The 55,947-nt window shown below is 39.2% G+C and overlaps 1 protein-coding gene across 3 annotated transcripts; it reads right to left on the bottom strand.

The window, feature by feature from the left end:
- Positions 1–10,343: 10,343 nt before the first annotated feature.
- On the bottom strand, positions 10,344–44,427 carry HNRNPR (heterogeneous nuclear ribonucleoprotein R). Of its 3 annotated transcripts, none has more exons than XM_082684609.1 (11): positions 43,835–44,427; positions 40,456–40,624; positions 38,077–38,195; positions 37,332–37,439; positions 34,695–34,808; positions 23,429–23,605; positions 21,693–21,828; positions 18,801–19,006; positions 13,945–14,094; positions 11,764–11,885; positions 10,344–11,625 (listed from the first exon to the last, which is right to left on the bottom strand). In XM_082684609.1, exons 2-11 carry the CDS (start codon positions 40,610–40,612, stop codon positions 11,013–11,015), a joined length of 1,902 nt encoding a protein of 633 aa, XP_082540735.1. In that variant the 5' UTR covers positions 40,613–40,624; positions 43,835–44,427; the 3' UTR covers positions 10,344–11,012. The 3 variants fall into 3 exon arrangements, with proteins under 3 accessions (XP_082540735.1, XP_082540736.1, XP_082540737.1); XM_082684610.1 differs by having other exon boundaries at positions 40,456–40,621; positions 43,835–44,358; XM_082684611.1 differs by lacking the exon at positions 40,456–40,624 and having other exon boundaries at positions 43,835–44,045.
- Positions 44,428–55,947: the final 11,520 nt, after the last annotated feature.

Below are 55,947 nucleotides of genomic sequence, written 5' to 3' on the forward strand. Positions count from 1 at the left end.
CTTCTTTCTTCAATGCTACTACATCCATCTACAGACACTTAAATATATCCTGCCCTAGACAAAAATCTCTGGGTAAATTTCAAGAGCACTTATCATTGCTTTGACCTATTGTTCAGATTAAAATAAAAGCAACACTAAAATTAATGCATAAATGTTATTTTTTAAAAAGAAATTAACACTGACTTTTCAGGTAACATTGGCCAGATTATTAATTTAACATTTCACATTATTAATAACCTCCCTCTGGCAGACATTTCATCTACACCAAAACAAAACTAACCTTGTGAAAATTTTGTTAAGAACTAGTTTTCTTAGAACCAGGCCAACTGATCAGTTAGAAACTCAAAGAAATGACTTGAGAACTTAGGCACAGTAAATGAGCTTTTAGGCTCCTCCCCAATATGATGTCACATTACTATCATGGTGACCTTAAATTCAGGACTGATGAACAAAGAATCCCGAATTCTATTCTGAAATATCCATTACTTTGAGCAATGGCTCAAATTACACAGAATTCTACAAGCAAGATATTAACAGTTCTTGAGAATTAATAGGCTTTTAACAAAACTACCAATTGCTACTGACCTATATATTTTCTATATGGCTCAGATTTTCATGAAATGGAACAGTAGTAAAGAAAATACCTGGAATAATCTAAAGCCATTATTAATTTATCTAGAAAAGTATTCTAAGGCCTTTTCTCCTCCTGTATCGGGGAGAGCATCTTCGTTATGAGTGTGTAAGCAGGTCTCATGCACCACCATACTGGCTACTTTTATGCATAATTTTGTGTTCTTGTGCATGTGCACACACACGCACACACTCAGATCAGATACAAGTGAAGTTGTTTAACAACCTCTTAAGTCCTTGAGAAATGGAGAAGGGGGGCACCTGGGTGGCTCAGGTGGTTAAATGACTGCCTTCGGCTCAGGTCATGATCCTGGAGTCCTGCATCAGGGTTCCCTGCTCTACAGGGAGTCTGCTTCTCCCTCTGACCCTCCCCCTTCTCATGCTCTCTCTCTCATACCTACATAAATACATCTTTAAAAAATGTTTAAAAAAGAAAAACAGAGAAGCGCTGAAATTAAATATTAGATGATGGAAATGGCTTAATATACCAATAGTTTAAAAATGCTTAAATGCTACTTCAGATGGGGGGGTGCCTGGTAATAGAGCATATGACTCTTGATCTCAGGGTCCTGAGTTCAAGCCCCACATTGGGCGTGGAGCGTATAAAAGAAAGGAGGAAAAGGAAAAAGAAAAAGAAAGGAAAGGAAGGAAAGAGGAAAGAAATAGTACAGACAGAACTCAAGAATAAAAATAAGTTTGATTTTGTGAGTAAAATATGCGGAAGTGAAATTTTAAAAATGTAAGTCATTTGAAAAGTGGCACCCCTTTCTGAATCAAATATATAGTCTTGCCTAGGTGAAAACTAGCTTTCTCAGATATTTTGGCCTAAATTTTTATAGATGAATGATGGATGAGAAAACAAATGACTGAACTATTAATGTAACACATACATAAAAGGAAACTTTAGCAATCCACTTTAATCTAGGAGAAAAATATTTTAAATTCAAACTAGGTTGGCTTTATTTTAGGCTTACAGGGCTTTAAGGTAAACAAATTTTCTTGTAAAAGTAAAAATTTTAAAGTAAACATAAAATTTAACATTTAGTTCTAACCTCACATTATTAGGCCTATTTCTAACCCGGTAGTTAAGAGTGTACACTTGGAGTCAGGAAGAAAAGGGTTTGAATCCTGGCTTTGCCACTTCACAGACAGGTGAACCACCAGCTGTATGTAACAAATTATATAATCTCGATCTCTGAATTCCTCACATGTAAAGTAAGAACAATACCACCTACCTGAAAGGGTTGTTGATTACATAATAATACACAATGTGAGGCCATTCTTCAGCACAGTGGCTGGTACATAATACACCACAGTATGACTAACCTACCATTAAAAAAGTTGGCTAAGGAAAGGAAACAGCAGAGTATTTGTTTTCCATACTTCATCTGTTTTTATTTTTCAAAATAAAGTTTTAGAGTTGAAAATCAGATATTTTGCCACATTTATCAGGGACTACCTATCTTCTAGTCCCTCTATATAAAAATGGATACAAACACCTGCCATTTCTACTCCTCATGGAGAACATCCCATCTGTTGCTCTTAATCCATATGAACTGTTTCTCAAGTCACCTTTAGTGATTTTCTTCCTTAATCTGCTTTGGCCACCACCCACTCAAGGTTTACTTTGATCTAATTAGTGAATGTCAACCATGGTTTTTCTTTCAGAGTTCAACATTTCAAGAAAAAGAAAACCACACAGGTATTCTGTAGTAACCTATCAACTTTCCCCTTTCTGAGGTTTCAGTACTTATTTTATCTTCCATGACTCTTATAACCTGCTTTCTGGTCTAATTCCTAAATAAATATCCCAGAACATTTCCTCAGTGACCTGGTCTTTTTGGCTTTTCCCTTCCTGTTGCTATTTTCCACCAATTTCCTCAAACTTTAATATTAAAGCCTATTTTTCTAAACTCATTTCATTTTCTTGAAGATAGTCTCCTAACCTTTCCTTTCAATCCTGAACACTCTTAATATTTGTGGTGGCCTTTGCCAAAGTTTTTAATCTCCAACTAGATCCAACTAGACCAACCAGATCCTGCAAACCACTGCACACATCTACTGCTGATACCTTCTCTACTAAGGTCTACTCTGAATCCCCAGGGACTGTGAGATAATCTATTGCTCAAAGTGTCCTCAGGGACACCGGGTATCACATAGAAGCATGTTAGAAATGCAAATTCTTGCCCCATCTCAAACCCACTGAATTAGAATCTGTATTTTTTTTTTAAATCCCCCGGGATATCTACCCACACTGAAGTTTCGAATGATGAATTGTGACCTAAACAGTTTTTAACTAGAAAATTAAAATCATCATCATAAGTTCTTTCAAAATTATTTTGACAGATGCAACAAATGGTCTCATTTACCTTTTTTCTCACATTTTGGAAAGTCAAACAGAAATGACATTACAACTAACACATTACTCTTCATTATTTAAAAAAAAATTGTGATAACAATATTATTGGTTGTATTTAGACAGATCAAATTTCTCCACACCAACTCTACATAAATATGGATTAATCTGGTAAGGTTCTGCTTCTTAACAGGAAGCATGAAAAGTTTCAATATGACCATTCAATGCTAAACACAGATCATCTAACCTCAAATTCTGTTACATCATAACCTGCCTGAAGTATACCCAAGTTGCTCTGACCACATCAATTAAGCAAAAAATATAAACCCCTTTATACAGGTTCAAATGAAAAGTTTGTTTTAATAATATCTTGATCAATATAAAAACACAAAAATTGCAAAATAGTGATTTCGCTGATAAAAACAGTAATGGCTTCTTAAAACATATCAACTGCTGTTTGTTCTACTTAAAAACCTAGACAACTGAAATTTGCAGTTTTAAAGGATTCTTGGCTTTAGTATTCAAAGTATACGCATGGCTTTGTCTCCGAATTCTATTAAAAAGTGCTCGATACAGTATATGAGATCTTCAACAATGGAATATTTTCAAAGTTAAGGAAATATTTTCCCTTTTATCTATCTGAAAACTGAGGTTGAGCTCCTGCCCCGACTCCCAATAGTATCATCCTTGACAATACTGATCCTTCCTCATTTACCTTTGTGGAAAATAATTTTAAAGTGATCAAACCTCATGTTATTTTAAAGGCATGACTTGAATTGTACAATTATATGACTAATTTAACCTCCTACTCTCTTAATAAATGGATAGCTGGGCCTAAAACTCACCCTTTGGGAATTCTAAGTAAATAGTTGAATAAAACACTACTCATTAGTGGTTTTCTGGGGGTATTAGTTTTTGAGGAAATGCTTATATATGATCCAGAAATTTCAAGTTTCAGTAGAGAGAAATGTGATTTTCATAGCTACAGGCAGAAAATACTCCCTTATGTAAATATAATAAATACACCCCACTGAAAATATCTAATAAAATCTAATTATTTCTAAAATTGAACTAAATATATTCAGGGCTTCGGGTAGCGCCAAAAGATACCACTAGAGCCTAAGCTTAAAATGATCAGCAAAAGCAACCTCTTATTTTTGGAATAAACACACCATAAATCAGTAAACGGCCCTACCCCATCCCCAGCTCTGTCAACACCATGTTTAGATATTTTTTTGGTTAGAACATTCCTTCTTGTCTCTGTGAATGATCTGTTGATTTTGGACAAAAGAAAAACAACAAAATCTTTCTGGAAAATACTAACCTAGAGGAGTTATTTTGTCTATTCCTTATCTTAAAACAGTAGGGAAAAAACCCCCCAAAACAGTAGGGTAATCACTTTTTCTTCCTTACAAGCTCACATTTATTTAACAATCTTCATTCAAAACAGACAAAGCAGAATATATTGCTATTCCTTCTGAAGAGTTTCCTACTCAATTTGTTTATAGATCACTATGTCCCTAGCACTTTCCTCCTAGATCTTTTGGCTATTAATGGTACAGTTGGCAGAAAAATGAGCACATTTCTTCAGGTAAATTTCCATTTGGTGTTGCAGAACTTCTACCTCTTTGACTGATAAAGAACTAAGTACACCCTCAAGGGAAAGAACTCACTAGAAAAATTACTGTATTAGGGCTCTCCTCAAGAGTATGGGATCAATATGAAAACAAAAACCTTATCAAGTTTGAAGAACTCACTCCCAACATGGTGCGTCTTGTATACTGGAGACATTTCCCAATGATGCGCCTAAAGCCTTCAACACAGCCTTCCTCAAATATTCCCTCACCACTTCTTCTTCACTTGCTGGCAGGTTATGTCAAGGGGCCAAGAACACGGGGAATAAAATGCCTTCTGAAAGCACCGTACAGGTGTTTCCCTTTGCCCGCCTCTGTATGTTTTCTAGATCATTTCCAAATGGACATGCCACAATTTCATCAGAAAAACTTTACTGGCAAACTTTTATGCCAAAAGCCAACATTCCCATCTTAAACCTGAAGACCCAGCTCTAACTCCCAGTAAAGCTACTTCCTGACATTTTAATAGACCCCCTCAAGTTCAGCTCTTTTGTTTTTACTCCTTCCCACTCCCTCACTGTCGTCTTTCAAGCCGGTACCCAATACCTAGTACTAAATGTGAAGAAAGAACTCCATTTGACCACAAAAGTCTCAATTACAGAACTACTGAATCTGTTTTACACAATTGAAACCATCACACCCCACCCAAAATCACCAACACAACATTTTGAACATGTTCGATTTTATTAAAAATATTTAACATTGTACAAATATTCCAATACAGTTATGGTACCTGAACACTGTACCAAAAGCATGATTTTTATTAAACTGCTGATTAAGTGGTCTTGCAAATGTTCCTACTGTAATATTCTCATATTACTCTATGCATATAGCAATGTCATGTTCACAGGAGCTTTCAGCTCAATTATAGAAATAGCCTTATAACACAGTACTAAACATCTTAGTAGGATTTGTTAAAAGTACAATTCTACCTATGTTACCGAACAGGCTAGAGAGGTTCCTTTTGTCCAGCCATTATAAACGAGAAATCAAGAAAAGCAGTGTTCATGGGATCCTACAAAGTTACTACATAAAATGAAAGCCCCTGTTTGTATTTGAAGAATTGAAGCTTCCCCCCACTCTGCAATGTCTCCCTTCCTGATCCCATGAAATGCGTTTTGTTGTTAGTATATCAAAGCCAGTAACTAGACTTTGCGCTGCAAAGATGAACTCTTCAGAATTACTTGTGTGTTCCTACTGCTTACTATCAAGCTTTCCAAAGAGCACATTATTAGTGCAATCTTTATAATCTTTTCTATCAATGGTACAGCATGAAATGTGTCAGAAGAGAAACAAGCACCTCAACAAAATGATGTAATCACTGCAATTCTTAAAGTATAATTTCATTATAGCAATTTATAAGTAGTCTACGACAAGCTTACAGACAAGATTTCAGAATACTGACTAGCACGTTTAACACCCAAGTTTCATCCTAGACATACGTTCAACCAACAAAGGAGGCTTAAGAATATTAGGGAGGTTCTTCATGTATGAATATTCATAATTACTTTTAATCAGTGATTGCGTCATATTATAATTTCTTTATATGTTATGGCCAGAAATGCTTGGTTATTAAATTTAATTTCCTTGCTTTATACTTTACTATCATGGAATCCTCTACTGTGAGAGATTTTAATCTTTACTATCATCTAAAAATTGACAAATTCTACCAATACCTACTAATCGCAACAGCTGTCCTGGATTTCAGACAAAACACAAGTTGTTGACAGATTAATGGTTTTGCTATGTTCAAGGTTCTAATATTTAGCTAAGTAATGTCCTCTTGACTCAAAGTCATTATGTCAAATGTATTTTTAAAACAAGCCCTCTCCTGTTTGTGAAACTGTTAGAACTTTCAAGTTTCATTTTACAATGTTAAAATTTTTTGGAAGATTTAAAAAATAATTTTTCCTAGTGCTTATTTAAATCCTCCATCCTATCAACAACTTCTACTTCTGCTAGTATCAGCGTGCAATAAACACCTCTTAAGATGCATTATGTACTAATCTTCCCAATAAAAATGCAAACATAATGAAGATATTAGAGGGATTGAAACCACAGTAAAATAAAGCAAATTTATTGTCTAAAAGTCTTGAGAATTTATCTTGTAAAGTGTCTATTTTCATCCACCTAAAATATACCCTGAGTATTTTGTTACCTCATACTTGCAGACCTTTCCTGCTAAACTGTACTTTGAGAATAAAAAGTATGAAGTAGTTATTATATGTTCCTATTAAGAACTAAATTATTTAATATTAAAGTCTTACTTGTCTACAAGGCCAACATAAATGCCCACTTATAAAATATGGGCATTCTCCCACACTTAATGTCCCACTACTGATAAAAAAAAAAATAGGAAAAAAAAAATTTCTTACCAACAATTCCACTGGTTATCGTCCCCAGCGAACCCCACCTAGCAAGTCGACATCATGACATGTCAGGTCAGGGCAGCCTCAACCTCGCTTCCCTGATAGTCAGGTGATAAAAGGAAGGAGTTAAAACAGGAAAAGTACACTTGCAGATTTCTGGATAACATCTGAAAATGGTTAAAAAACAAAAACAAAACAAAACAAAAAACCCAGAGCTTCTGGTAACCTCTAAATAAAAATTACATAAGTATATATATTTAAAAAGAAAAAAAAAACTATTCTAGAAAGATTAACAGTAACTACTTCAAATTAAATATTTATATTCATTACTGACCAAATACATTAAATATGCAGTATTTTTAAGGCTTGGTGTTTGCATTTCAAAATTCAGAACTAATTCACAAACTACTAGCACAAAAGCAAGCATGCTTGGTTAGTGGATTTGTCATTCTGAATTCTCTAGTCAGTCACCCAATCCACAGGCTTACTGAGAACTAAGTTAACAGAAGCTCCCATTCTTAGAGAAACATAAACACACTTATAAATCCAGTACACTCTTTCTATAAGGCTTTTTCTTAGCTGCTCACTTAAGAGATGCCACACAAAAAGGGACAACACTAACATTTCTTTACATACTTCAGTTGGTTTTCTTTAAGAATACTGGATAGCTCAGTAAACAAAATTCTCTTTGAAAAATCAAAACTGCAAATTTTAACAAATGTAGAACTCTTTACAATTGACAAGTAATAGCCTTATAGCAAGCATTTACTGGAAAGATTTTGGATTTTACAAATAATACACAATTAATAAAACATAGGTATGATTATCCAAATGGGCAGGAGGCAAATGATGTAATGAGTTTCCAGAATATTATGTGGCTTTATGCTAGGAATGGAATTTTATGTCCCTTCTCTTTTGGAATTTAAAATAGAATTTATTTTGATGCATGCTAATCTTTTTAAAAAGAGGGTTCACCTCCTAAGTCAGATTTCAAATGAGAGAAAAATTGTCTTTTAACAGAAAGCATTGGGCTTTCTTATGCAGAATAACCCCAGTAACTAAGAAAACAAAAACCATTATGCTGAACTCTGCTTAAAAAAACTAACTACAGAACCGTAGCAACTCAATTTCCATATCAATTGATCAAATAAACTTGGATTTATGAGAAATCTGGCAACTTATTAAAACTTTTTTGCTTTAAAAAAATTAAAACACTGTCATTTAAATACATACATTTAAGCAACTGCTATAAATGAGTGATCAAATAAAAATTAGCATTCCATTAGGGGGAAGGGGTATGTTTAGGTCAGTCTTAGGAAGGTACCTACAAAGAAGAGGTTGGCCTCAATATGAAGTAAATATATTTCCCAACACACATTACTGTAGCAGGCTCGTAAGTAAAGCAAATGAATTAGGTTGGGGAACAAAAAAGATGGCATAAGAGCAGGGAATGAAATTTCCCAGAACTCGTTAAAAAAATTCATTAAGATAAAGCACCTAATGAAAATCTAAAATAAAGACCTCCTGAATGGACATTTTTCAGGCTTATGTATTAGATTGTTAGGTTTATTTCTGTGAAAAGTTAAGCTCCAAATCTATTTTCTCTGCATGCTGCTACAGCAGTTTACAAGATTCAACAAGGGAAAAAGCTCTGAAGTGAGACTTAATGTTCAAAAAGTTGTGTTTTTCTGAGAAATAATAAAATAGCTACAAAAACCCTATAAAGCAATTATTAGGGGACATCTCTTAGACATATTTTAATAGGTGAGAGTAAAATATTATCTGCAACTAGAGGAAAGGATTTTTTCATGGAACCCAAGTTTTAGTCTTATGTTTTTGCTAGGGTTTATATTTTAGGATGGGTAGGGGAAGCCCAATCAATTACTTTTTCAGAATCACTTCTTTACCCATTCCTAATTTGCCTCATGATTAACTTTGTCTCTTGTAACATCTAATTTTAAAGAAATACAAACAAATCAAATTTTACTTGTAGATGCTTTCTTCTTCCCCAGAAAAATCAGGATTTAAGTCTAATTTAGACTTACAATAACTACAAATTGTATTTTCAAAGTTTAAAAGCAGCATTTAAAGAATGTTTGGTGTCTTTACTTACATACATGGGCATAAGAAAAACTACTGTATCTAAGCTTTACCAAGTAAATACCCATGTTAATTTGGGACAGACTACATAATTCCTTTATTAATTTCCAAAAACAAAAGGAATATTAATAAGGTCTTTTAACTTACTGAACTACATAGTAAGTGTACTCTTAAAGAGAGATAAATATAGACTTTCATCAGTAAATACTAATTATCTTACTTGAAATCAAGAGAGAAGCCATGAAACTCAAAACACAATCTAAGCATGCTCATAAGGAACTAAGTGGCTTACGGTCCTGAGATCTACCACTGCTGTCATAAAAGACACCAAACAGGAACAAAACACAAAATAAAGATGTGATCATTTTAATTCCTCCCTAAGTGGCTTATTTTTACAATTTAAAGCATTTTAGACCCACCTAGGAGTAAAACGGAAGAGAAAATTTTATGGTAATTTGAATGTGATCCAGACATTTCTGCACTGTTAAGTTTGGATTCTTTTGTTCCTCTTACTCTCGAGCAAAACTGTCATTATAATAATTCAGAATTTCTAAAGGAAACAGGGAAATAAATGTTATAACTTGGCCAACAAAAATTTAGCCAGGAGGGTAGTAAAAAAATAAAAGAGATATTAACAAAGTCAGAAGGTATGACTAGTGGATATTTTTACGCCTCTTTTATAAGGCACGAGTGCTTCTCAAAGCAAATTTACGTAGCAATAGGAAATTATATTTCTAAACCAGTAACTGAAGTGGTAGTCACGATTATGTACACTACAATTTAAATTTAGTCCGCAGTGCAATTGACGCCACAGTACTAGCATTTTTTCCTGTTATACATTCACTTATCCAGCAAATAAGGTCTTCAGACAACAAATTATCCTTTATAGAAAGAATGTGGGTCAAAAATAAATTGCAGTCTGCTTCCCCAACCCCATTCTACTTAACGCAGATTATCCAATGCCTGCAAGAATGTTCAAAAGCCTCTGAACCCGTTTTTATAAAAATAAAGGATAAAATTTCAAAATTAGAAGAGACTATGAGAGAACACCAATCAATAAAGTGCGATTTGGAATAAATACTAGAATTTAGACTAATCCTCAGTCTGATAGCCACGATACATATTGGAATAGACAAGAAAATTTGCATGAATTTGATCACTCACATAGGCAGTTATAATTTGAAAACAATATTCCTTCCAAAGGATTACGAATAAAATAATGTTTTAGGACACAATTGAATTTGAAATAGGTAATGTTTTGAATAGATTTTTTAGTTTTATTGAAATCTTACATGAACAAGAAATTGGAAATACAATCACATCAAAGAACAAATTGTCACGGCTTTGACGTTTAAGCCAAACAAATTTTGTAGGGCAGATTTCAAAAAGGTGTGAAGTTATAACAATTTAAAAACACAGTTAACCTACTTCTAGGAATGCAAAACATACAATCATAGGTTATTTTCAATACAAGAAAACTTAAATTTGTTTGCTTTAATTTCTTAAAACTACTAAGACAAAGCACTAGCTTGGATTTTTATTTACAGCATACTCCATACTCCTATGTAATCTATCCCAAATCCAAAAAAATGAAACTGTCCAAAACCAAAGGTTCTGCAAAATCATGATTTAACAGTGTGCTCAGCTTGTTTTTGAAGCTAAAATGAAGCCTGAAACGATAAAAGCATTGTAACCCCCAGAATAAGGGAACTCTGCAAGCCCAATAATGTCCAAGAGCATTTATGAAAAGAGGAAAAAAAATAAAAAGACTTGAGTATATATACAATAGTGATTTCTTCAGCCCAATACAAATGGCAGCAAACTGCTACTTAAAGATGAAACAGTTAAGCCAATTTTTTTTTGAAGAATGTAGATCTAGAGCCAATCGGATCTTGCCAATATCATTTTCAAGCCCTCACTTGTCTATTTCCACTGTTGCCCATAAGTATCCTGATAAAATTCCTGGTTGTCATTATTGTAACCATAGTTACCAGAATAGTCACCACCTTGCTGAAGCGGCTGCTGAGCGATGGGTTGGGAACCCCAGTTCTGTTGGTTGTTGGTCTGACGGCGCTTGGAATCAGGCTGGTTGTACCCATCTGCCTTTCTCTTGCCTCCTACATTGCCCCCACGATTGCCCCGAGATCCACGGGAACCACGGCCTCTCTGCTGTTGTGCAGGACCCCCTCTACCACCCCTAGAGCCTCTTGGTGGTCCCAAAGGTGCCCCCCTCTGTGAATAGCCAGCTCTACCTCTTGGAGGTGGTGCTCCCCGCCCCCTTGGTGGTGGTGGAGCACCTCGCCCTCCCCTTCCTCCTCCTCTTCCTCTTACTGCATAGCCATCATCATAGCCGTAGTAGGGATCTTCATAGCCTCCACGATAGTCGTGATAATCATAACCATAGTAATCATCATAGTAATCTTCGTAGCCATAGTAATCTGGAGGGTAGCCATATCCACCTCTCCCCCCACCACGACCCCGACCTCTAATTGGAGGTGGCATACGAGGAGGAGGGTGATAGTAATAATCTTCATACCTAGCAATGGAGGGAAGGGAGAAAAGAAAAAAACAAATTAGCTTGCTTCAAGTCTATTCCTGAATTTTTTTATTAAGTTGATCTCTATTACCAACTTATTCTTTGTTCAGAGATGTATTTACTAAAATGTAGACTCACGCAGTGCTTCTGGAAGCCTGTCTAGCAGCTTGGCGCTCTTTCCTTTTCTTGTCTGGTGGCTTGGCTAAGACTATTTCAATTTCTTCCCCTTCTATCTCCTTGCCATTCATTTCATCCATGGCCTACACAAAATTACAAAAATAAATTTATTTTACCTGTAAAAACAGAACTTTAAGACATAATTATATAGACATACCCTGCCATTTAATACAATTAATAAACAATTTACTTCACAACTATTTTAACTGGCAAAAGGACCTAGCCACAAAGCAAAAAATACAAAGTATTTATTTCCTTCAATCTTACCTTCTTATGTGTAAATTATATTGAAAACAAAACTAATGTCCTACTCTTATATTTAAAAAGCTGGAAGGACTTCCAGAGCCACCTATCACTGCTCCTTAATTCCAAATAACTAACCCCTCAAGGTTGAGCCGTAACAAAAAAGCAAATCCACATCTGGGAAATGCCATAATTAACACAAACTTTTCAAGACTCAAATTTTAAAATAAAAACATGGCATTCAACATGTAAATCTGAAACTGCTCTTCCATAAAAATCTTAAAGATCTGAAAGACAAATGGGTTACTGAATGAGGTGATCAGTGAAAATGAACAAGATACTGACCAAAAAATGCCTAGGTTTCCCCCACAACACTTCACCTAGAACGGGCACAGACTAATGAAGCCTTGAGGATTCACCGGCAGAGCAGTAATCGAAAGCATCCTACCCTCTAGTCCTTTATCTGTGTTGTTCCACTGAACAGCCTCTGCCATACATCCAAGTTCAAGTAACTCAGTAACAAAATGTCACACCTCCTTGCCACAGCCTTTCTGCTTCCCTACACAATCTTTTCCGCTCTGGACAAACAGAGTAAAATGCTCTATCCATAAAGAACATTCAGAGATTTACAAGCAACTAGACAAAGATGACCTCAGTCCTCCTCTACCTGCTAAGTGCTCCCCATGACCACGCACTTCACCTAAAGCAACTAAGTCCACAGAAGCTTCCCAGTTGCTGACACATTTTGAAATTTCACAGACCTCTCTGGCAAACCCCCCTACCAGTTTTTATACTTCTTTTTAATTAGAGATGAGTTATTTAATAACAACTGAATGAGAAGTAATACTCAGAAGGTATAAATTAGTTATCCGTGTTTCATACCACTGGCAATTTCAGAAACCAAGCATTAAATTCTGCACTAAGCTGTGAATTTTATAAGCAATGCTGTCTCACTAATTAGCTTTCATCAAAAAGCAAACCATAAAATTCTAACTAATACAAAGACTCTATAAGGCATACTTTAAAGCAAATATCCTGGGCAGGAAACAGAAACTGCTCAAATTAGAGGGGGCCCCACTCCAACAGACCACGCCAAAGGAGGACCAGGCCTGAGTGAGTCACTTAGGATTCTCGACCTACCTTCCCAAATAAAAAACTTCTGTTAGTGTTTTGTCTTCTCTCCCCAATTGGGGAAGGTGAGAGGAACAAGAAACTACCAATTCACATGGAAGATACTGCTGATCCACTATTGGCAGAAAACAGCGCAGGTATTCAGGTTTTCCTCTCTAGCCACCACACAAAATGCTTTCACACTTTTCATTACTATCATCAAATTGACTATCATATGCAAGAAGTATCTCTAACAACTCCTGAAACCAGCAACACAGCTAATACAACTAGAATTCCACAAATGTGTAAATTATATTGAAAACAATATAATTATTGTTGTAATTATCTATTATTGTATAATTATTGTATAATTATCTATTATTGTATAATTATCTACACACTGCTCTGGTCTTTCACAGATCTACAAAGTAAGGTAAACAAAGCAATTGTAATACAATTCATTACCTATTTACCATTTACAGCAGCTAATTCCTATACCTTATAATATTTCCAGGGCATCATGCTATCAAATATCAGGCTTACAAAAACAATATAGAGATTAAAAATAACTTGCCTGAAGTCACAAACCCAGTTAGTAATAATCAGGCTTTGAAATATGAAATCTTACCTGTTACACTACTACCACTTCACAGATTATTAAAAGTAAGTTCCAGAGTTCGGCAAAAGCTGAAAACCAATTTTATTTCAGTTTTTTAAAGTCATTTTATGTGTTTAGCAGGTCTCAACAACAAAATTCAAATATCAAGAAGCAAAACTTCAAATTTCTACCTTAACAGCTGCTCCTCTGTCTTCAAAATGAACAAACGCATAATCTTTCAACTTCTTCACTCGTTCGAGTTTTCCAAATTCAGAAAATGACTTTTCCAATATTTCTTCTGTCACTGTAGTAGCCAAGTTTCTCACAAATAAAACCTTCACCTAATACAACAAATATAAAAAAATGGCATTGGCTACTAATTTTTTGCTGAAGTCTTACATAAAGTATTTCTTCCTAACTTCACCACAGGCTTTCCTTCTCAAAAACATTAAATAATAAAGGTGCATCACAGAAGGTATAAAAATTGCCAAGAAAATTATCGTCAGTTACCAATTTATATAGATTATTGGTTCCTTCTCCTGCCCTGTAACTAGCACTGGGACACCTGGGTGGCTCAGTCGGTTAAGTGCCTGCCTTTGGCTCAGTTCATGATCCCGGGGTCCTGGGATTGAGCCCCACATTGGGCTCTCCGCTCAGTAGGGAGCCTGCTTCTCCCTCTCCCTCTGCTGCCCCCACCTTGTGCTCACTCTCTCTCTGTCAAATAAATAAAATATTTAAAAATAAATTCTAAAAAAATAAATAAAAATAAAGTACTAACACTGTGAACAGAACCTTCAAGGAACCAAGAGATAATTATTAAGTTAATTCACATTCCCTGAGTACCAACTGAAACAACATGTTTTGGGGTTTTGCTCCCTGCAGAACTGAGTAATTAAGCTAATTCTAAAGTTCATATGAAAAAATAAACAAGAAGAGTCAGAAAAAAAAATTGGGAGACTAGCCCTACCAGATATAACAAACTATAATGCTTAAATCACTGAAACAGCATAGTGTTCACCTGGATAAAACTAAAAGTTGGGGGTGCCTGGCTGGCTCAGTCAGAGGGGCATGTGACTCTTGATCTCAGGATTGTGAGCTCGAGCCCCACGCTGGGTGTAAGGATTACTTAAAAAAAATAAAATCTTAAAAAAAAAAAGTTGGGAAAAAAAAAAAGTTGGATTCATACCTCAGACTACATACCAGGGTAAACTCCAAATAGATCAAAAATTTAAAAAGGGGTGGAGATGGAGATGGGGAAAGTCTGAAAAATATTAAAAGAAAATAAAGGTGGGGCGCCTGGATGGCTTAGATGGCTAACCGTCTGCCTTCCACACAGACCCTGATCCAAGGGTCCTGGGATTGAGCCCCACTCTTCCTCTCCCTCTGCCTGCCACTCCCCCGCCTGTGCTTGCCCACGTGCTCTCTCTCCCTCTGTCAAATAAATAAATACAATATTGAAGGAAAGAAAGAAAGATAAAGGTAATTCCTTTACATAACATTGCTCCAAGGAAGGCTTTATAATTTAGAAGCTATTATAGGGGTGCCTGAGTGGCTCAGTGGGTTAAGCGGCTGTCTTCTGCTCAGATCATGATTCCAAGGGTCCTGGGATCGAGGCCTGCATTGGGTTCTCTGCTCAGCAGGGAGCCTGCTTCCCCCTCTTTCTCTGTCTGCCTCTCTGCCTACTTGTGATCTCTCTCTGTCAAATAAATAAATACAATCTTAAAATAAAATAAAAGCTATTATATAAAGGAGTGGCAGAATTCACTACTAGAAATAAATGGCTTTCACATGGCAAAAATGCCAGAAGTGGAGCCAAAAGACAAATGACTTCTATCACAAAGAGTTAACCTCTATTTTTTAAATATCAGATCCAGAAAATAAGAAAAAGCTCAATGGAAAACTGAATAAAAGACATGCAAAATTCATGAATACAAGGTTCATACAAAGAGACACAAATGGCCCTTCAACATATTAAAAACTTAAATCCATGCATAGTGAGAGAAGTAAATCATAACAGCTTTGAGATACACCATTTACCAGACTGGTAAAATCCAAAAATAGTACAATTTTGACAAGAATGAGGAAAGTGGGCCTCTTGTATTTTGCTGGTGGGAGGATAAAACAGTACAGGGAAATATGGCAACATTTTACAATAATACAAAAATATTTTATAATAATTGCAGATGCATGTACTCTGTGGCCCAAAATTCTATCTCTGAGAATCTACCCTATAGCTATATCTGCACTTTTATCAACTGACAAGATACAAGTTCATTCACTGTAATATTGTTACAATAAAAGATTAGAAACTCTGCCCAACCAGCTGAATACAATATAGCATACCCACACAATGGAACATTATGTAGCCATAAAAAATGAGGACATGCTCCAAGAGCAGATATGAAGAAACCACCAAGACACATTGTTGGTAAGACATTTTTTTCCTTTTTTACATCTCTGAAATGGGAATCCAACTTACAGTTAATGTGACATGCAAGCACTGTTTCAAAATTTAATTGGCAAAATTTAGTAACTTCTTACTGGTACACACAATAGTGATATACCACCTTAGAGCTCATGAACTAGGATACTGAATAAAGCACATATAGATCAGTGAATGCAGGTTACCTGTATCCATCACGTAAAAAGTCAGGAAAGTAAGAATACTCGTATTTGCCTGTATCTGTCTAAGGAAATACCACAAGAATAAACCAGAGACTACGAAAACTGGGTGTGTACTGGGAACGAGGGAACACAGTAGATGCAGCTAGGTAGAGGATGGACTTTTTTTTTTTTTAATATTTTATTTATTTATTTGACAGAGAGATACAGAGAAAGCACAAGTAGACAGAGCAGCGAGCAGAGGGAGAGGGAGAAGCAAACTCTCCACGGAGCTGGGAGCCCGATGCAGGGCTGGATCCCAGGACCCCGGGATCATGACCCGAGTTGAAGGCAGCCACTTAACCGACTGAGCCACCCAAGCATGCCGAGGTAGGACTTCTTTAATCTACACCTTTCTGTGTAATTTTGATTTTTGAACTAAGGAATTCTATTACCTATTCAAAGAAGAAAATTAACACATCCGGTGAATAAACTGTTTCCTCAGATAAAGGATATATGAATAAAATTATTTGGGGGAAGGTATTACTTCAAGGTGGGGGGACTCTACCACTGCCCACCTCCATCTCTACCCTCTTTATTTTCACAGTGTTGTCACAGAGGTCAAACTCAACATTACGCAGGCCTCAGCTGGTTTTTTTTTTTTTTTTAACTCAACACAGATCTTTTTTTCTTTTTCATGATGAAACCAAAACATACGATATAAAAATTACTCGCTGAAAGTGTGTTTAAAACATTCAACAGAAAAAAGTCCCTTTAAGAAATATAGGCTCTTAGGTTTTGGTTGATTATAAAACTGACCCAACTTGGCAAAAAAATCTTAAATGAATTAGAACACTGATAATGTTAACAGCAGAAGGGTAGAGCACCCACCCTCCACTTTAGAAAACAATAAAGGAATCAATATTAGTCAATCAAATTTACTCGGTCGGTGTTACTCAAGTTTATAGAGTCCTCTTTTTCATTCTGAATGTTGTTTATGATCTAGGACGAATAGTTCCTAGAATAAAATGTTGAGGTTTTCTAACCCTATAAAGTTTAGGATGCACTTCAATCTAAAAGGTTATTAAGAGGTATGTGAAAAGTGTTGAACAAATCACCAGCCAAACTACCTTCAGATTCTCTGTGAATTTTATTCACATCTTATAATGTGTAATATATCTATACTGCTATTTTAAACATGTTTTTACAGAAAAAGCAATACAAACTCTGTTTCTACAAGGCAGTTCCAAAGTGTAAGGATGCTTAAGAGATTTATTCAACTCTAATAAAATAGAGGACATCCAAGTTCAATAGGTTTGCCCAAAGTCACAATTAATTGTATTAGAAGAAACAAATAGAATTAAAATCAAGTTAGTAAAAAATAAAAATTAAAAAAAATCAGAGCTATTTAAATTCCTAGTCCCTTTCCTTAACACAAATCCATTCAAGGAATACAAGAAAAGGACACCGAGCAGCACATCTGAGAGCCTCTCTGGTTCATTCTCTGTGGTTCTTCTCTAACCCAAAGACGACTTTGCCTATAAAACTTGTTCACGCAAGTATAAACTGGGGCTCTCCTCCAAACTAATTAGAATGAAGATGACTTGCTCAAAACCTGGAATAAAAAGCTTTAGAGGAAGATTTCCCAGTCTAGGAGAATTCAACTATCAATTTATGGTCATTACAGAGTTGCTGCCTCACCAAGAAGGGAAGAGACACACCAAAATACTCAGAAATTCACTAAGATCAGCAGAGATGCAACTCTGATGAGTCCCTTCAATTCCAGCAGTCACCCGAAGGGAAAGCCTAACAATCGAGCCTCATGGCACCATTATTTACCAGGCAGGGATCATGGCAACAGAAGTATAAGGCTTAGGAGGAAAGTGAGGGCCTACACAGGATCTGCCATGCATATTTTGCCACCACCACACAAGAGCAAACACCATAACCCTCTGCCTTTCTTCATGGAGACAACAGTCTTAAAGGAACTTAATCATTAAATTAAAAAAAAGAAATAGAAAAATCAGCTATAAATCTAAATAAATTATCAACAGCCATGTAATAAAAGTCTTACTATGGTCAATGAAGACTGCAATTCATAATCTCCAAAAAACATTACTTCTGTCTATATTCAATAAGACCTCTTTTTTTTAAAACTCTGTCTCCTTCCTAGCTCCTAGCACTGAACAAATTCTCAAGGCTGATGGCCATACTTAAACCAATTTCACTTCAGTTCCTTTTGCACATTTAATCTCCAGGAAAAGGGATGATTAACAGAAATTTCTAGATACCAAGACAGACTGTTAAGTTTGGTATTAAAGCAGATTCTAGAATTAAGATCAAGAGCTATAAACTGTATTTATCATATAACTTTTAAAAGTTGAGCTTTATCGGAGTACAAAATTTAAATAATCATCTCACCCCCATCCCAAGCAACTGCATTTACCTTAGCCATGACTTCTGGATCTGGTTCTTCCACAGGGTCAGCCCATTCAACTGTAACTACATTTCCCCATACTTTTACTTTTCCACTCATCAGCCGGCGTCTGGCTTGTGCTGCTGACTTGTGATCCTCATATTCAAGGAAGCAGAACCCCCGATTCTTCTTTTTGTCATCGGGTTGATGATAGAGAATAACGTCCACCAAACCCTCTGTTAAACCAACAGCCAGATATATAAGCCAAAAGCATCCACCACACATCTAGCGGTCAGGCAGACCTAAATCCACTTGCCGAAGAGCAAAAAATATTGAAGAAGCCTCAAAATGATTCCCTAATTACCTATTAGACAATTAAATCAGCATTGTTAGATATGGATTGTGAAACAGTATTTTACGTTCCTTTTTAAATTTTTCAGGGTCCTGAGGGTACAGCCATAAGCAACAGGTCCAGTTACTGTATTCTGATATAGAACATGATACCATGGTTTAGAGTGTTTGCTATAACAAGACCTTACAATTTACGAAACCAAGGAATTTAAAAACCAAATTACTGATATAAATTCAAAGGAATTTGCATTCAAACAAGTAATCATGACCAAAAACCATCCTTGGCTCTAACTTAAAAGTTACTGCTTTTACCAAGAATGAAAATGATTGCTGGGGCACCTGGGTGGCTCTGTTAAGTGTCTGCCTTCAGCTCAGGCCGTGGTCCCGAGGTTCTGGGATCATGCCCCACGTCAAGCTCCCTGCTCAGCGGGGAGCCTGCTTCTCTCTCCCTCTTCCTCTGCCCCTCACCCCCAGCTCATGCTGAATCTCTCATGCTCTCTCTCAAACAAATAAATAAAATCTTAAAAAAAAAAAATGATTGCTAAATATTGGTGTCCCTCCGGTCTTAGTCCTGTGTTCTCATCTTTGCACATATGTTGTTTCTAGGTATTATCAGCTAGTCTGTACTTTTAGAAGCTATCTATATCCTTAAGAATGCTTACATTTTATTTCTAATCCAGACTTAAAGACATTTCAAATTTAGCATGTCCAAAATCACAGTTACCACTCCCCAAATGTGTCTTCTCTACTTCCCTATCTAATAAATAGGACCATCTCCTGGTTCTCAAGCCAGAACTTGACGACTCTTTCTTGATTTCCTTCCATTACTTTCTTTCCTTTACTCCCCTACTCAATTCAGAGCCCATCTACTTCTTTCCACCTTCACAGCTATTACCCTCGTCCAATCTTCTATCCAAACTACTGTAATAGCCTCAACTAATTGATTAACTTCTACTCTTAAGCCCCTCTAAACCATTACCCATATGGCAGTAGAGATAATATTCCGTAAACATGAAACAGATGTTACTCCCTGCTTGAGATCTTTAAACACTTTCTCATTCTACAAAAATTAAATCTAAACTTCTTATAAGGTCCACAAAAGCTGTGCCTACTTCATCTAATTCTACCCTTAACTCTACAGTAATTTTAACAACACTGGCATTCTCTCAGTTCCTATAATACACCAAGATCTTTCTTGCTTCGGAGACTTGGCATGTGTTGTTCTGCTGGAATGCACAGTCCTCTGTTCTTTGTCTGCTACATCCTCCTCATTCTTCAGGTCTTGCCCGAAATGTCATGTTATCAGAAAAGCCTTCCATAAACATCAAAACGGGGATAATAGCTATTCTCTAGCTAAGTATCTCTTATTTTGCTCTTCTCAGTGCTTACCACAATGTGTAAATATTTCTTTAGTTTTTTGTGTTACTCCTTTCCCAGAATGTAAGCTCTACAAGGGCAGAAAACAGATCTTATTCACCACTGTATCCCAGCGCATAACACAATGCCACCGCTTTAACAGGCACTGGACAAAAACCTGCTGAAGGAATGAATACACGGGTAAGAAGCCAGAAAGGAGCCGAAAGGTCATAAAGTGATGAGGGCAAAGAACTGCGCCATTTGGAGCATGTGACCAACACAAGTGTGACGGAGAGTGGCAGTGGTTACAAAGTAGAACCCTAGAAAATCAAGACTTTGGAGTGGGCAGAATTTCTGGTAGCAAGATCCAGAACATGATCAGGATGTGGGGGAAGCGGAAATAGAGAACTGGAAATGAGGTGCTCATGACACTAGGAGGGTAGGGGCCTGGACGGTCATCCGTGTACATGTTAAAGGTACTACAAAAATAAGTCAACTTAGGCAGAAGAGAAAGACTCTGAGCCAAAAGCAATCTTCAATTAATGAAAGACTGAATCGAGACGAACAACGGATGACAGCATCAAGGGAGGAGAAAGGACGGTTTATCTGGAGGACAAAAAACCATGGCTTTTATGAGGGGAAGTAATGGTCTAAATCAGTGTTTTTTAAACCATAGCTAGACTGAGTTTATCTTTACCCATGTTTAAGACAAATGAAATGGAACAGGAAAGATAACACTAAAATCATGTAAAATAAGTGAAATTATAAGTTTTGTTGAACTTTGTTTCAGTTATAAATGTATACAGACCTGTGATGTAAAATGTACTTCTCAATCAATTCTATGGATTTAGAATCGGAAATTTCTAGACAAGGCAACAGGGAGGAGGAGGAGGAGGAGGAGAAAAACTCGCAGCCTCTTGGCCCTAAAGCACGCTGAATGCTGGGAAGCCTTTACTGAAGGGCTACTAGGCAAAGACTCTGGCAAAAGCTAAGGAGCAATGAAGGCACAGAAGTAAGGGGACATTCCAAGAAGTTAAGGATATAAGGGAACATGGGGAACATGCTTAGACCAAACTACTGTAAAGCAGAAAGGAGGCAATTTAGACACTGAAGATTTGCATTTTTAGATTAATATACACTTCTCTTTCTTGGTACTTATAAATAGCACCACAGATTTCCCAAAACTAACTTCTACTAAATACATTTTTGTTTTACCTGTGACTTTACTGAATTCTTCCAGAATGTTTTCTTTAGTCTTATTCTTCGGAATTGATCCAACAAAAAGCCTGTTGTTTGCCACAGAAATGCACACTCCAAGGTGTTTACCAGGGCGAATTTCATAGCTGTCACACTGCAAGGAAGAAAAGAACCAGATACCCCACAACCATCCCAAACTCAGGACAATTGTCTCACTCTAAAAAACTCAACAATTTAAGGTCAAACACTTCCTGCTTCACAAACTCACCGAGTTCCCTCACGCTTACCATTATAAAAATGTGTATTTTAAAACTTGTTACAGTCTCTCATCTTAGTTTGGTTCTGTTAATTTTCACTGCTCTTCTGGATATAAAGGACCGAGTTATTCACTATTTTTTAAAATACCTTATGTCATATTTCAATGTTATCTATCTGAAAAATTTTCCAGAGAATTTCAGAAAAAGTACCCAAGACTGATCATTCAGGATCCTTGGAGATAAAATTAGATACAGATAAGCCAAAAGCAAAACAATAGTTAACAACTAAGTATAATCAATAAGAAGAAATTCAGGAGAATTTCATATTCTACACAAAACACAGTATTCTAAATCGAAACATGAAAAGTTTTAAACTGCACAGCAAATACAATACCTTCAAAATTATATGAAATGATAGGAAATTTTTAAAGGCTTTATTTAAATCACTATGAAGATAGTTTCTTTGATAAACTTCAGATTCCTTGACTTTAACATTACTTACCCATTAGCCTACTAAAAGATACATGATTATTAAAAAATAAAAATCACCTATAGGTTGCCAAAAATTAGGAAATGAAGCTTTGAAATTTTCTCAATAAAAACATGTTGGAAGGAAAAGTTCTTAAAAAAAACTAAAATCTGGGTCAAGCTAGAATAGAACGAATTTAGAAGCGATTAATAGAACAAAAAGCCCTGGTGAAAGAGGTACCCATTCCAGAAGGCCTGGAACTAGACTAAGTGAGGCTTTTAAATGTCTGGAAAGAGCATGCAGAAACAATGACATGGTTATTTTAAGTTCCTGAGATGGGTGTACCAACACAGGTAAGAAGGTATTTCTCATATGCAGAACTGTTACAACTACTACTACTACAGCAGTACTATTGATTACTACATACAAAGGGTAAAAGAAAATTACTAGATTACAGAAGATGGACTAAAAAATCATTAAAAAGAAGAAAGACTGAAGACAGAGAAGACTGGAGGGTCTGAAAACAAAATACAGAGAAGAACAGGCATATACTCAGACAATAAATTGTATGATTAGGTTGTGATAAAAATAAAAGTCTCAGATAATTTCCTGAACTGTGTCCTAAAAGTCCCTGTCACCCCGTTATGTCCCCCAGAATCCATCCCAGCTTTCATTACATTTTTAAGAATCTTGTCCTGAAGTTTAATAGTAACAATTCACATCTTTTTTTTGCCTAAAATCCAAAGAGAGAATGGCAGAAGCCAAATATTCAAATGAAACTTTAGATACTAACCAATCTAATAAGTAACAGAATTATGGGAGACTTTCTCAAACACATTATTTCTTGGATATTTTCAGTCTTTTTTACTTTTATCATCAGAAAAAAATAGAGCAAAGGTCACATATCAACTTTATCAACATCTAACCATGCCGAGCAAAAACCAAAGAAAACGAAACAAAGTTAACTGCGAACGTTTTTAATTGAGGCGGTCCGATCCGCCGCCAGACAGTGGGTGTTTATCACATACCAGCTTAACGGCCTCCTGTGCAGCCTCCTTCCCGCAGAAGGTGATAAACGCATACCCTCTGTTCTGACCAGACAGCGGATCCATCATAAGACGTAGATCCCAAATGGGACCAGCCTTTTCAAAAAGGGGTACCAACTCATCCTCATATAAATCTCTTGGTATTTTACCTACAAAAACCTGGGGGGAAAAAAAACCAAATCTCTGTATTAGAATCCCAATATAAGCATTTTAGAGGCACAAAGCCCAACAACTCTTCTTCTAAGAAGCTAGAGGCACAAAGATGGTTAAAGAGGAATGAAGACAATTTGAATCATTAGGAGTTAACCCTAATGTTTACTATAATGACCAATGATCATTAACACAGAATAATATTCTATACTGAAAAACGAAAATGATTAGTAAGCATGTGCGAAATACCTCTGAATTGTTTATTTTTATAGTTTCTCTTTTTCTCACAAAAACACAGAATAAAGGATATATGTATATATCTTTGGGAAATATGATATCAGCATTTTTGTAAAAACAGTAATTTAATAAATACTAAAGTTATTTATTTCTCAAGTTTTCTCAACTCTCAGTGCCTAGGTGGCACGGTCAATGATCGTCCGCCTCTTGACTTCCCCTCAGGTCATGATTTTAGGGTCGTGAGACTGAGCCCTGTGATGGCGTGGAGCCTGCTTAAGTTTCTCTTGCCCTCTGCTCCTCCACCCCTCATGCGCTCTCTCTCTTTCTCAAACATATAAATCCTAAGGGGGGGTGCCTGGGTGGCTCAGTGGGTTAAGCCTCTGCCTTCAGCTCAGGTCATGATCCCAGTGTCCTGGGATCAAGCCCCGCATTAGGCTCCCTGCTTATCAGGAACACTGCTTCTCCCTCTCCCAGTGCTTGTGTTCCCTCTCTCACTAGGTCTCTCTCTTTCAAATAAACAAAATCTTAAAAAATATATATACATTATATATAAAATAATTACTACAAAAATTATGTAATAAGGATTAAGTTATTATAAATATGTTAAACAATCAAAAACTTTCTCAATGTTTAATACTAGACCACAATTTCTTCAAGCTTCTACCACATAGGCAACAATAAAGACAATCTTGTACATTAAAACATTTGCAATCCACATGCAGTCCTTATTTAGATGCATTTATTTATTTGAGAGAGGAGGAGAGAATTTCAAGCAGACTCCCCACTGAGTAGGGAGCCAGACACAGGGCTCGATCTCATGACCCTCAGAGATCATTACCTGAGCCAAAACCTAAGAGTCGAACACTTAACTGACCGAGCCAACCAGACGCCTTCACATGTAGCCTTAAAGAGTAAGTCAGCGTCTGCATTTGAGATGAATTTTCTTTCTTTTTCTTTAAAGGTTTTATTGGTCAGAGACAGAGATTGTGCACAACCTGGACGAGAGCAGCAGGCAGAGGCAGAAGCAGGCTCCCTGCTGAGCAAGGATCCCAGAATCCTGGGATCATGACCTAAGCCAAAGGCAAAGGCTTAACCCACTGAGCCACCCAGGCGTTCCTAGAGATGAGTTTTCTAGTGAAACTCATCTACATCAACATTTCACATTCTGAAAAATGACTTGAATAATGAAACAGCAATCCAAAAGATGCCCAAATTATTACTGGATATTGTTTCTGAAGTTAAGCTCTATAACTGTGCTAAGACAATCGTTTTCAAAATACCTTCACGGCTGTCTGATAAAACTTCTTTTGAATCCCTAGCATAATTCTCTCACACAAGAGCTATTCAGTTCTTCTGTCTCCTTAATGTCTCCAACCCTCATTCACTAAGTCATCCAAGGAGGGCATGTGGGAAGGTCAGTGGTTTTCTCATAGTCTTTCCTAAATTCTTTCCTTCTTCATACCTCAGAAAAAGAGATTTTATTTCCTTTCCAAGGTTAACTTCCTAACCATAACAGAGCCCATTTCTTCACACCACCTTCTCCTGGAAATAACTGTAAACTTTTCTTTGACTCTCCTATTTTGCTAAGTGCATCCTTCCAAACATGCCAAATCTTCCGTAACAAAACAATATGCAAACAAAGAATATTTACCCATTTATCTTTCAAGCACTTTCAAATGCTTTGAACACATGGCCATGTCTACTTTATTTCACTCACGCAGTTATTCAACGCGTCTACCATATCCTTAGTACTGTGCAGCTACGAAGCGTTAACACATCTAAGGCATTATCAGTGCAACATCCCTACAGAACTATATTTCTAACAAAAACTCACTCTGGCATCTACGCTCTCTCTTTAACCACAACACTGACTTCTTCCTCTAACACTAAGCTGCATCCCCAAATGGAATTCACTAATGGATTTCAAACAACTAAATTCAAATCTTTTTTTCCTCACTCTCATCTTGCCTTCCTGGTAAGCGGTAACACTGGTGTTGCTGCCTCCTAAAAATTCTCTTCCCTTCAATTTTTAGAATCCTCCACTGGCCTGGTCTTTTTACCTTTTATTCTCTATCCTTTCCACGGTGATTCTTCTATTCACCTAATAACAGTCTGCATGTTCCCAAAGTTAGGGCTCTATCTCATCTTCCCTGTGCTTCCTTCACTTCCAAAGATCATATCCATTTCCCAGTCTATATCTATACAGTCATCTCTCACATCTACATCCTAAGACCTAATTTTATACTTCCAACTGCATTTGGAAGCATATCCTATTGGTTGTCCTAATTTTACCTCAAATTATCAATAAACAGTAATGTGTTTTCTTGTTTTTTGAATATAGATGTATCCATAGATATGAATGACTGTGGATGTGAATGGTACTAATAGTGATTTATCAATGCATGAGAAAACTGTTCTAATTTTATTCTTTTCCTTTAATTATATTTTCTAAATATTCTGTCACAGATATATTTTTTTAAGATTTTATTTTATTTATTTGACAGACAGAAATCACAAATAGGCAGAGAGGCAGGCAGAGAGAGAGGAAGAGAAAGCAGGCTCCCCGCCGAGCAGAGAGCCCGACGTGGGGCTCGATCCCAGGACCCTGGGATCATGACCGAAGCTGAAGGCAGAGGCCTTAACCCACTGAGCTCCCCAGGCGCCCCAAGATTTGTAACAAATGTTTTTTTCCAAAAATCAAAATGGGTAATACCCACCCTTGTCAACCACTTCCTTTGATTTTCCTCATTTTTCTTGAGTAACATAATTTCTGCTGCTCCCTCCAGCCCCCAAGATGACCAAGGAAATAATACTTTCAATAAACAAAAATCTCAGCTATTTTGAATCCCTTCCATTCCTATCCATACCCAACTAAACTTCTACATATCAGCCTGGAGTTGTTCCAATAAATAATACCTAGCCTACAGAACTGACTTCCAACCTATTCATAGAACTTCTCCAAACTCTTCATGAGACAGGGAATTCAATATACCTTCAACTCATATGCCATGTATTTTTCTAAGTTCTAGAGATACAGTGAATACCACAAACAAGGTCTAAGCATTCACGAGGTTTACACACTACTGATAGAGACAAAGGTTAAAAAATATATATATGAGGGGCGCCTGGGTGACTCAGTGGGTTAAAGCCTCTGCGTTCGGCTCAGGTCGTGATCCCAGAGTCCTGGGATCAAGCCCTGCATCAGGCTTTCTGCTTGGCGGGGAGCCTGCTTCTGCCTACCTCTCTGCCTACTTATTATCTATCTCTCTCTCTCTGTCAAAATAAATAAATAAAATCTTTAAACAAAATATATATATATATATATGCTTTCAAGAGGTATTAAAGGCTAAAAAAAAAGCAAGCAAAGGGAATAAATGAGGAAGAGTGTTTTAATTGGAAGAGTCTCCCTAAAAAGGTTAAGTTTGAACTGAGACCTAAGGTAGAAAATTAAGTAAAAATATGAGAGGGGGGGAATCTGAGGAAAGAGCAATCCAAGGTAAAGAACACTACAGAAGGATGGGGGCACACTTAACATATCTGATGAAGAGCAAACATGACAGCAACTGGAAGAATAGTTGGGAAAGAGAGAACAGGGGCCAGATTAAGTTAAACCATGTTAGGAGTTTGCATTTTATTCCAGTTCTGTTGGGAAGATAGCAGAGGGTTTTGAGCAGACAAGTGACTAGATATGACATGTTCCAAGGGACTGGCAGCCAGGCAGCAGATGAACTGTATGGAGAAACAGGCTGCCCAGTCAGGTTCACAAGGCAATCCAGACTAGGGATGATGGCAGCATGGAGTAATAGGTTGATAGCTCAAAGGCAGGGAGAATATGAGAAATAGTTAAGTTTTAAGTTATGCTGGGTTCATGGGGTGCCTGGGTAGCTAGTGGTTAAAACCTCTGGCTTCGGCTCAGGTCACGATCCCAGGGTCATAGGATCGAGCCCCGCATCGGGCTCTCTGCTCAGCAGGGAGCCTGCCTCTCTGCCTACTTGTGATCTCTATCAAATAAACAAATAAAATCTTTAAAAAAGAAAAGTTATACTGGGTTCAGATCTACCTTTTAGTTACTTTGAGCAAGTTTCTTAATCAGCGAGTCTCAGTATTTTCATCTGGAAATAACATCATCCAGAGGGTTCAATTTCCATGTGAGCAAAGAGCCCAAATCTCGTTCCTCATTTTATTCCCAGCTTGAACACAGTGCCTGGAACATATTAGCTGCTCATCTTTTTTTCTTTTTTTTTTTTTAAGATTTTTATTTATTTGACAGAGATCACAAGAAGGCAGAGAGAGAGGAGGAAGCAGAAAGCAGGCTCCCTGCTGAGCAGAGAGCCTGATGCAGGGCTCGATCTCATGACCCTGGGATCATGACCTCAGCCAAAGGCAGAGGCTTTAACCCACTGAGCCACTCAGGTGCGCCACTAGCTGTTCATCTTTGATGAATGTTCAAATGAACGTCGACCTCATGCTATTAACTTATACACTAGGTCCCACACCTTCTCTTCCACTCAAAGACAACAATGTGATCATCAGCACACTAATGATCGTAATTTGTCACTTAAAAAAATTTTTTTTTTCAGGGGCCCCTGGATGGCTCTGTCGGTTGGGCATCACACTTAAAATTTAAATGAAAAAAGGATGTATCCTGACTACGACCAGGATACTGTCCAGTTACTGTCCCATTTCTCTGCTACCCTTTCCAGCAAAACTGCTCAAAAGAGCTGTAGGTACTTGCTATCTCAAATCCCTTGCCTCCCACTCTCTTTAATCCTCTCCAAATAGGGCTTTCACCACTATTCTTGACAAAGTCACTGATGACATCCCTGTTGCCAGGATCAAATGTCAATTCACAGTCCTTGTCTCACTTGGAAAGTTTGTTGTAACTGACCACCTTCCTGCTATGAAAACACTCTTCACTGGACTTCTAGGATACAACACCCCTGATTTTTTTCTTACATCATTGGTTCTTTCTGCTCAGATCCCTTTACTAGTTCCTTCTCATCTCCCCAATCTCTAAATGTAGAGGGCTGCAGGGATTAGATTTTAGACCCTTAGTCTGGCTACACACACTTCCTTGGTGATACCAAAGGAATCAAAACCCTTCCCTGAATTCCAGGCTTACAGAAGCAACTGCTCATTCAACACAGCTCCTCTCAGAGATCTAAGAGACCTCTAACTCTTAACATGTCCAGAACTGAATTATGATCTTTCAATCTGCTAATCTGCCCTTCTCTACAGCAGTCCTCATTTTAATCCATGACAACTCCATCCTTCTAGCTGCTCAGGTCATAAGCCTTGAAGTCATCCTTGGCTCCTTTCTCTCATACTCCCATATCCCACTCATCAATAAACCCTGTCAGATGTGCCTTCAATATATCCGGAGAATCTGCCGGCTTCTCATCAGCCTCAGTTTATCAATCCTATAAATGACCATTCATTAACAGGGCACAGCACTAAAAAAAACTGTGGATAAAAGATGTCCTGAGCCATGCACCTGGTGGCTCAGTGGGTTCAAGCCTCTGCCTTTGGCTCAGGTCATGATCCCAGGGTCATCGATCCAGCCCCACATCGGGCTCTCTGCTCAGCGGGGAGCCTGCTTCCCCCTCTCTCTGCCTGCCTCTCTGCCTACTTGTGATCTCTGTCTGTCAATATATAAATAGAATCTTTTTTTTTTTTTAAAGATTTTATTTATTTATTTGTCAGAGAGAGAGCGAGCACATGCAGACAGAGTGGCAGGAAGAGACAGAGAGAGAAGCAGGTTCCCTGCTGAGCAAGGAGCCCAATGTGGGACTCGATCTCAGGACGCTGGGATCATGACCTGAGCTGAAGGCAGCCGCTTAACCAACTGAGCCACCCAGGCGTCCCAATAAATAAAATCTTAAAAAAAAAAAAAAAAAAAAAGGATGTCCTGAGACAAAAAAATATATAGAAGGATAATTGGTATTCATTTTGAAATATATTTTTTGGTGCGGCTGAGGTCTCTGGCCCAGTCAGACAGTGTTTATGTATTTGAAGGTATTTGTATTTGAACATTTAAAATGTGTTCTGGGAAGCAAATTCTGGTTCCTATTATTTCCATTAACATAAAGCAATGGTGCTTCATAATTAGTTCACTATCCCTATTTCTTCCATACCCGTTACAAAAACACATAAAGCAAGGAGCACAGAAAGTGGCACTGTGAAAATACACCCGACACACAGTTCAGTGAGGAAGCAAAGTGCCAGGTTATTACATTACTTATGTAACACTTGTGCCCGTATTTTTAGAACAGACAGGGTTTGCCTCATTAAGCAAGTGAAAAGTGAAAAACCTGTATTTTCAGAATTTAATGACTGATTGATCACTTTACATACAAGATTCATAGGAGCCAAGTTCCTCATACTCTGAAGTACCATTTGAATGTCAGAAGTCCAACTTACAGATTTTCCGTAAGAATTGTATTTACTTTAGAAGAAGTATCAACAAATCTGTGATCAACAAAGTTCCCAATATGATAATCAATGGGATCCAAAAAGAAACAGGCTAAAAATACTGATTTACTGAGAAGCAGGAGCTGGCTTCACTTCAAGATCAGTTTAACATAGGACATTTAAGTAACTTAAAAAGGCTAAAAATAAACAGTATTTAAAACTAGGGATCATTCCTTTATAAGTTTCTAAGCTCAATTTTTAATTAACTAAAATGAAATAGAAATGTTTTCCTTTTATTAACTTGTTAGTCCCTGAGCCATTATGGACCCACAGGAACTGTTCAGAGTAAGCACTCAGGCATATGCAGGTTAGCGTCCCCTGCCCCCTGCCCCTATCAGAACCAACAGAATGGGGGCGCCTGGGTGGCTCAGTGGGTTAAGCCTCTGCCTTCAGCTCAGGTCATAATCTCATAATCTCAGGGTCCTGGGATCGAGCCCCACATCAGGCTCTCTGCTCAGTGGGGAGCCTGCTTCCCCCTCTTCCTCTGTCTACCTCTCTGCCTACTTGTGATCTCTGTCTGTCAAATAAATAAATCTAAAAACCAAAAGCAAACAAGCAGAATGTAATGAATATTGTTAACAACCAGTTCTCTCTTTACTCACTAAGCATCAAGACTTGAAAAATGTTTTGGCTGTCTACTACCCAACCATCAAATACTTCAACAGTAACAGAGAAAAAGTCCTTTGAGGCTCCGGAAGGAACAGAGTTAACAGGCAGTGCAACACAGTCTTTTGAGTATCTACTAGGGCTCTTCCATTATCCTGCTCCTATTTGCTGTTTTGCAAACACAGCAGCTTTTCCTTATATATAATTCAATCCAGGTACTACTAAGTCATATATTTTACATCTCTGTTAAATACACTGGTTCTCTAACACCTCCATTAGTAATTCCTCTACAAAACACCATTGCTGTGCTCTTTAAAAAGGTAAGTCCTTATTATCATGGAAACTAATGAAAACAGAGGCTGTTTCCCTAAACAGTTTTACAATGCCAGCTGAGGAACACAAAGATACTATAACCAGACTGCATCTGAGGGCCCAGACACACTAAAAAACACCTTCAAAATTAATACCTATCTTTCTTATCTCAGGACAATGATTAGAAACAATGCAAAGGAGTGCTCCTTTATAGGGTTAATTTACAATAGATTTTACCAAGACAAAAACCTCACTCTTCTCATAACTTAATTTTAATACTGTCAGACTCAGGCGCTGACCCTAATTTCAACTTCCTCAATCAAGAGCTAAAATTTTTAATGACTATAGTGAAACATAAAAGAACAAAAACTTAAACCTCATAGCATCAAAAATGACACCAACTAAAACCAATTTATTTATTAAATCAGTAATCCAATATGTTAAAAACCTATTTTTCTGAATTTTTAAAAACTTTAATTTTAGGGGAGCATAGACAGCTCAGTTGGTCAAGTGTCCCACTCTTGGTTTTGGCTCACGTCATGATCTCATGGGTCGTGGAGCCGGCCTGAAGATTCTCTCCCTCTGCCCCTCCCCAACATGCTCTCTAAAATAAGTAAATCTTTAAAAGAAAACAAAACAATACTTTAATTTTCAACAGGTATAGGCCAAACCTCTTGGGATTTAACTTTATGGGAAGAACCCAAACCTTTATCCTAAGATTTTGTTGTAACAAACTGCTTGATAGGGGTGGCTTAGGCTCATACAGGGATTTCACTGCAAAGGTATCTGCCATATGCGAGGATATCTAATATACAGGAAAATGCATCTTTCCCCTAAAGACACAATACAATATAAAAGAATACCATATTTTACAATTAGGATGCCAACTTTGTTTCTAATTGGATACTCAAAATAGTTTATCCTATTAAGTTGTTTAAATGCTTTCAGCAAAATGGTACGAATACTAACAAACTCCTTTCTTATCTATATAAAACAAAGATAAAACAAGTCTCCATTAATGAGCTCATTAACAGAACAAATCTAACAGGCTAAAAAAGTTCATTTTTGTAATTATGAAATAGATACAACCAACTAATTTTATACCAGGCTATACTGGGCATTGGAAAGAACATTAACAATATTATATAGATTTAATTTTTATTCCTAAGGTTTTTGTAACTAAAGAAACAAGATTAAGACAAATGTAATAATTGATAAATACTAATAAGGATATCACATGCTGGATGGTATACTATAGATAACTTTTTCAAACTGTATCTCCCTCTTGGAGGTGGTTTTAGGCTGCCTCTAAATAAGGAAGAAGCAAAAGAGCAATTACGTTTTTTATTTATTTTATATGAGGGTTTAAGGTAAGAAAACAAAACTTAAAGTCATTTGGAAAAAAAAATACCTATGACAATAGCTGTTCAAGTAAGAAAACTGAACTACATTTGTATATTGTTCAAAAGTTAATAAAATGTAAGGGTGCCTGGGTGGCTCAGTCATTACGTATCTGCCTTCGGCCCAGGTCATGGTCCCAGGATCCCGGGATGGAGCCCTGCATCAGGCTCTCTGCTAGGCAGGAAGCCCGCCTCTCCCTCTCCCTCTCCGCTTGTGTTCCCTTTCTCGCTGTGTCTCTCAAATAAATAAAATCTTAAAAAAAAAAAAAAAAAAAAGTTAATAAAATGTAAATGTAGATTTGAAAGCATTCACAATCTAAACAGAACATTAAAAATGAAGGATGGCTTGAGGTACCTAGCTGGCTCAGTCAGTAGACTGTGACTCCTGATCTCAGGGTTCTGAGCTGGAGTGTCATGTTGGTATGGAGATTACTTAAAAATAAGAAAATCTTTTGTTTTTTTTTTAATATTGTATTTATTCATTTGACAGAGAGAAAGGGTGCACAAGGAGGGTTAGCAGGAGGCAGAGAGGGAGAAGCAGGCTCCCCACTGAGGGGACCTAAGCTGAATGCAGATGCTTAACCAACTAAGCCACCCAGGCACTCCATTAATAAATTATCTTTAAAAAAAAAATACTATTCACTCATATTCTGTATTTCATGACATTTGCTCCTAGAACAAACTTAGATGGCTCACAGTCCAATTCCAACTCTACAGTAATTATGGACATTGGAATTTTTTTTTTTAAAGAGACACAAAACAATAATATACAGCTGATTTAGGTATCATGAAAAACAAAGATGCTTAGAGTCCTCCTTAATACTGCTAAAGATTAAGAAATAGAATATTAACTGTCATAATGCTTGAAGGCAGTTCAGGGAACAAAGACCAATGAACGTAAACTCTATTTTATATACAGAGACTACACTGGAATTACTTCTGATATAAATCTAAAGTTAACTGGTAATGTCTTTATTCACAAACTATTCTTTTGGCTACCTGAAAAGACACCAGAAAGAAAAGACCCTGCTGTAAATTTATATTTTGGCACACAGTTTTTACCAAAGGATCAGAATTGGTGGGGCGCCTGGGTGGCACAGGGGGTTAAGAGACCAACTCTTGGTTTTGGCTCGGGTCATAATCTCAGGGCTGTGACATCAAGCCCTGCATCAGGCTCCACACTAGCATGGGAGTCTACTTGGGGCTCTCCCTCTCTATACCTCCCCCGACCCCCAAGCCCCCCTGCGTGCGCTCTCTCTCTAAAATAAACAAATCTTTTAAAAAAAAGGGGAGGGGCTAGAGTTAGCTAACATAGAGGTATATAAAAAAAACCTCTATGAAGGCACAGATGGAGCAGCAGAAATTGCTTTGTTCAATGACAGACCAATGTGTTCGACCTTTTATCTGATTCTATACCCTTCCCTTGTGTGACCCACTCCCATCAATAAATCTCTCAGCAGGGGCACCTGGTGGCTCAGTGGGTTAAAGCCTCTGCCTTTGGCTCAGGTCATGATCCCAGGGTCTTGTGATTGAGCCCCACATCAGACTCTGCTCAGCAGGGAGTCTGCTTCCTCCTGCCTGCCTCTCTGCCTGCCAACTTGTGATCTCTATCTGTCAAATAAATCAATTAAATCTAAAAAAAAAAAAAAATTTTTTTTTAATAATAAATAAATAAATAAATCTCTCAGCAAAAACTGAGTACCCTTTATGTGGTGGGGGTAGGGGCAAGGAGGGAGGACAAGTGCTATTCAGAATTACTGACCTAAAACAAAACAGAATAAAGCAAATGTTTCTCTTTCATAACTTCAACCCAAGCACCTAAAATGGTGTGTTGCTGGTTGCATGGTTTTAGCAACCAGTTCCAAGAACTCCACATTCCTTTACAGAGTGTTTGGACATCTACTAGTCACATGGTTCTCCTTGCTTATGACTACAGTAAAATGCAAATGGCTAGCCAAAGAAAATAATTACAGCTAAACTTTAAAAAGAATCAACTACTCTTCCCCATCATACAATAGAAAGAATAATTTACAAACTGGAAAGATTTCGGCAAACAGCTGAAGAACACTTACTTCTGTTCCAATGCCAGGTTGTACACCGGAATACACACTGTCTGGTGGAGGACCACCATACTTCCTCTGTCCTGTGGTTACATCCAGAGTATAGCCAGTCCTTTCAAGCAACGCCTAAAGATAATTATACATCTGTTTATACTTAAATATTATATCACACATCAGTATATTAATCTTTTCCAAAGGATATCCCAACATCATAGGCCATGTAGCTTAGGTAAAATAATGTCAAATCTCACACTGGTATCACTCGCACGTGTTGTTCCCCTTCATTTTACTCCTTTCCATACAATGAATGGAAAGAATTGTACACAAATTAAATCTCTAAGCACACGATGATTTTTTGATATGAAGAAACAGAAAAATGGGGCAAGGATTATTACAAACGTGATATAAGCCGACCCCAGGATACCTATCCATACTTCCGTATTGCAGCAGTCCTCATTTTGCATTTTCCTCTACTTCAATGAGAGCTTTCCTTAACTTGTTCCGTTTACATACCACCTACCTACCTGTGATTCCTTTCAAAAAAAAAAAAAAAAGTTCTCTCATCAGAAGTTCTACCTTCTTCATGCAGCTTCTCTCATTCACTATTCCTCACATCTTCCTACTGTGAATTTCTATTATAGTCAAGTAATTTAACCTTTATTTTGTTTAATCCTTTTGTATTTCTGCTCTATCATAAGCTCTATAAGAACCAGACCATTTCTCATACAACACAAACTCAAAGTATTTGGCAATTACCAAATGAGTATTCTCAGGTTTCAAAAAACAAAACCTTTTGTTTCCTGATTACCAACCTTCTTCACAACATTAGGTACTAAAGAGGGATTGTAGAAAAGAAGGTAATGCTCTTGCCCTTAAGGGTCTGTATTTATATGAGAGGCAACAGCTCAGACAAAATGGAAAACAAGAAATGTCATCTACCTAAAAACAGGAGATTTTTACACTTCATGTTTCAAAAGTTAGATGGTTCCCAACTCGTGATGATTCAACTTACAATTTTTCGACTTCAGGATGGTATGAAAGTGATATGCATTCAGTAGAAACCACACTTCAAATTTTGATTTTTGATCTTTTCCAGTGCTAGCCATATGCAGGATGATACTCTTGTGATGCTAGGCTGAGGCAGGGAGGCTCAGCTCCCAGTCAACCACTCAATCGCAAGAGTAAACAACCAATACATTTAACCACCATTCTGTATCCATAGCAACCACTGTTTTTCTCTGTCAGTACAGAACTCTTACAAATTACCCGAGATAGCCAACACTTCGTTATAAAATGTGCTTTGTGTTAGAGGTGACTTTACCCAACTATAGGCTAATGTAAGTTTTCTAAACACATTTAAGGTAGGCTAGGCTATGTTTGGCAGGTTAAGTGCCATTGGGTATATTTTTGACTAAGGACAGTTTCATCCACGTCCAGATAAACCCACCCTAAGCTGATGAAGATCTATAAAGGATATCAAAGCAACAAGAAAGACCAGACATCAAGTTTAGTGGCTTTCAAAAGTATGGTCAGAGGACTCCCAGGATTCTGGAGTTACTTTAGGGTCTTCTATTTTTCTACCTTTGACCCAAAAAGAGCTGCTCTAATTTTAAGCACAGAAACACGTGTAACACAATATACACATGATATACATTTTATACATTTAAACTTTACTTGTCTAATATGTAATATACATGTATCACATGTGCAATATATACCTTATCAAAAGCAAATACCCACTTTTGGGGAAATAACATAGGCCTATTCAATACACACCAATATATATATTTTTTAAAAACAACTATTATGTCAAATGGAATTTTCATGTATTTATTTTAAATATATTTAAGAATTATGCCATTTTACAGATGAGGGAAAAAGGTACAAAGGAGCTCTATGTAAACTATTCCATGTCAGAAACTACAAGTTCTATTTTCTGTCTAAAACAAAATCATACAACTTCATTAAGTAAAATAACTACTTCAATTTGAAAAATCTATCGCTGTGGCAAAACATCAACAGCCCCTTAACTAAGGAATGAGGTTCACTGATCTTTCACCAAAAGCCTGTATTTATCTCGTAGAGCAGTTTATCTAAACGATAACAGTAACTGGTGCTAGTTACACAATTCTTGCTACATTCCAGGCATTATTCTAAGCACCTGACATGTCTTAATTCCTTTAATCCTCACAACTCTAGGGGAATAGGTACTATTACTATGCCCAGTTTACAAATAATTAAACTGAGGTAAATAAAAATAAAAATTCAGGAGTAAAGCAGTTATAAAATACCTCTTTAAAAAAAAGAGGGAGAGAGAGAGAAATAAAGTGCTCAGAAAGAAACCAAACTAAGAGACATGACTGAGTCAACCTCAAAAGCTATTAGTGGAAGCATCAATAAACACGTATCCTTCAGCGCCAGAACAATGAGGCAAGGGTCTGAATTAAGGTTTTTTTCCACCAAACATACAACTGAATGTTTGCCCCCCGAATTCTTCTTGTGTAATTTTCCTTCAATTATCTCATTTCTAAAACACTAGCTTAAAAAAAAATGTGGAACAATGAAAACTGTTTCTAGGAAACATGAAAAGAAACATTCAATCTCATCATTCAACTTATTACCATTGCAACGACCCGAGTCCAGTTTTACCTTTATCTTCGCTTCATCTGGCCCCTTTGTGGACTCTTGCACCTTGCTCCCCTGTTTCTCCCTTTGCCTGTAGGTCTTCATAACTCCACATAAAAATGCACTTTTGTTCTAGAATAGACAAGTAATTCAATGAAAAAGAATCATCAGGAATCATCGAAGGGTCAAATACATAGTTAATTTACAGTTTCAAAAGACGAGAATTTTAACCAAATATTTACTCATTTATTCGCTCAACAAATATTTGCTGAGTAGTTACCATGTGCCAGAAACTGGATTAGACAGCAAGACAGCCAAGAAAGACCTCAGGGTGCTTACCTTCCACACTGGCAAGTCTTCCATTTGTTGATATTCAAATGCATGTGGACTAACTTTGCCAAACATTCCAAAACTATTCCTCCTACCTACTTTATTTTCCTCCAAGATAATAAAACAGGGTCAGATAAACCCACAACTGTTTAAAATCAAAATATTCTAAACCCATAAAAGCTCATTAATAACTATCAGCAAATCCTGACTTTGCTTTTAAGTTTTTAAAGTAACTTACTGGAAAGAAGTGGGGAGAGATTTTACTTTCTGAGAACTCTTCTGTGAAAGAGTTTTTTCCCCTTTAAACTTTTTTTTTTTTTTAAATATAAGCAGAGGTAGTCACAAACAAAAAGTATCTGTTCTTTTCAGGAAAAAAAGTAATGGTAAAGTAATTTCAGGTCATTAGTTATTCAAGGGCATTTTTAGTAAGTGGCCTTACCTGAACATGTGATAAGTCACTCTCCTTGAACTGCTGTAGTACAGACAGAGCTCCTTCTTCATTAAATTCCCTGAGAGCATCAATTGCTCTTTCATCAAGATCGACATAAGCTACCAATCCTACAAATTAAATTGAAAAGGGGTAATGTTATTGCAACAAAAGGGATAACCTAAACCGTGCTATCAATGTTTCATCAAGAATAGTTATATTCAGTACTATTACTAACAAACTACATTCTCATTTAATATGCATATAGGCAGCTATACAAATACTATACAAAAAGGTTGAGAGTACAAATATGAAAATAGAAGATAAAATGTCAAACATGAATTTCAATTCTTATAAACATGAATTTCAATCCCCACATCCCACAGAAACCCCACAAAAAACCTAGCCCCATTTCCCCTCCCCTTCTTAAGGCTTGGAAGATAAATCTGATATACACAGTGTACTACAGATTAAGTATTAATACAATAAATTCTGATTTATAGAGTGGTAATCATACAGTGTATTCCCCAAGGATCAAGCTTCAAATTATATGGACTGTTGTAGTTGTTGCTAACCACACAAGAGGTGGGAGAAAAAAAAAGAGAAACCATTTTAACTAAATAATTCTTTCCACTCTCCAAAAGGTATCAAAGGCTTTTCCTCCTTAGCACCAAAGAGAAAATGAAATGCATTTGTTTATCTGAGCGTCTACTTTGCTGCAATCAGAATGTGGAAAGGCATAATTTTAAACTCTTCTATAAATGCAAGTGCAGCTTGATTAATCAATTCTGAAAGTCATATTTTAAGGCATTTTTTTGTTCTTCTGATGTGTCAAGCTGAGGTTTAAAGATGCTGTGGCATTCTCAACACTGTCAATAATGACTGTTTTTCTCAAATGGCATTAAGGACTTTACTATGGACTTACAAGTAAACTATACAGAAAATATTTGCACTGTATTCTATACTGTAGTATATTAACTGCACACAGAACATCTACTCAGTTTGAAATGTAATTTCGTAAGTCTGTTAAGTTTGTGTTGTATTTCTCTCTATATTTCAGAATTGATCCAACATAAAATGGATATATTTGGCAGATTAAAACTCCAAGTCCCTATGAACATCAAAAGTGACTCCATTTTGATCAAGTGAAAAAGAACTTTATTCCATACAGTAAATATATTTTAAATAAATGTAATGCCATTTGTAAAGTTACTTTAAGAAAATGTTGCCATGATTTGTTTTAAAAGCTCAAAATGAGCATGCCTAATTATTGGAGTTTCCTTACTTCAAAATTCCATACCACCACCCAAAGCCACAACTCAGAGGACACCCATCGATCCATCTGTCAATCCAACCCTACACCCGAACCATCAGCCTCTTGTCAATAACAAAGCACTCTACAAGAGAGCATCTCTGAGCAAATCACTGCCAATTCTCTATGGCAGAATGTCACAGAAAGTTCCTGAGGACTGATTTTCAAATGGAACCATCACCCAGGAGTCATTTTTCGGAAGTCATTTTAACGTCTAAAATTATCCGAAGCTTCTCAGATTTGAAAAAAAAAATTTAAGGACAAAAAAACAGATATTTGTTACTACAGTACTTAAGACACATTTGTGAGACCATTCAATTCTCTCTCCCAGAATCTGGATAGGCACACAAAACACAGAGGAAGAAAGTTTCCATCTATGGCCCCAAAGGGGGAGGACACATTTATTAATGAACAACACTCCCTAAGGGTAAATATTTCTCTCCCTCTTTAAAAACTTCAAACCGCTTACAACCGACCATATTAAGATATTCAAATTTGCTTAAGCACTTATCCATGGGACTTCGAAATTTTTTTAAAAAGCAGCTGTTACAAACCAACACTTCCAGATTACGGAGAGATGTGGATTTTTGTCTATTAGAAATGAGACAGGCCACAAACTCTCAAGGAGTCTGACATTTATTTTCGTTTCAGACAATACTGTCTAACCAGTCCTCTCATTATGCCATCTAATCAGACCTAAGCTAATTTAACAATCACTTTAAGAAGCTAAAAGTAGAAAAGTAAAAGCAAAATGATGACTGATTTAGATTAAGAAAAAAAATGTAACATTTGGTATGCTGACACATACATTTTAATTGGTGGTAAATCGAAGACCAATTGATGTACTGTTCTGAAACAACTAAGACTGCATATTCAACACTAAGAAGGCTTCAAAATAATGAAATAAGAATATCAAAGTCAAACCCAATATGCCCTCAATGAAGGGAAAGTAACAAACATTCAGCTCTACATAGATCAGAAACAATATGTATTATTTAACCTTAAAAAAAATCTATAAAATTCAAAGTGGTTTGCCCTCACTTTCATAACCAGTCAGAAACAAGAAATGCATATTATACCTGTCTGAAATATTTCATCAAGTCTTTCTGCCACCTTCTGTGGGAGGCCTGCCTCTATCAGTGTCTTGTAGTGTTCTGTGTGAGTTACACTGGAAGTATCCATTGGTTCTTCCTCTTCTTTTAACTGTACCGCATTACCATTCACCTGATTAGCCATTTTATTATGCTGCTGGAAAAAATTCAGGAGCTATATTACATTAAGCCAGAAATAACTAGTTTGTAGGACAATGCATGATTTATCTAAACTAATTTGTATACATGCTGCTAATAAACTCTATCAAAATAATATTATATGCCTTTTGTGATGTATCTGACCTAAATTTGCAACAATAACCCTGTAAAAACATAGAAAATGTACATGGAAGCATTAGAACTTTAAGGAACTTCATGTACACGAGGTTAAAAAAAAAAAAAAAAAAGGCTTGAATTTACTGAAGGTAGAATTGCTGATTAACAAAAGCAGCTGTTGTGTCCTGACAAGCATATCAACAAATCACCACAAAATCCTAAAAAGCCCATCAGCTCTCAATTCTTACACAGTTTTTAAAAGTTTGATTTAGAAACAGAATGAACACCCACAGACCACTTAATCAAGGTTTAAGGACTTTCAAATTTTCCTAGTTCTGCTTCAAATCTAGGATAGGTGTGAGATCAATGCACTGCTGTCTCTAGTTCAACATGCTGGTGGTTTGGGTTCTCTCCGCCTCACTTAAAAAAAAAAAAACACAACTTGACATTAATTTTTGTTCTAAAATTAATTTGCTATTCCCATTCACAGATTTAAAAGAAAAAATGACCAAGTTTAAAAGCTAAACGATTGTTTTAAGTCCACGTAAAATAAAAAGTGAGCTATAATTGAGGTTGCATCTTTAAAAAAAAAATCATGAGTACATATTGAATTTTTCATATCAGTAAAGCCGCAAAAACATATCGAAGAATGGACGGCTAACTTCTTCCAAACAGTTTCAACAAACATTACCTAATGAGGGTAAACTTAGGTCAGATGTCCCAGATTAACCTACCCAAACTATTTTGTATGTTCAACCTGTATATAGTACTGAAATGGACCAGCTCCCTGAAGAGAGAGATTAGATAATAAAACCATACAAGGCCAGTCTCTATACTGCCTCGAAAGACAGGGAATTAAAGTGCACTTGTCTGTGGTTAATGTGATGAAGATAATAAGCAGAATAAAGACATTGCAACAAATACTGAAATAGAGGACATGAAGATGGATCTCAAGAAGAAGCCTCCTTTTCTTGATGAACCTCAAGGTACCTAGTCAGCTACAAAGAAAATACAAGCTTCCTAAAGAGCACTAAACCCCGCAAGATAACCACACTTCCAGACGGCTTAAAACCACTGTGCAGGTGCACCAGGTGCTGTTTTCTGACCTAAAACAACTTCTTTTCTTTTCAAAGTCCACTGATACTTAGTTGAAGTTAATGAGAAAGGGAGAAAGACCAAGGGGAACGAGGTAATAGTAGGAAGGAAGGAAAATGCAGAAAGGGTTATTCTGAAAATAAGATCAATATCATGACTTCTTAGGATTACAAAACATTAAGACTTGATACAAGCCCACTAAAGTCTACACAGACGCAGATTCTCGTTGAACTTTGGGTGGAGAAAGGTTTCTCAAGGCAAGCCTCAAATTCTGATGAACTGACAAAAACGAAAACATTCAAAACTGGCACACTTTTCATCAAGAAACTACTTACAGTGTAAGATGAATACGTTTACTGATTAATACAACCTATTTCTATAAAGATGCACCCTGAAGTCCAAAATCTCCTTGTGAACATATAGTTCTGTTTTCCCATGCTCCCGCACCCCCAAATACAACCATAAGATCATCAGAACTCAAAAGTTCTCAGTATCACAAGACCCTTAACAGTTATTGCACCTGTGAATACTATTAGTCACAGAAAGAAAGCAAATTTTTAACAGGAAAGTTCAATGAACATCTGCTAAGGTGATTTTTTTTTAAGTATGTGTAAAGCAAAAAAGACAAGTTGTGTATTAAGCACAAGATAGAAATATTTATGACTACCATTCCATTGCAAAGGTTCTCCTACAAGTTGATTCTGAAATTGGTTGATATTGTCAAAAAGTTTGTAAACTTTAACAAAAAAATAAAATAATTAGATTGTAGAAAATAAAACCTTTCTGATCAAGGAAAACCTCTCTCTTCAAGCCAAATACAATGTGCTCATTTAAAAAACCTCTTTTATGTCGTATGAGACCGTTTAAAACTTGTGTCAGTTCAATACAATGCCACACAGCCAAACCATATTTCTGGATGCAGCAAATATACTGTGACTGGAGTCATTTGATCTAAGCATTTTTGCAAAAAGTAGACATTTAAATAAGATTTTAAAGGGCTGCTGGGAGATTTGGGAAGTGAGCACGAGCCCCTCCCTGACTTTTTCTGAACATCTCTGTGCAAATTCTTCATATTAAGAGACGGGCTTTAAAAGAACCAACGAAATGAAAACTAACGGTTATCTCGTGGGTTAGGAGTGTCAAGCCCTTATCCTACGACTGACTCATGAGACATAAATTGAGTCTCTTGAGGACAGCAAAAATCTCAAACAGGTCAGCATGAGAGGACTGAAGCTTTCAAGAACCCCTTGGCCTTAAGTTTTACATTTTGGCAACACGACTGCTACCGTTTAAGAAAAAGAATCGCCTTTCCAATTTAGTGCGCCGGAGACATTCTTAGAATTATGCATCTCAGGCGCCGCTTGAAGCCTAAGTTTCACGGCCTCTAGTAGTCATTTTTTCCTTCAAATCTCGGCTCGCAGCATGCAGAATGGGGGAGGGGAGGGAGGCTTCCTACACAAATCGGCCCTCGGGCTCCAGCTCCCACAAAAGTTTTCTCCCGGCTCAGGTAACCCGAGGTTTGCATCCCGCCCTCTGCCCACCCCACCCCCTCATGCCCGTCGCGATCAGCAACACATCCCACTCGTGGCTAGGCCGGCCGAGACGAGCGCGAAGCGGCTCCGGAGAACAGCAGCGAAGGGGCCGCGGGCGTCTGAGGCCGCGGGCCGGGCCGGCCGCGTGGAGCGGCGGGCGGAGGCGGGAAAAACACGGCAGTCCCCGGCAGGCCGCGCGGAGGATGCCCGGCGGGCCGGACCGCCGGCCGGGGGCTGGAGGGGCGGGGGGAGGATGAGCGAGGGCGAGGAGGCGCCTCGGCCGGGCTAGGCCCTCCGCTGCGCGGCCGGACGAAGCCGAAGCCGCCCCCAGCCCATCCCCACCCCCACCCCGGGGCCTCGGAGCGAAAAGGAAACTGGGGCCAAGGCGCCGAGCCCGGGCTGGGCCCCGTCGGGTCGGATCGGGGCTCCCGGCCCCTCCCCCCACGGGCCGGCGCGAGACTCACCAGGGCAGAGCTGGGGCCGCCGGCCGGGCCCGTGAGAATCAGCGCGAGGCGCTTTGAAAACGACTAGAAATGGCGCGCGCGCCACCCCCTCCCCCCCTCATGGACAGAGACGCGATCCCGGCAGCACGCGGGGTTTCCCGGAACTGCTTCCAGGGACTCCGAGCGGCCGGGCAATCGTCTCGCGCGGCGGCCTGAAAGGCAGCTCGGGCGTCCAATAGTAGCGGAAAGAAGCGGCTCACGCTGGACGACTGGGGAGCCAATCGATGAAGCCGTCGGCTGAGCCAATGAGGGAAGTCAGCGCCGCCGGCTGGGGCGCCTCCGGGGCGGGGGTAGGAACACAAAGGGGTCTGTGGTGGAGCCCCGGTTAGAGAGGCGAGGCTGCGGGGCACCGGGCCTTGAGTGGGCGAGGCTTTTCGCTCCTCGTCCGCGGGCGATGCGAGACCGAAAAGCTAGGCCTCGCGCCGCGTGGCCGCCTCCGGAACCCCGCCCCCTACTGTCCGCTTCGGCCCCGCTCCTTCGCTGCCCTCCCGCCCCTCCGCCGGCACCGCGGCGTCCCTAACCTCCCTCCTGCGGCTGCCGGCGCCGCTGCCGCCGCAGGCGTTCGGCCCAGACACGCCCACCGCCACGCGGTCGGGCCTCCTTCTGGGTCATCTTTTGGGCTCCCGTTGGAGCACACTTTAATAAGGTTGATTTGGCTAGCCCTCTGGCTGGAGAATTTCACGGACAAAAATCATCTCTTGGAGCGATCGGAAAACTGTCCCCGGACTCCCCGTTGCACATCGTTGGGGCAGCTCGGAACGTGAGAAATCGCTGAAGTTGGCACCATTCGAGAGCAGGGTTAACAAATGCTAGAGCAGGGACATTTTCTCCCAGGGTTTGCAGCTAATTGTTAAGAAGAAGTACGGCAGATACATGCATCTGCGAAGCCAAGAGAGCGGTGCAGGGAAAGGGCTAAGTCCCAAGGAGGTGAATTGCTGTTATTCCTAAACCCATTTTTCGGGGCGCCTGGGTGGCTCAGCGGGTTAAAGCCGCTGCCTTCGGCTCAGGTCATGATCTCGGGGTCCTGGGATCGAGTCCCGCATCGGGCTCTCTGCTCCGCAGGGAGCCTGCTTCCTCCTATCTCTCTGTCTGTCTCTCTGCCTACTTGGGATCTCTCTCTGTCAAATAAATAAATAAAATCTTTAAAAAAAAAAAAATAAACCCATTTTTCAACGTAACGCCCTTATGGTGTGTTTTCTGTCCTTGCCTTGGTGCAAACCTCTCTCCTCCCACAATCTTCCCAGCTGACTTCTGTAGGGCCAGCTGTTCCCCACCCCGATATACAATGCTCTAGCCCTCTTAGGGACTGGAGGAAGGTCAAGCAGTGGTCTATAGGATCTCCAGATACACTGGAGGATCATTTAAGCTTCCCAGAACCTATCAGCCCCAAATTAATTATTAAAAGCGTACTATGGAAGTGCCTGGATGGCGCCTCTGGTTAGACACTTTGATTTTTGGCTCAGGTGGTGATCTAGGTGGTGATCTAGGTGGTGGGATAGAGCCCTGCCTTGGGCTCTGCGCTCAGCAGGGAGTCTGCTTGAGATGCTGTCTCTTCCTCTCCCTCTGCCCCTCCTGTTCCTGCTCTCTCTGTCAAATAAATCTTTTTTTTTTAAAGATTTTATTTATTTATTTGACAGAGATCACAAGTAGATGGAGAGGGAGGCAGAGAGAGAGAGGAGGAAGCAGGCTCCCTGCTGAGCAGAGAGCCCGATGCGGGACTCGATCCCAGGACCCTGAGATCATGACCTGAGCCGAAGGCAGCGGCTTAACCCACTGAGCCACCCAGGCGCCCCAAATAAATCTTTTTTAAAAAACCTACTGTGTTCTCAGTACTGAGATAAATGGCTCAGTGGATCCAATTGTTGTAATAAGGGTTGTGAAACTTACACAAATGCTGGGATCTTTTTTGGAAGTGATATAAAATGAGGAACAGAATCTTAGAAGGGCATGGTACAAATGAGAGACCTCAAGGCTTGAACTTTATTAGCCTCTAGCTCAAGAATTTTTTTTTTAAGATTTTATTTATTTGACAGAGGGAGACAAAGGGAGAAAGGGAACACAAGCATGGGCAGTGGGAGAGGGAGAAGCAGGCCTCCTGCAGATGAGGGAGCCTAACCCAGGGCTTGATTCCAGGACCCTGGGATCATGACCTGAGCCAAAGGCAGACGCTGAACGACTGAACCACCCAGGTGTCCCTAACTCAAGAATTAACATTTTTGGTGCTATTTGTTAAGGGCTATGGATCTATTCTAGATTTTAAATAAAATACATAGCATTACAAAAGAAAATTTATATTGAAATACAGTTAGGAAATATATGAGTGTGTGTTTATTTTTTGACAGAGAAAGAGAGAGAACAAGCAGGGAGACAGGCAGGAAGAGGGAGAATGAGAAGCAGGTGTCCCAGAAGCAGGGATCCCAACGTGGGGCTGAATACCACAACCTGTTGGTTATTGACCTGAGTAGAAGGCAGATGCTTAACAGGCTGAGCCACCCTGGCACCCCGGGAAATAGATATATATTTTTAAAGATTTTATTTGTTTGAGAGAGAGATTGCTAGAATGAGTGGAAGGCGTGGCAGAGGGAGAAGCCGACTCCCTGTGGGGCTGGGAGCTGGAGGTGGGGCTTGATCCCAGGACGCTGGAACCATGACCTGAGCCTAAGGCAGATGTCTAATTGACTGAGTCACCCTGGCGCCCTAGGAAAAATATTTTAAGAGCAAATTTGTGATGTAAATCTGTTTATCGGGCGCCTGAGTGGCTCAGTCAGTTAAGTGTCTGCTTTCGGCTGGAGTCATGATCTTGGAGTCCCCGGATGGAGTCTGTGTGGGGCTCCCTGCTCCATGGGGAGTCTGCTTCTCCCTCTGCCCTTCACGCCACTCCTGTGCTCTCTCCCACTCTCTCTCTCTCTCTCTCTCTCTCTCAAATAAATAAATAGCATCTTTAAAGAAATAAATCTTTTTATTAAGACATTAAGTATTAAGCTCTTGCAGCAGGTCAAATAACGACAGAAATTTTAAAGCGGTGATGAGAAGATATTCAAGAAGTCCATGATAACTATAATGTGATATGGGAGCGCCTGGGTGGTTCAGTCATTAAGCATCTGTCTTTGGCTGGGGTTATGATCCCAGGGTCACGGGATCAAGCCCTGCATCACACTACCTGCTCAGCAGGAAGCCTGCTTCTCCCTCTCCCACTTCTCCTGCTTGTATTCCCTCTCTCCCTGTCTTTCTCTCCGTCAAATATTTATTTGACAGAGAGAGATTGATATCACAAGTAGGCAGAGAAGCAGGCAGAGAAAGAGGGCGAGGCAGGCAGAGAAAGAGGGCGAAGCAGGCTCCCCGCTGAGCAGAGAGCCCGATGCGGGGCTTGATCCCAGGACAATGGGAGATCATGACCTGAGCCAAAGGCAGAGGCTTAGCCCACTGAGCCGCCCGGGCACCCCAATAATAAATAAAATCTTAAAAAGAAAATCCAAAACTCTAATGTGATATGAAAATGCCTTTGATATATATTGGTGACAGAGTGAAAGTTATGGCTAATTCTACTGTGGTTTGTTGCCTGCATTCACAATGGGGGATAATGCTAAGTTTCAGTTTGACATTCATGAAAATAAAAATGTTTATTTTGGGGGGGCACCTTGGTGGCTCAATCAGTTAAGCCTCTAGCTTTAGCTCAGGTCATGATCTTGGGGTCCTGAGATGGAGCCCTGCGTCAGGCTCCCTACTCAGCAGAGAGTCTGCTTCTCCCTCTCCCCCTGCCCCTCCCGCTGCTCATGCATGTGAGCTCTTGCTGTCTCTCAAATAAATAAATAAAATCTTTTTATAAGTGTTATCTTTTTTTCATCTAACTTGAAAGACCATGCACTTCCATCTGGAGACTCCTTTAAATTCACTGACCACAGGATAAAAACCCTTGGGCTGAATACCATAATTAAAGTGATTCCATCACCTAGTATTTTCTGGGATAACATTTCAAGTATTTTGGCCATATAGTCCTAAGAAATATACTCCACCTTTTCAAACCATTTATTGTGATTTTTTTAATTTTGGAAAATATGGTCATTGGAGCTTTGCATCCCCCTCCAAAAAAAATGTGTGTGTGTGTGTGCATTTGATATTCCACAAACATCTATTGTATACCCTCTGCAGACAAATCACTGTGTTAAAAGTAGGGAGTATAAAATGAATGGAACACAATCTCTGTCCTCTAAGAGCTTACATTCAAGCTAACAACACAGGCCAAATATATAAATAGACATTATAAAAATGAGGTGTTAGGGAGCATTCTAGCTATATCCCTAATCTTTTGAGATTAGCACAGTGCAGCCAAGCCATCTTACAACCCTTACCTGTCACAGACCAAACCTGGGGTCTGAGCGGGTATGTTAATGAACATGCTTTTGCTTCTTAAAAACAATTACAGGACAGCAGAATACTCAAATTGAAGCTTTGACTTTTACTACTTACACCTTGAAGTTAACAGAGAATTTTTTAAGTCATCAACCCTTCTTACCGGATCCATAGATCAATATTCATCATGCTTTTTCCCCTTTTATAACACTGAGTATCTCCTTCAGACTTCGAACATGATGACATCAATTCAAAGTGCCTTCTCTTGCTACTAACAAGGACAAGCTATGCAGCCACAATCCAAAGGCACAGGCAGGGGCGAGGTAGAAAAAAACAATATAGAAAGAAAGAAAGAAAGAAAGAGGAGAGAAAAATGGAAAATAAATGCCACATGTAGCATGTTGTGGAAAGGACATCACCAACCAACCCTTGTTAACATTAGGTGCCAAGAGTCCTCTACTCAGCTTTACCTGAAAACTTCAAGCTTCACTTTCTTCATCAAACTTTAATTTTTTAATTATTATTCTAAGGTGCTTTCCAACACTGTGGTGCTCCAGTCAAACTGACCAGAGCTGAAAGCTGTTTCTCATTTATACTTCCTAGGATTATGCTCTTTTAAAAAAGAACGTGCCAAGGGCACCTGGGTGGGTCAGCTGGTTAAGCATCCAACTCTTGATTTTGGCTCATGTCATAATGGAGCTCTACTCTCTCTAAAATAAATAAATATATCTTTAAAAGGGTGAGGGCACCTGGGTGGCTCAGTAGGTTAAGTGTCTGCCTTCAGGTCTGGTCATGATTCCAGGATCCTGGGATGAAGTCCTGCATCTTGCTCCCTGCTCAGGGGGGCGCCTGCTTCTCCATCTCCCACTCCCCTAGTCTGTGCTGTCTGTCAAGTAAATAAATAAAATATTTAAGAAGGAAGAGGAGGAGGAGAAGGAGAAGGTGGTTATTTTTGCACTAGCTCGTTGAATTCTCTTCTAATTCTCAAATTCATCAAAGCCACTTTAAAATGGAAAGCATGGGGCACCTGGGCGGCTCAGTGGGTTAAAGCCTCTGCCTTCAGCTCAGGTCATGTTCCCAGGGTCCTGGGATCGAGCCCCGCATTGGACTCTTTGCGCAGCGGGGAGCCTGCTTCCTCCTCTCTGCCTGCCTCTCTGCCTACTTGTGATCTCTGTCAAATAAATTAAAAAAAAAAAAACTTTAAAAAAATATGGCAAGCATATCTCCACCTTAGCAACAAGACATTTTACTGTGATTTGAACTTCTACTGTATATTGGGTTTTTCACATATACTACTGCTGATCTTTAAATGAAACCTTAAGGATAAGTGATATTTTCCCATTTTATTGAGGAAACAAGTCTCAGGTTAAAACATTTTCTCAAAGCCACACAGCTGAAACCAAGACTGGAACACAGTTCCACGTGATTCCAAAAGCCACCTCGCCAAGCTACTTCTCAATTAAGGTCTCAGCATCGACAGGTTCTTCGCTTGCAGAGGTACACATTTTTCCCAGTCAAAAAAAAAAAATCATCAATGTCAATCTGACAAGTTAGAAGATACTGTTTAGAGTCCCAAGCAAATCTTAATATAAGATAATGACATTTTCCTTATGTGGCTTCATAATGCAATTGGAACTTGTTCTGAGAACTAACCATATCTAAAAACTGTGGCCTCATAGGGTCTAACATTGGGAAGCAGCAGTCCTTTGGATAGTTTTGCTAGAAAAGAAAATGACTCATGAAGATTATACCTATATGGTCTTCATAATACTAGGGCACCTGGGTGGCTCAGTGGGTTAAAGCCTCTGCTTTTGGCTCAGGTCATGATCCCAGGGTCCTGGGATCGAGCCCCGCATCAAGCTCTCTGCTGGGCAGGGAGCCTGCTTCCCCCTCTCTCTGCCTGCCTCTCTGTCTACTTGTGATCTGTGTCTGTCAAATAAATAAATAATATCTTTTAAAAAACCCAATTTAAAAAATACTAGTTAACACTTGTTAAGTACTTAAGAGATTATCTCATTAAGTGCTTGCTGTATTAGAGGCAAATATCAAAATGTATCCTCTCCCTTTTGCAGATGTAGAAACTCAGGCTCAAGCTAGAGCTGAGACTCAAACTCTGATATAACTCCAAATTCTAGTCACTCCCACTGAGTGTGGAGCCATGTGGGGCTTGAGCTCACAACCCTGAAATCAAGAGTCGGATGCTAATTGTCTGAGCCACATAGGCACTCCCAAATTCTAGTCTCTTAATTATTATGTTACACGGTCAGAAGAGAAGAATCAAAACCAATAAGGTTAGGGTGCCTGGGTGGCTCAGTGGGTTGAGCCGCTGCCTTCAGCTCAGGTCATGATCTCAGGGTCCTGGGATCGAGTCCCGCATCGGGCTCTCTGCTCAGCAGGGAGCCTGCTTCCTCCTCTCTCTCTCTGCCTGCCTCTCTGCCTACTTCTGATCTCTGTCAAATAAATAAAATCTTTTTTAAAAAAACCAATAAGGTTAAACCTCCCTCTTTTTAAGCCTCCATATTCCCAAACCTTATGTTGGAAGTCTCTGATTTTGAAGTTCTTTTTGCCCTTATTACTTTTTTTTTTTTCATGGATTCTCTCTTATCCTTGGGTTCTGTTGAGGGAATATGGCAAAACTGAAAAAAGTGAGCTCTCCTTTCCAATGCCCCAGTCAAACCCAAGAAAGCAAGAATCAACTTTTTAAAAATGTATTTCCTAAATAATTAGGATTATTAGATCCGACTTAAGAGCGATAAATGCTTGGTCTCATGGAAGAATTTAACAGACTCGGCAACAACAAGATTCCTTGGCAACTCACCACCAGGGACTTCATGTATCTATCCGTTGACACTGACCTCTGTAGCCATTTAGAGAGAGAGGCACAGGCAACAGCCACACCTGCCACCCAAAGTCCAGAAATCAAATTCTAGGAGACCATTGAACATAACATTTGGTCCACTGAGTTCTAATTATTTTAAGGCTTCCCTATAGACAGGTAGAAGAGCTCTATCTGCAAGTCTTTTATGAAAGTGTTACTATAAGCTTTTAACCCAAATCAGGGGAATTCAGAGAGTTCTAAGAATTATTACCCATATTTAAATATACAAGTTAAGCACACTATTAGCCAAGTTAAGAGTCAACAGGGATTGTGAATTCTGCTCCTTCAGCGTAACTTACATATGTCTTGCTTTTAAAACCCAATAAAACAGTAGGAATTGATTATAAATAGACTATGTGCATGTAACAAAATTCTCATTACCCTTAAACTGAAATATCCATTAGAAGGGGGCAAGTGTTCTCTAACTATCATTAATAATAACAAGGCTGTAATACCCTCCACGCACTTTCAAACACAGTATTTCACTAGACATCGTCACTGTCTGGACACCTTGAAATGTGCCCCGTGCTTGGCCCTGTGACTCTCCTCTCCTGATTTTCTGGGTTCTTCCTTCTAGGTCCTCTCCTCTACCCATCATTACCTACTGTGTTCCCAGGATTCCATCCTTGATGCTGTTCTCACGCTCTAGGAGGGACACCCATTCCCACGCATGGTTTACACTATCGTCTCCAGGCTAGCTATTCCCATTTCTTTACCTACAGCCCAACTTTTGGTCCTGGGCTCTGGACTCATATTTTCAACGACTTGCTGGGCTTGGATCTAACAGTTTCTTCAAACTCAACATCTAGTCTCTAAAGATGGTTTTTATCTCCCACCTTTTGCCCCCTTCCTCAACGAGTTCCACCCCCCACCAATCTGGTGGTTGTTCCTCCAGTATGCCTGCCAATCATGGCCTCACTACCTTACATCGATCTTCAGTAAATTAAGGATTTAGAACATTTTCCCCAGATATCCTGATGACTCATCCAGGGTCTTTCTCTAATGTCACCTCTTTAGCAGGGCTTTCCTTGACCACTCTCTCTAAAATAGCAGTCCCCTTCATTCTGTTGTTTTTCTTGTGATCACCAGATGCAACGTATGTCTTTGTTTATTGTCCATCACTCCCCCGCCCCCCCCCCGCCAACAAGAATATAAATTCTACAACGGCAGAGTTTTCATCTCATTCAGTCTTATGCCAGGTACATAAACCGGTGCTCAGCAAATTTTTGTTAAATGACTTAACTTGTAATCTTTTTTTTTAAAAAGATTTTATTTATTTATTTGACAGAGAGATTACAAGTAGGCAGAGAGGCAGGCAGAGAGAGAGAGGAGGAAGCAGGCTCCCTGCTGAGCAGAGAGCCCGATGCGGGACTCGATCCCAGGACCCTGAGATCATGACCTGAGCCAAAGGCAGCGGCTTAACCCACTGAGCCACCCAGGCGTCCCTTAACTTGTAATCTTTTTAAAAGAATTTTTATTTATTTATTTATTTGACAGAGAGAGAGAGACAGAAAGCACAAGCAGGTGGAGTAGCAGGGAGAGGGAGGGAGAAGCAGGCTCCCCGCTGAGCAAGGAGCCAGATGTGGGACTCGACACCAGGACCCTGGGATCATGAGCTGAGCCAAAGGCAGATGCTTAACCCACTGAGCCACCCAGGGGCCCTTTAACTTGTAATCTTGATACCCATCCCAGATTCCTCCTCTTTTAAGTGTTCTGGCTCCATTCGTAGCATACTCACCCACTCAACGAATCACTTACCTCAGAAATCTGGAATTTCAAAGTTCTGACTCCTCCTCACAAGTCACTCATGAAAAAAAAATTTTAAGTAGGCTCTACTTTCAATGTGGGGCCCAAACTCACAACCCCAAGATCTAGAAGAGTTACTTGCTCTACTACTGAGCCAGCCAGGCACGCCCAAATTAAAAAAAAAAAAATTTATTTTAGTAATCTCTACACCCAACGTGAGGCTCAAACGCATGACCTGGAGCTCAAGAGTCACCTGCTCTTCCTACTCAGCCAGCCAGGTGTCCCAGAAATTTTTGATAGCATACCTGGAATCAGAAAAGGAATAGAGTACAAACAGAGGCCTGCCCCCCTTCTTTTCCCATTCTGTCTGCCCTGTTCTAGAAGGGCCCTAGTGTCCACATGTGGGAGGCTACCTAACCTGCAGGTATAAGTCTATCCTATAAGCCTAGTATAAGTATATCCTACAAACCTAGGCCTAGGGGTACACACACAAAGTTTGATTTGCCCTCAAGAAAACAACCTGGAGAGGGGCGCCTGGGTGGCTCAGTGGGTTAAGCCGCTGCCTTCGGCTCAGGTCATGATCTCAGAGTCCTGGGATCAAGTCCCACATCGGGCTCTCTGCTCAGCAGGGAGCCTGCTTCCCTCTCTCTCTCTCTGCCTGCCTCTCTGCCTACTTCTGATCTCTCTCTGTCAAATAAATAAATAAAATCTTAAAAAAAAAAAAAGAAAAGAAAACAACCTGGAGAAGAAGCTTGGAAGTGAGCTGTTTGGGCAAAGAATTGCAAGGTCCTAAATACTTGGAGTTTGTGATCTAGAGAAGGGGAGAGGCGTGTGAGCTCTGGGTGGGCTTGTCTCCTTAACCCCATGAAGAAATGTGCAACTGGAGGAGAGCCAGATCAGGCCCTTTAAAGAGCCGGACTCAGGAGGCTCTCCCTGTTGTCCTGGTCTAATGGCAGTACGACCTAGGCTAAAACCCAAACTCCACTAGAGGGGATATAACTCAACAAGAATGAAGTTCAGAAAGTGTGCTTCTTCCTGCCCTCGCTAAAAACCAGATTTAAGTGCTACGATTCAAGAGCTATCCATGTGGAGATCCAGAGAAGGAAACCTTGGATCAAAATCCTATCGGAAAATGAACATCAAAATTTAAAAATGGTTCTTCGAAAGACACTATTAAGAGACTGAAAAGACAAGCCAAAGATGGGGAGAAATTTTTGCAAATCCTATGTCTGATAGAGGCCTTGTATCCAAAACATACAAAGAATGCTCAAAACTCGGGGCACCTGGGTGGCTCAGTGGGTTAAGCCGCTGCCTTCGGCTCAGGTCATGATCTCGGGGTCCTGGGATCGAGCCCCACGTCTGGCTCTCTCCTCGGCGGGGAGCCTGCTTCCCTTCCTCTCTCTGCCTGCCTTTCTGCCTACTTGTGATCTCTGTCTGTCAAATAAATAAATAAAAATTCTTAAAAAAAAAAAAAAGAATTCTCAAAACTCCATAAAAGCAAATGTTGCAAAACTTTCATGAGATTCGCAAAGGAATCTGGAGTCTCCCTGTAAAAGATTAATCACCTTTGGTTTATGTGATGTGCTTGGAGAATTCAGAGTTTGACCAGATACCAAACTTAGAGCAGGGGTCTTAAAATCCTGCCCAGGCTTCCTGCACTGACAGCCTGCCGTGAACACAGCTCCAAAGTTGCCATAAAGAGTCTATTCCTAGTTAACCCTCCAAAGATGACAAAGTCTCATTAAACAAAGGAACCATCAGGGGTGGTGTCTTCATGATCCCAGCTTTATCTGGGGGAGGGGAGAGGAGACGTCTTAAACGAAGGACATCACCTGGGGGAGCTTTTGTCCTCTTGCATAAGGCCCCACCAGGTATGCAGTGACAGAATTTCTACAGTTCTTTCATGAGTAGCCTGTGTGATGGCAAATCAGACCTGAAGCCACCAGCCTTGCTGAGGGGAAGGAAGTGTACACATACTCTCCTCTCATTTACCCAACAGATATCTGATGTCTGCCTACTCTGTACCTGAAGTCAGACATTTGCTAGCAGCTGAAGATTCAATGATGAGCAAGACACAATGACTTCAAGGGTAACAGTCTAATGGAGGAGACGAAAAAGTAAACAGGCAATTATGAAACAGGGATAAAATGCTTTGATTGGAAAAAACCCATGGAACACTGACAAGGAACATCTGATCCAGTCTTGTGGGATCGGGAAAGGGTTCCTAGAACAAGTGAGGTATGAGACCTGAAGGAGAGGAGGAATTGGCTGGAATAGTGGGAAGAACTATTCTCCAGAACAGGTTGGAGAGTGTAGTGCAGAGAACTGAATCTGAGGGCAGCGGAGGGCAGCAGAGGCCAGAGCAAAGATGGTCTCCTAAAAAATGAACACAGAAGGAGTTTCACTGTATACAGCTGGCAATGGGAGGCATGAGAAGGTTTTACACAGAACAGTGGCAGGAAAGGATTTGCCCTTCAGAAAGTCCTAGTTTGGGGGCGCCTGGGTGGCTCAGTGGGTTAAGCCGCTGCCTTCGGCTCAGGTCATGATCTCAGAGTCCTGGGATCAAGTCCCGCATCGGGCTCTCTGCTCGGCAGGGAGCCTGCTTCCTCCTCTCTCTCTCTGCCTGCCTCTCTGCCTGCTTGTGATCTCTGTCAAATAAATAAATAAAATCTTAAAAAAAAAAAAAAAAAAGAAAAGAAAAGAAAGAAAGTCCTAGTTTGGGCGCTTGGGTGGCTCAGTCTGTTGAGCAGCTGCCTTCGGCTCAGGTCATGATCCCAGGGTGCTGGGATGGAGTCCTGCATCTGGGTTCCCAGCTCGGCGGGGAGTTTGCTTCTCCTCTGCCCCTCCCGCTACTTGTGCGTGCGCAGGCTCTCCCTTTCACTCTCTCTTGCAAAAATAAAATCTTTTTTAAAAAAATGAAAAGCACATTAGGAGGTGGTTTCAGTAAGCAAGATGTGGGGTGCCTGGCTGGCTCAGTCAGAGGAACTTGCAACTCTTGATCTTGGGGTTGTGAGTTTGAGTTCCAAGGTGGGTGTAAAAATTACTTAAAAGTAAAATCTTTAGGGGCACCTCGTTTGGTAAGGTGCCAACTCGATTTCAG

Source organism: Mustela nivalis (assembly GCF_964662115.1).
Source record: "Mustela nivalis genome assembly, chromosome: 10".
Classification (NCBI taxonomy): Eukaryota; Metazoa; Chordata; class Mammalia; order Carnivora; family Mustelidae; genus Mustela; species Mustela nivalis.

What these genes read in the sequence shown, in the direction of transcription:
- HNRNPR (XM_082684609.1), bottom strand. Translation starts at nt 40,612, where the DNA reads ATGGCTAATCAGGTGAATGGTAATGCGGTACAGTTAAAAGAAGAGGAA. An exon ending in CACAGGAGGCCGTTAAGCTG is followed by an intron (nt 21,829 to 23,428) that starts GTATGTGATAAA and finishes TCTTCCTTGCAG; the next exon opens with TGTGACAGCTATGAAATTCG. An exon ending in AGAATTCAGTAAAGTCACAG is followed by an intron (nt 19,007 to 21,692) that starts GTAAAACAAAAA and finishes TTGGTTTAACAG; the next exon opens with AGGGTTTGGTGGACGTTATT.